The sequence below is a fragment of the Glycine soja genome, chromosome 14 (genome assembly GCF_004193775.1).
Source record: "Glycine soja cultivar W05 chromosome 14, ASM419377v2, whole genome shotgun sequence".
Taxonomy (NCBI): Eukaryota; Viridiplantae; Streptophyta; class Magnoliopsida; order Fabales; family Fabaceae; genus Glycine; species Glycine soja.
Genome location: NC_041015.1, coordinates 4,012,955 through 4,073,902, shown reverse-complemented (window position 1 = coordinate 4,073,902; position 60,948 = coordinate 4,012,955). Strand labels below are relative to the sequence as shown.

Here is a 60,948-nt window from a genome sequence, read left to right as displayed (position 1 = left end):
ATATTTAAACAAGGGAAATGAGCCATGAGTCAAATCATCAAATTAATGCTGTTTTGCTAGTATGAGTATGTCTTGACCATAGCTGCATAATACATTCTTCTTAAAGCCTTTTGGGTCCATATTAGAAACAATCATGATTCATAAGTTCCTAATAGCAAGTGCCAAGAAATGTATTTCCTTAGAACCAAGCTGTGCTAGTTAAAACATGACTACCTTGATGATTCATGTAAGTGTAATGTTGATAAATCAGCTTCACGGTATGATGTAGAATCTTGATGATACAAAGCTTTAGGTTTGTGGTTTTGCAACAGGCCTAGGCTGGCTTTAGATCTTGTAAAGCTACACTCAAGAATTGTTAAAAATTGTTCCACTGTAAAATCATGATTATAATTATACATGAAAAACCGGTTTAATCCAGCTTTGGATGACACACTGAAGTAAGATATAGGAATTTCCTTTAATAATATCATCTTCTGTGAAATTACATACTGACATTTCCGTGCTATTCAATTCTATGATTTAGAGACAGGTAATGGCAATATTCTATAAGGAGTATTCTTCACTAGATATCACTGAAGCCTAAAGAAAGATATAAGAGGTTCATATACATCTCGGTGAGCATTTTCACCCATAACATAATCTGCATGTGCATAATCATTTCTGTACTGCACTACAAGCTTATCTGCATCGTGATCTTTGAGTATTTCTAACAGACGTTGCACATCCTTAACATCAGAAAGAGCATCAGCCCCTCCATAACTCAGGAAGAGAGGAAGGTCATTTGGAAGTCTTTTCATGTCATATGCTGGAGGAGTGGGTTGTCCATAGTGTTTCATGTTCTCATCTCGGTTTTCGTAATCAAACATTGAAGTGGTTCCTTCTCTGATCACTGATATCCATATATGATTCATGAAAAACAAAAAACTACTCTTATTAACATCAGTTAAATTTACAACATCTATGCTAATAAGTAATATGCTTCCTTTTTATAGGATATATTGGTGTCTACATGATATTTAAATTAGGGAAAGATGACCACTTACTCTGAGATAGATGGATCATGTTCTTTGTTGCTGTTGACTGAGGCTCATGATCCAAAAAAACATTTACAATCGAAGGGTTCAGGCAGCAGTTTTGGCCTGAAAGCATAATAGTGTCGTCAATGTAGGAAACAAAGTGTTAAATATAGAGATTTCTTTTGGTGGTTGGTGGGAGGGGGTTCCTCATGGTTAATAGCATAATAATTACATGAATGAAACCTGTGAAAGAGGTCAACAAGTTGGTGCAGTCAATGCCTGTGTTATTGCACAAGTCCTTTAGAAACTTAATAACAGAGCCCCTATTCAAACATGAGAAAAAAAATGAAATGAAACAAATCCTCATATGATTGGAGTCACTAACAAGATTAGTCATAAACTGGTTTACTTCTCAATTTCATCCTCCAAAGTTATTTATGACTATTATCACGTCTGACAGAAAATTTGGTTACCAAATTAGTCCCTCAAAAATTTAAAACATTGCTGTATTTGTCTAATTTGGTGAAAGATTAGATATTTGAAGACATTTCACTGATAAAATCTTTGGAGGACCAAAGTGGTGACATAAAGAATCTTTGAAAGACTAATGTGATGATGCATATAACTTTGGAGGATCAAATACATGTTTTTCTTAATTATTAGTTATACTCTACATTCAATGAAAAGCACAATTTCACGTCAGGATGGATTCTGACTCTGATCTTATTCTATCCACCAAGAATTTTGAGAAATGTCTTGTATTAATATTCGTACAACATAAAAAGTTTGAACTATGAGGAAGTAACATTGCAGCCTTCTTATTCTTAGCCACAGTGCAGAGAAATTAATGACAATGAATGATATAGATAACGGGAGTTACTTACCCTCTCATATTAAATTCAAAGATTCCCAAATTGTACAGTGACTGTTAGAAAAAAAAAAAAAAAAAACAGATTTTTAGTGTCAATCTTTTGAATTTTAAACAGAAAATTTCTTTTCCTTTTTTCCTTGTGAAAAAATAAAAGCATGTTTATAACTAAATACCTCTGCAATAAAGTTTTCAGCAGCATTTTTAGCTAGGGGTGAAGTCATCTGACCAGCATAAGCAATTGGGCTAAGTAAGGCAGCTGATCTCAACATGTTCAGTAACTGATCTTGGGAAAGAGCAGCCAATGCAATCAAAGTTCCCTACAAAAGAATTCAACACTCTTCAGTCAGCAACACATTGAATAAATCAAAGACAAGAAGAGCAAGTGTAGCATGCGAAATTCACCTGTGAGTGACCAACATAGTGCAATTTTTTTCCAGTTAGATCATGCACATACTTGAATGTGGCTGGAAGATCATGTGCAACTAATTCATCCCATGACCAATTCCAATAATCCTAAATAAACAAACTTGCATAAGCAATAGGACCAATCAAATTGCTGACCACAGAAGTGAAACAACATGTTGTACACAAACTAACCGAGCTATTAGAAGGTAAAGATGTATGTTGCCGGCTAAATTTGGTTCCACGAGTGTTAGCAACCCAAACATCAAACCCATTATCCGCCAAAAGGAATGCAAGAGACTGGTTTGAAGGTAACAATAACCATGTTATGCCATCCTGCAACCACAACATCACATTAATTGCCAACATCAACTACAAAATCCATGACACATAGTTGCTTGTGAAACTATTAATTTAGTTACCATGAAAAGTCCATGCTGTAGAAGAACCGGTGGCCCCCTTGATTCTCCCATTCTAATTCTTGCCAAGTTAAGAATATAACCATCTTGTGATGTCACCTAAAAACCATCACAAAATAAGCCAGTTAGTAGCTACTAGCTGCTCTAAATCTTGCTCATTTCTGATCAGAAACAAGAAACAGATGCAAGCACAGTACATACCAAGTGTTCTCCACAAGTGTAGCCTTGTGTCATCACCATTGATGAGCAAATACCATCACTGGGGGGTGATGACAATGTAGCGGTAGTGCTAAGTGGTGATAATTTTCTCCCAGTTGCAAGAGTTAAACCCCAGAAGAGAATCACAAGGATTGTTGAGAGTGATGTGTTGGCCATGTTCTGTTTCCTGGTACATTAATCTTCCCAATCCAGACATTATTATTTATACACGCAGAAAACAGGAAAAAATAATAGTACTGAGGTATTCACATGAGGGGTTTTAAACCACCTTTTTGTCAACAGTAGTTTAAACAAAAGTATTTGTGGGGTCTACCAAGGAGCCACTATTAAATCATAAGATTTTTAATACCAAAAAAGAAATTATAAGATTTTGGATTTTGTTGCCACGGTTCTTTAAATTTGAAAGAAATGTGTGGATGGTTTTTCACCGCAGGGGTGACTCCTGACCAGACCAATGTGGCTCATATATAAAAAGCCAAAACATGTGCCTTCAAGAAAATATTATGCAATAGTTGCTCTAAGTTGTTTTGTCCCACAAACCATACCCAAGTCTTGCTTCCAAATAACTAAATTAGGTATTGTACAAACACACTGGAAGTCTTGCTTATTATAGACGCATGGCATTTTACAGATGTATTCACACTTATTATAAATTAACAAATTAGCTTAATTAATAAGTATCCAATACATTGTACTGATATTTTTCATATTGTTAGGAGTAATTAGCTTGTTAGGTATACTAGCAGGTTGTTAGTTTGTTTGTAATATTTGTCAATTTTAATGAGCTCTATAGCAAATTAATAGGACAATATTTAAAATTATTGTTGAAATATAAATGATTAATTTAAATAAATATATAATACACATTCAAGTTTGCAATTAGTAATAAGATAATATGGGATGGTGAGAATTGAATTACTATTACTCGTTCCTTTGAGTAAGTAATGAGGATTTAGTGGCTGAAGTTATAATAATTGATACTAAGTAACCAATAATTAAAATGGAAAGAAGAGAAAAGATCTATGTTGGTGGTGAAGGTTGATTAAGTTCAAAACAGATGAATAACCATGGGATACAAGACGAAGATAATGGACAAATTGCTTATGTGGCTAAATAATAAAGATTTCTCTATTTATGATTAGGTCTGAATTCGATAATGGAATTTTTTTCATATATAAAAATGAATAATATTTTTTTCAAATATTGATTTATTTTTTCAGGAATCAATATTCTCAGTTTTTATTGATTCAGAGCTCTTAATTTATTTATGATATAAATTAATTCATATATAAATTTAAGTTATTCAAATGATATTTTCACTGTTTGTACTTCAAGTTGTTTGGAGTTTTCATTTCTCAATTAAAACCAAGAGTATGAAGAGAATAATTTAATAGAAGAGTAAGGAAAATTAAGGGATTTTTTTGGGTGAATTCAGATATTCCAAATGGGAGCTATAGACAAATTCTTCAAAATCCTGATCATAAGTTTAGGGAAAGAGTTATTTGCGAATTATGTCACATTTTATTTTTGTTGGTTTAATAGATATTCACCACTAGATAATTAAAAAAAAATCAAGAAGTAAAAAGGCTAGAAATAATGTGACTAACACCTCTGACGTTTGTTTATTTAATGGACAACGAAAGGAATTAAAAATTGGGAGATGAAAAGATAAGTAAAAACTTAACGTTAATACAACAGAATTTGCTTACATAACAATTAACAATAAAATATAGTATAAAATATCAAACGTATACCTTTTTACGCAATTTTGAACTGAAAAAAAACTTGATATCTATCTTTAAAATGGATAATTTTTAACGTAGCATTGGTATTGACACATTTTAGATGTTATGTGCATTTCATCTCTTTGATTTAACCATCTTGGGGATGCTTTCTTAGTCATTATCTTATAAATTAACATCAAATTCATCAGCTGTAATTTCCTGAATCTCTAAAAGGTTGCTTATTTGGGTGAATTATGTAAGCATTAGAAGAAAGCTTTTCAAGTGGAGACGTTGATTCTAGAAAATTTTCATCTTTATAAAAAAATCCTCTTAGAATATTGAATTACTTCTTTTTAGTGTTCAACCATTGTACATTGTTAAAGATAACTTTACCACTCACAAAAAAACTGAAATCATTATTACGTAAAAAAAATTGGTTTAATAGGAACATATCAAATGACATTGTGACAAATATGAGAAACTGATTTTAATTATCATGTTTTAAAGGTAATCTTGGCCATATATTTTTTCTTCAATCTCACACTAATGATTAATTCTACTAAATTATAAGAAATGCTACCAACACACTTTTCAATATTTTATTTTCTAATATGTAAAATTAATTGCAGTCTCACTAAATATTTGGATCTTTTATCTCATGGTGAGTCTCATTCCCAAGCTACTGGAATCCTCGTGAATTCAACTAATAGGAGAGGGAATATTGGAAACAAAGTATTAGAAAGTATGTTCCTATCACTCATCTTAAATTATTATCTTGATGGAAAATTTTGTTGTTAAAATTCCACTATTAAGAACTTGTTTATTCCCCATGCAACACAAATTTACTATTCAGAAAAGTTTAAATTGAATTGAAGTCAATTAACAAAAAGTGAAAAGAGAGAGATCTATTTGCCAGTCCCCAAAATTAAAGGGTGTGTATTTCAGAATTTCCTCCATTATAAATTGATCAAAACAGAACATAAGTTTCTAAAGCACTCCTCCCATGAGGGATGAAGAATTTATGAAGGGCGAGCAACTGCAGGCCAAAATAAAATATCAGAGAAAAATTTGATGATAATTGATAATAACTAAGTTGCTACTCTGTTTGTCTAATTGAAAGCCTAGTCCAGTATCTGCAGCCATCTCTATCAATATTGGTGCTTGAAAGAACCATTTATAGTAGTATACTAATCGGATTTTACAGCAATATGTGTGGTAGAAACACCCTTTATACTCGTTTCAGATTTTTTGTGGCAGTGTCAGACACTTTGAATCTTGTAAGTTTCCTTCTAAGGAACTGGAATTGAAACCCTCTAGGCTTTATCTTCCCAAGCAATTGCCATCTTTTAGGTGTAATCTGTCCTAGCATTTTCATCTGCTCCTTTCGGAACTTCTTAGTTGCATACCAGATTCCACCTCTCCATCCTAAGGCATACCTGTATATAAGCTAAAGTGAGAACTTATAACTAAAAGGAAATTAAAATGTTTAAACCCACTGAATGCAAAATATCAAAAGAAAATAAAAGTCAATGTGCATGGCTTACGAAGTAAAAACACATTTGACAGAGGAAACTTGTTCATGTCAAACATGTATTATGCCAACCCAATATGAAATCAAATAAGTTTGACATCATACCAGTACTGTCCTATATTTCAAACTATGAAACAACCATATTGAGGAATGATATATATTTGAGAAAACAGGAACCAGAGATAAGAAATGAAATGTGTAAGAGTTCAAGGGAGAGAGTGACACATTATACCCCCACCCCCTCCCATTTTTCCTACCACTCCCAAATTTCTTCTCTATTTGCAAAACTACACCCGATATTAATCTTCGCCATTGATTGATTGATTATTTTTGTCATCCTAAAAAATTTATGAAACCATTAGTATATGAAATAAAAAGTTGTACTTCGTGAAACCATTCGTGTAAACTTTTAGTTCTGTCATCCGCATTCCTCCTCTCAGAGTATTTATTACCTTGCTAACAGTACCTCTACCTCTACACACAAAGCAATGTCCTGTCCCATGTTTCCCTAGTTCATAACATAAAACAACAATCCTAGAAAAATCCCAAAATAGATAAATAGGACGGGGGTTTGTCGACAAGGGCAGCAGCATACGAAAACTTGCTGAATGTGGGGGGCCATATATTTAACTGTAGGTGTGAAGAAGAACCCAATGGATGAGTCAGGGCAAGACTTTCCACTATAATAACTTATAGTTATACACAATTAAACTTATCTAACTAATAATTAACTTAAGGCGTGTAGTTTATCATCAAAACATTCTAATCATACAGAAACCAAAGCCCTATTAACCATGGCATACTATAACCTTTCAAGTTTTTTGCATTTCACTATAGAAATTTTCCAACCATCAAGAGTCATACATTTTGTTTATGTTCCACAAAATCAGTGAATGCTTTCTCTCTTTATTTTTCAATTACACCAATGATATCAATGCTAGCTAGCAAGTAATATCTCCTGAAATAGAACTAACTATATGTTAAGGAGCAGAGCGAGCATGTTGTTTGCAAGTAAGTGTGGGAGCAAACCCGATGATTAAGGAGGTTCCAGCAGTGGCAACACAAGCAGGGATACTAAAAGCTCCGGAAGCGGAACCCGCGACAATGTCTTTGATTTGGGAATGTTGGAGATTGGAATTGTTTTTCATCTACAGAATGCATATTTAGATGAAGCAAGAGAAAGGGAAAACAAGAGTAAAAGGAAAGAGATGTAGATAGATGGATACAGACAGAATTTTCGATAGATTGAAGCCTTTGATCAACTTTGGTGTCATGTAAATGGCGCAAGGAATAACCTGAGAAATAAAAAAGAGTGAGTGAGGGGTGGGTTGTTAATGGTATGCAAACAGAGAGAAGAGAAACACGGACCGAACCAAGCAGTGGCAACGGAAGCAATGGAAGTTCCAACGGTGAAAACCACGCGATGTCTCTCAAAAGTATCCTATAAAAACACAAATTCATGACATGAGATCAAGGAATCATAAACAGAAACATAGGACCAAACGAATACCTTGGTGGAAAAATAAGTATCTTCAATGGCAGCCCGTGAATTGAGATACTTTTTTTTAAGGAACTCCTTAATCGCTGCATTTCGTATCATATTGCCAGGGAAAACCGCTTACTTCTTTCCCAATTCAATTCATCTCCCCCAAATTATATTTTTTTTTTAAAAAAAACTGCAAATTAGTAATAATGGACTTTTGGGCTTCGGCCTATTTCACCCAAAATATGAACTAACTAATTGGACTATTACTTCTATAAGGGATCTACTATTGGTCTCCTCCTCTTCCCCTATCATCCCACCTTCTTCTCACCCAACCCCCCACCATAGTCGCGCAACCATCATCTTCATCGACCACCTCTGCACTGTGCCACTACCCTATCCCATCTCCTCCACATTGCACCGCCAGCATCACCATGCTGCCATGCACATCCATCGCTGTGCACTCCTCTGCCATAAATGGAATCACATTTTCGCAAGGATATTTGGTAACATAGAACCGTGAGTGATTCTGTTGTCTTAAGGGGGTGCCACAAAATATAAGGGAATCATGGTTCCATTGTGATAATAGAGGCAAAAACCAGTGCTCTACGGAATCATGATTTCATTATGCATTTTGTTCAATGGAATCACAATTTCATTATGTATAAGGGCAGGGCGAGGGGGGGAGGAGAGGTGAAAACTAATTGGTAACAGAATCATGATTCCATGAAAAGGGTGATTTTGAAATTAAAAAGTCCGAGCCCCTTAGGAGGGGCCAAGAGCAATTGCCAAGAAAAATGATTATAACAAGTTTGTTGTATATTCAAAGAAAAAGGATTATAACAAGAAAAATGATTATAAGAAGTTTGTTGTCTATTAAAATAATTATCTTAACATAATTAAAATAATAAATTATGATTAAATGTTAGTATAAAACTATTTTATACCATCAGTAGTATTATGATGCCTAAGGATTAATGATACATCAGATTAGTTCATTCAATTATAACTTTTGATTCATTTAGTTATGAATATCTCAATTTTAATAAGTATATACACTGATAATGGAGAAGTATTTAATATTATCAACTAATAATAAGCCATTATGTAAAATAAATTTTTTGTTTTTATATTAACCTTAAAAATTATAATAACAATAATTTTTGATTGATTTAAAACTATCATTGTTAATATATAAAAAAAATTAGTTGTCATTTCAAAAAAAAAATCATCGTTTAGTACTGTCAAACACCGAAATGACTGTCAGTTAAAAATTCTAAAGATTAAAATGACATTGTTTAATTTCAAAATCTAAATTAATCATAATTTTAGCGTGTAAATTATCTTGCTGTAGAGACATTGACAATGAGCTCAGTTTCTTCTAAACTAGATTTCAGGTTTAAAATTGAAACTTGAAAAAGTTGTCTCGGTGAATAAGTACATCCAAGTTGACTTTAGATTAGTCAAGACCCAAAAGAATGGGGGAGGGAGTATGAGATGATACACAAACAAGTGCAACCAATACTGATATCTCTAATGCATAGGTTTCTTTCGGGTAGGAATGCTTGTTTGAAACTATGATCAGGATCCAAAACATTACAATCACCACCTATCTACAAGTTGTCTATCTTAACATTTGTCTCATATTTTTACAAAGCGGACATCACTCTGTCCAAATGCTGTTCCACATGCAGGACATTTGCGGTGCCGAAGCTCTAGATTTCTCTGAATGCATGGATTGCAGAACAGATGATAGCACTTGACAATCACAACCTGCCAAATACACACATCAAACTTTTAGGTGTTTCTGTTGCAATATATTCTATTCTAGATACTACTACGTATAACCATGCAGTGCAAGTCCAAGAAAGGATGTCAAATTAGCTTTGTATTTTCTCCATTTCAAAAAAATCATGATACATGGCACAAGTCATATAACTACAATGTGAAAGCAAGAAAGTGTATGTAATTGGATAAGTTGGCTTGTGGTTACCTCCTTTGGACGATCAGTACAGACAGTACACTTGATCATGTTCTTGCAAATCCTTATTTCTTTTTCGAGTTTTTGTATCGTGGTTTCTCCAGTTTCAGAAGTCAGCTCATCAATTTTGCAGTTCAATTCTCTTAGTTCTTCCTCAAGCTTCTTCCGTAAACTCCTGCACAACATATACCAAGATTCTTGAGTTCCAAAACTACTTTTGCGATTCATTGCTTATTCAACACCTAAACAACATTACTAATTCATCATTTTCACAAAACTTGAGATTTTAAATCTCTAGGTCATCATTAGAATTAAAATTGTATCAGCGAGTTGCTTGGTGCAGATGTAAAAACCCTTGTTTAAAATCCTATCCCTGGTCCAAATTTGACACAGAATCAACCTCCTTAGAAAAAAAAAAAAAATACCTTTCACTCTCCAATTCCATTTCAATAGCTTCCGTATCTTTCTGAATTTGATCGTATTCTTTCTCTGAAGAGGAAACAGCAGACTTGAGCAACTTCAATTCCTTCTCGGCATCAGCCAATTCCCATTTTGCAAATTCCAGGGTGACTGCAAGGTGTTTTTCTTCTTGGTTACATTTAATGGCATCGGATAGAATAGCTTTCATCTACAGGATTCAAATTTTTGTTTAAACAGTAAGCAGCTGCAGCAGCAAATTCGTTCAGCGTAAAATCAAAATAAATTAGAAAATAAAGGGGCCAGGGGAGAGAGGGGTCAGACAGCAGTGCAGGTTTGACCTGCTCTTCACTGTGTGTAATCCTCGTCTTTGAATTTTCTATTGATGTATTGATTTGTTGAAGTTGCTTAGCTAAGGCCTGCTTCTGGGACATTAAAGTGTTGTGCGCCTGTTTTGTCTTCACACTATCTGATACAAGCTGCATTAAGATTGCAATATTATAAAAAAAGTGGTATCACAAACCAAAAGTCCAATTATTTAAGAACAAATGCACTTGCTTTCAGTAAATAGCACAACATTCAGTGCATATTAAGTTCCTGTTTAGAGTGAGATTTTGTCCTTCCAAAATCAATTCCTACAGCAAAAATTCATGGTGTTTGAGAGAATTGATTTGTCTTGGTATTTCTCCGAAATCAATTATCCCAAATTTCTAGGTTGATCCAGAGTTGATTCTAGGAGATGCTTCCCACCAGTTCTCCAAAAACCTTCCTAATTTGATTCAATCTTGTAAGATTCACCATAATTTATATAAACCAGATATGCAAATTTTTTCAGATCAATTCATACATAACCAATTCTTCAAAATATTAACATATATTTCTAATTTATATTAGCTACAAAGTTGAAGCATATGTTTTTCATCAAGCAGATTAGCAAAAGCCAGGAAAATAACCTAAGCATTACTGTAGTGCACGGAAAGATGGTGAAGATAATAACAAGGCAGTGTTTAGTAAAGATAAAAGTAAGACATACCTTAATATTATAGTCATCCCTCTCGATCACCTGGTTCAACAGATTTTGGTTCTGTGTCTGCATATCTTCATATGCTTGACCAATAGTCTGCACAAAAGCAATCAATAATTATATTACAAGAAATAAGAGTTAGAGTATGAAGGGGAAGAAAAAGTCAGATAGCATACCTCAATTTCAGATATATATGCCTCTGCCTCAGCATCTTTAACTTTAACAGCCTCAGTCAGCTCCAAAATATCCCTGAACACGGAAAGATAAAACATGTATCAACAGATTAATAGAAAAGCCAGATTGTACAACATTTATTCCTTTCATATGAATACAACAATCAAAATGCTAAAAAAAGAGAGAAAAAACATTTTACTTTTCTATCTCACAAAGCAATACAAGCAAGTATACCGAAATCACAGTATCAAACAACTGATATAACAAATAAAAAGAACTCTGTTAAGACATTCTTTTGAGTTATAAATGTTTCAAAATCAATTTTTTATTTTCATTAAAACTGTATATGTTAAAGAACAAAAGTATAAAACCATTTTTGTATCTTCACTTAACATCTTAAGCTTTTAGGTTAATTGGTTAATGACATGGTATCAGAGCCTCTCTGACCAAGTAGCCTAGAGTTTGGTCATTGCAACCCCCATTTTTAAAAAATTAAAATTAAATTTCATCCCAAGGTAAGGAGGGCCTGTATATTTATATGCTATTTAGTTTTTGGAATAATTGATTAATGAGGTATACAAAATCTAAGTTTAGTTATTTTTGCCCAACAAAATGTTACAAGGATTACAGACATGTCAATCAGGTTTATAATATAATTATGTATGCTTATGTTCAGAGTTGTTTCTCCAAAAATTAATTTAAAATATTTATTCTTCCATAAATACATGTTAATACTTAGCTCCTCAATTAAACCTTTAGTCCTCAACGTGTTTCCATCCTCCTCATATACCTACAACTGTAATATTTATATTTATTCTCATTTTAAAAGGCATAGTGTAACTGCAGTTCTGACCTTTGCCAAATAACATGATGTAGCATATTTTTTTGCAAATATCCCAAATGAACTAATGGTACCAATGAAATAAATATTGTTTCATTTCAGAAATTTCATGCCTCAAATTCACTCCATGATAAAACTCAAAAGGGGCTCATGCAAATAGCCTAACACATTCTCCCAGGTATGCAGTCATAAATGTAAAGCAGCTAGTATATTGGCCAAAAGAGAAAGTCCTTCAACAACTCTATATAAACTTTAGCCCGTCTACCTTCCCCACTCCTCATCACCAGAAACTTTTCTCCCAAAATAAACAAACACAAATATTTATAAGGTTAGAAAAAACAAGAGACACTACACAAGTTTGTCCATGAAGCAAAATCAAAATCAATGTAGAAGTACACCTAAACACCAACCTCTCAGATGCATCCAGCTTGGACCTCAAGTCCTCTATTTCAGCTTCTGCGGCAGAAAGCCTTTGTTCACAAGCAGCTTCAGCTTCATTAGCAGCTTTTACTCTCAACTCTAGGCTATGCTCATCTAAAGCATTTTTCAGCATTTCAGCTTGAGAGTGAGCTTTACTTTCAGATTCTCTTACTTCCGAATATCTGAAATTCAAGTTTTAAAAAGATCAAATCATCCAAGTATACAGATGGGAATAAAATTGAGTTGAATGCAAAATAAATTCTCTAGTTGGTTACCAAGTACAACTAAATGTTTATCTTATGTTAAATTTAACACTAAAACCTCACAAGTTGTGCACCATGAACAGAAACACTTGAGACCAAAGGAAAAGACTAAAAACTACATATATTTCTGATTGATTAAACTATACAAAGAATACATGAATATGTAGAGAGATACACAGAGAAGATTATGGGCTTGCTTGGTATCCACTACCCCTCTTCCCCCTGGACTGGGGAGACATATGAGACAGTTGATAAAAGTCTCCATTGAGATGTCAATCATGTCATAGAATAGACACTTTGAGCCTTCTTTCAAATATCATAGCATGTAGTGTAGGAGAGATAATGAACCAACAATGAAAGTTCAATGGACTGCCCCAAAAGAGAGACCAATGGTAGTCTCCCTGCACTCAATCATCACATAACTTGGCATCAAATAATTGGTGGTCAGTGGAAACTTAGTTCCTAGGCTGATACTGAGTGCTACTCCTCAGACACTAATACCCATGAACAGTAAAGTAAATGCATTTTATCATGTGATACATGAACATACTAGTTTCTAAGTGCATTAACTAATATTATTTCCAACAGTATGTGCAAAAATCACCACACTATGATGTATGAGATATACTTTATAAGAAATTTTACCTCATAAATTTAACTACATGAAATTATTGCCAACACTTGACAACTTCCAATCAGCATACCTTTTATCATAATTCTCCAGGCCATGCATATCCAGAACAAACTCTAATTCCTGATTCTCCTTCTGTAACTTTTCAGTCTGCACCAAAATATTGTAATTAACTATTTGAAAATTAGTTTAGACAATCAAGAAGACCTCTAAAATCACAATCAAATAATGCTAGATGATTTTAGAAAGCAAAGATGCATATGCACATGCATGGTACAAGTAAAAGACAAAACTCAAACAAGACATACTCAAGATTCAGAAAGTAATAGATAAGTGGCATCTATCAAACTTAAACCCAAACAAGACAACTGAGAAGTGTTACTGCTATACAACAGAGGTAATTGAAGAAGAAAATACCTATAGATCAAGAAAGACACAAAGGTAAAGCCAAGAGAAGACTTACCAATGTTTTTAAAGACTTGATTTCCAAAACCTGTTCAGCACATTTGTTTGCAAGGCTCTTAAGTTCACTTGTCTGCTTCAAAACAAAGTAATTAACAAACCTTAATGCTAAAAAAGGTATACATTGTTTGTGTTCAATGGCAAAACCTTTGGCCTATTTCAGCACGTTCCAACCAACATGACTACTCATGTCACTAAATTCAAAATGGTGTTAGTAAAAAAAAAAAAAAAAAATTCCAATTTGATCAAGGACCACATTTTATCATATACTAACCAGTGATTTATCCAATAACCATCATTTATTACAACAGCAGTGGACAGTTTTTGTTAACTTGTATCAAATTGGAAGTTTCTCATTGACTTTCTATAATTTAACATGAATACAGAATTATGTCAGTTTCATTAAACAAAGAAATGGACACTTGGAGTTCAATGTCTATAGGAACAATTACCAACTTTGAAGCATATATTTGTTGGATTCAATAATGTCATTTTACATTGTCAACAAAGTTAAAAGAGCTTTTACTTGTCAGGGCAAGCTAGAGATATATTTTAAAACCATTCTTGCCTTTTTTCCCAACAGATTAGCATTTTAGTGAATCATTTCTTGACATTTTACAACAAAAATTAAGATGGCTAAAGACTTGTGCTCTCATGAAAGCCCAATTCCTTGTAAAAGTGACAATCTGTTGTATAGACTCAATCTAACTAGATAAATTTCTGTGGAAGACCTATCACAAAATAAGTGGGAAAGAAAATGAAAGGGCAAATTATATTGGATCAACCTTCGTGCTCAATGCTTCTCTTAGTGAATGTGCTTTCTCACGTAATGATACAGCCTCATGAGCTGCATCTTTCCATCGCTTTAATTGACCTTCCATCATTCCCATTTCTTTAGATAAAGCTGAAGCCATAACATGAAACTCAGATTTGATATCTTTTCTCCCTGAAACATTTAATGATGTAAGAAACTGGGATCCAATCACATGCACCACAAGTCTAAACACAGAACAAGTTATATGCTGACCAGTATCCTGTTTAGCTTCTTCCATTTTAATTTCAAGATCATTCTTTTCAATAATACACTTCTGCAACTGAAGCTCTAGGTCATCAATCCTATGGTCAGAATTGCCAAGGATCTGCCTTGCACTATCAGCAGACTCCAATTTCAAATTTAGTTCATTCTCCCATTTTGCAACATGAACACTGCCAGCCTAAAATAGCATTTAGAATAAAAAATGTAAAGGGGGAAATGACAAATATTAAATTAAAACCAGACTATTACACTACTAAAGGGGAAAAGGGAAATCATTGTTAACCTGCAGAGATTCTACCGATGTTTTATATCGGGCCAATTCAGTCATCCAATGTTGAAGCTGATCATTAGCCAAAGAGTATATTCGAGAAGTGCGCACATACTTATCATCTTTCAGTTCATTCTGGAAATAAACACAGAAGAAAATAAAGTTTTACCTGAACTCTATAACAAATGCCTCCCCCATACCTTCGCATAGCGAAGAGCCTCTGGGCAATGGGGTACGAAGTTCTATAACAAATGCATCTTAACAATTCGAGAAAATATGACTAGACCATTATATTAGATAATCCAAACTTACAAACCTGAAGATCTTGGAACTGCTTCGTCAAGGTCTGATTGTCTTCTTGTGCATCTTGAAGCTCAGAAAGACGATCAGCATCCACTATCTATGACATTAAGCAATCATATATCTTCATTAGATAGATAACAAGGAAAAATGAATTACAGATAGAGAGAGAAAGATAATCACACAACAAAAACCTTTGCTTCCTCAATTGAATCCTTCAACTCACGCAAACCCATGGTCCTGTCAGCAATGTTTTCAGGGGACAGGTTTCCATTCACTGCATCTGCGTTGGGGGAATTCATTCCTATTGCTGCATCCTTTTGCATTTCCAGATTGACTAGTTTTCTTCTACTCTCTTCTAGTTCAGCCACAATCTCATCAAGCTCACCTTTACATATGACAAGACACTCACAGGTGACAATTATGCCAAAAATTATACCAAAAATCTCTGCATAAATCTAAGGACATTACCTCTGGTCATATCTATTCCTAACTAATTCTAACCAGACCAATTATAATCAATGTAACTTAACTCATCCTGATAGTTTTCCTAAATTACTGAATTATGCACTTGCATAATTACAATTCTCTCCCTACTCAGCACAATACAAGACCTTGGCACAACAGTAAGGTTGCTGCCTTATGACCAGTCACTGGTTCAAATCCTGGAAACAGCCTATCTGCTAGTAGGGTTAAGACTACATCTACCTCCCCAAGCCCCAATTGATGGGAGCCTCATGAATTGAGTCACCTTTTTTAAATAGCTGTCCTTGCATTTGTATTCATCAAACTTAAAATGTGCATATACATTGGAATATTCATCAATTAAAATTAAAACTAAAATCAAATCATATGCACTCAAATCAACCCAATTGAGTGAATTTCTATTTATACAAATCTAAAATAAAAAGGATTTCGAAATCAAATCAATTCCCATTTCATAATTTTCCAAACAAGAAATTTAAATTTTATAATTTTTCAAACAAAAAAAAAACTCCATTTATAAATCACATTAATTTCTTGAAATATTCCATTCCAAACAATAACATTTCTTCAATTTTCAATGTTTTAAAACAAGACCAGCTCATTCCAAACTGCATGGCTTCATTAGCTTGTCATTAACTTTTAATGACTATCCCCAAGGCAGAGTGCTGATCTAATCAAAGTACTGCACGGCACATTTACTTCTCCTTCTACTTAGCATCGGACTAGATAATAGGTTTTCTAATTTAACTTGGGCTTAACCATTTTTTTTGTGAGCAATACAAGAAAAACCTAGAAACCTCTACAAAAACAAATATCAATTAAATCAGCTCGTAAAGCATTACAAAATGAAGTCTGGTGCAATGTCAAAGATATGAAATTGAGAAGGAATCTACAAACAAGGAGTTGCAAATGAACAATATTTTCAAATAACAAACTAATCAATCATCAAAGCAATAAGAGATGAACAATGTGCAAAAGATATTCAATGTACAATTTAGCCATAAGAGATGCTCCAAAAAATTTAGAATAAGCCCCCATTTTGGTCCTCAAAATTTTTTAAAAAACATTCAATTTATTTCTAGAAAGAGTATTACACAAATTCAGTCCTTGAGTGATACTATTTTTCAGTGATCAAAATAGAGATTTATTCATACATCATATAATATTACCACTTTAACTGAAAAAGATCATTAAGCACAAGGAAACCTTCCTTTATTCAACCATGGCACGTACCATTTAAATCATAGCATATTATAATCAATATCATTAAAATTAACACTTTTTAATATTTTAAACTTCATAATAACTGAAGTAGTTAAACAAAAGAAAAAGAAACATTTCGGAGACCTGCAAGGCGTTTAATCTCAGATTGATCTTGTGAGTACTCATTAATAGAATTTTGAATAGCAACTGTATACTCTTTATGTTTTGCATGGAGAGTATCAACCACTTCACGGAAATTATCTACCTCCTCTTTCGTCATATCATCAATCTTAGACATTTGGATTATAGCATCTGCAAACCAAGAATGAGTGACAATAACAGATCATTTATATAAATTTATTCAAAGTATCCTACAACATTGATATCAGATAGAAAAAAGAACAAATCAACCATTAACAAAAACTATATACAGCAATGAGATAGCATATCATATGTTTTTTACCTTCAGAAGATAAATCTCCATGTAAAACCTGAGCTATACTGCCTGCTCTTTCCATCTGATCATCAATGGTATCTTTCAGGAGTTTCAACAGCTCCCTTGTATATGACTGACGCAAAGCAAGGGCCTCCTCAACATAACTAATGATCTCATCATCACTGATTCCTTTAATGGAATCTTTCTGGATTAATCTACATAGAAACATATCCTCAGCAGGACACAAAGGAACTGAACCTAGAGAGTAAATCAAGTCAGTCTCTTGAATTACCTTTATACTGTAAGAAAAAAACTACTTGTGTGTGTGTATACCTTGAGGATTATCAATGTCAGTCAAATGTTGCAATGTGTCTTTGCCTTTGCCTCTCCCAGCTCGTATTCCAAGAAGAATCATATCATCAACCAACTAGAACAACAAATAAGAAAAACTAAGCCAGCTAACATATTATCCTACAAGAATATGACAAAAAACGCATTGCCTCACACCCTCCAACACCCCACAAGGCCACCGAAGCATGCACTACATACAGTAGTGTTACTTTCAAGAGAGGAAAATACTAAATCCAACAGAGTGCAGCCGGTAAAGAAACCAAAGCATGATGACAAAGAATAACCTGAGTCCAGAGTTGGTTCAATGCAATTAACAAGTCGTCATAGGAACTTTGCTTTCCTTTTAATTCTCTAATTTTTTCTTCAAGATCATGCAAAGCATGTTTTTGGATGTCTATCTGTTGAACAAGCTGCTGATTCTGGAACTGTAAGACTCCTGCGTCAGCCTGGAGGGAGCATATCATTCCCCGTTACATAATTAAAACTAATTAAAAACTAACATTGAAAAAAAAAATTATGCCACAAAGAAAGAGTTGTTGTGATGATAAACAAGAAACCAAACATTTTTTTACCACAAACTCTAGTCAAGCACCTCAAAGCTCATAAAAAACCTTGCGCATCTAAATTTTTCATTTTCAAAATATACATCCATCTTTTAAATGAAAGACTCTCAATGACATGAAAGCATGACACAATGCAAGGAATCACAAGACATCAAAATCCAACCTTGCTACTCTTCATAGCCCAGTCAGCACTCAGCAATAAGTTGGCACTAAGCACAATCAAACTGCCACCCCCTTCTCATAAAGATCAAAATTTTATCTAAAACAACACTACACCAGAACTAAAGAGGCAATTCATTTTGTGCCCACGAGACCAAAAAGCTCAGAGAATCCAATTACACACCCAATTTCACATTTCACTAAAATTCAGAACAAGATCATCAACGGAACACAGGACAACATTGAGATAGAAGAACGAAGAACATATATAAACACATGGATACACAATCATGTAGAGGGAGAAAAAGGGGTTACAGTTTTGTTGTTGGTAGGAGAGTTGATGGAGTTTCGAGGAGTGCGGGAAGAGACAGAGGTGAGATGAGGCCTCTTCTTTTCGGGTTCGTCGTGGTCTGAGTTTTCCATTAAGATTCTGAAATTTTGACCAAAACCCACCACAGCATTAGTAATCAAAATCAATACTTGCTCAATTCTTATGAGTTCTGAAGGAAAAACAAGAAATTGAATCAATATACAGCTCTTCTACTCTTACAAACTAAAAAAGTTTAGGGTGATGAACACTGTGACCACTTTTGCATTTATATTTTAAAAAAAATAGTATTTTTTTATTATGTGTATTCTTAAAATAAATATTTATTTTGTGTAATTTAAAAATAAATATTTAAAAATTATAAATTATACTATAATTAAAATATATAAGAATATTTTTAAATATGTAAATCATATGTTAAATTTGAATTATAATCTAATTTTTTTAAATTGAAATGGATAAATTATTAAGAAAATCAAATATATAGATTTTTTATAGGAAAATCAAATATATCAAATATATAGATAGAAACAAAAGAAAAGTTGTTTGAGATAATTATTGGAGATACCGAAAGCCAGATTTATTTGTAAGGTGAATACTATCCATTGCCTCCAAGAGGCAATAGGTGTTGTTTATTGTTTTTTTTTTTTCTCTTTTTATTTTTCAAATAGAAGTGGATCAAATGTGTTTTGTGGGCTTTTTTTTACCTTTCAAGGGTAAATTTTTTTAAAATTAGCAAAAAAGATATTTTTTAAATTTATTACAAAAAATGAATAAGATATGTTTTAAAAATACCTAAAGAAATCATGTTTTAAAAATACCTTTCAAGAGGCAATTTTGTTTTTTTTTTTTACTTTTAAACTCTATAAAATTATTTTTACTTATAAATTATATAAAATAATTTTTAAAAAATCATAAATAATTTTGTTGTTGAATAACATTGATTTTACGAGGTTGAAATTTTTATAATGAATAATAATTTAAATACAACTAGTTCATATATTTATTACAAAATAATATTTTGATTCTATGTTTAATCATTTCACATACGAAAACTTTTATTTTGAAATTAAGTTTCATTGAACTACTGATTCCAAGTGCACCACATACCCACCACATTAGAAACTAGAGTGCTTGTTCTCCCTCACTTCTCTTACTTCATTGGATTCCATTATTTTTAATTCTCATTCTCCCAAATTACTTTGAAGGTGCCTTCTCATACTATCGTGTTAGACACCAAATTACTTTGAAGGCACCTTGTGTGCCAAAGCTTATTTTAACATGAAAAGAAGGTAAAAAAAAATGCATTAATCTGTTTTTTATCAGAAAATTGCATGAATCTGTTAATTAAATTAAATTAATGTTTAGTCTGTATTTTTTTTTAATTCTAGTTTCTACTTGTATTACCCTACATAAACAATACTTACATTTATATAAAAGATAAATGTTTGCGGCCTTTTCGAGACTCTAGCTTTAATAATGAGTTTATGTTATTGATTTTGATTTTATAATTACAATTAATTAATTCAACATGTCATTTATTTAGAAAATTTTAAAGAGTGTTTGAGACTTTAAAATTTTCAACTTTATTATTTTTAAATTTTTTTTATAATATTAATTATTGTTATGTCTGTAGATGTTTTAAGATTATGTTTAAAATATCTTTGAGTAGTTTCTCAATTGAATTAAGTTGATTTTTCAATCAATCAATATTATGTTTATTCACGTGTTCTGTTTTTTTCTTAGAGATGTGGTCAATTGAATTATGTTTTCAACCAGAAAAAGATATAATTTTAACATTACCTAATTAATACTACTACTAAAATAATTGTAACATATCTAAAAACAATAGTTATATAATTCTATTTTTTTAAAATCACAAATATTCTTTATGAGAAACAGTATTTATTTTAGGACTATTATATACAACAAATTATTTTTTCAAATATTTAATAGTTACAAATTTGAACTAAAGAAAAATTGTTAAGGTAAAATAATATGTGTCAGTTAACTCTGTAAACTCAGTTGTTACATAATTTTTTAACATACATAATGTTATTTTATTAGTAGTATTTTATACTATTGAATATTATTCCTTTCATTTTAGAATATATGACATTTTAAAAGAAAAAATTATTCCAAAATATATGTAGTTTTACAAAATTAATGTTATATTAAATATATTTTTTTCAAAAATATTCTTAATAAATATTTAGTGTGAATAATATATAGAAAGAATAAATGAATCATTAATTAAAAAAATAAATAATATATTAAGAAATTATTGAATATTTTATTTAAAATTAAATAAATTAATTATATTTCTTAATATTTACGTAACAAAACCTTAAACATTATATATTTTAGAATGAAAGGAGTATTAAAAATAAGAAGCAATAACTATGACACCCATGCTTTTTCTCCCCCATCCACGTGTCCCACCCCGTCTATCTCTTTCTCATAACTATGACAAAGAGAAGCTGGCGTGTTTTATTTTTTTAAGATGTGGCTTTGAATTTGTAATAACTGGTACTTCCTTTATTTTATTATAACTGTCATGCAAGAAAAAATAATTTATTTAAAAATAAATATTATTTTATTTTTTTTAATATAGTATTAACTATTTTTTACTTATATTTTATAATATTAATGATTGATGATCAAATTTATAAATAAAATAATGATAATATAAGATTAATTTTATAAAATTATTATTTTATTTTATTTATTTATTGGTTTTTTGGTTTATGTAAAATAATTTAGGACGAAAATTATAATAATGGGATCTAGGGAATATGGTTTTTATAATATAATATTAGGACATATAATAAAATATACATTATTTTACAGATATAATAATAATCTAAATTGTATTGGGATGATTAATATTAAAATAAGTATTCTAATAAATTCTCTAAATTATTTCCATTGTCCACCAAATAATATATAGGACAAAAAATTATCCTAAAAATAAGCCTTTGTCATGTGTTATTTTCCTTGTACTATATTTTAGTATGTACTATCAAACTCACCCTTAATTTAGCATTATTTACCCAATAGTTTGCAGCCATTTCTTTTTCGAAACAATTTCATACGAATTTTATTCGTACCATACAACACTTGTATTTCGAATATAACAATTGAGCCACGTGCACTCTTCTACCTGAATATCATATTAACATTGGCATTAAGCACTAAAAACACTCCAAGATTCCATATTTGGGCACCTTGAGTACAAAAAACAATTACAAGCGAAAAAATAAAAAGTAATCATCTGTTTATAGCATCAATAGATTAAGAAGGAAAATTAACCTACCTTGTCCAAACAATGCAATTCATACATGCATAATTAGGGTACATAGATGCTTTATTTTACCTAGTAAACAAGATATGTGCCCATTAGGTTTACTGTTTGTAGGGTCTAGTAGACCTTCGTTTACATTCATGTAATGCTCTTTGTAATTTTGAGGATTGTGTTTAGGTAAAATTTGACAAGAAATTCCACAACTGAACGCAAAGTGTTGTTGTTCAAATCTTGTTCTCGCATATCAACAATAGGGTCGCTTTTGGGCTGCAAATGTAAGGGGTTAATTTATAATTTCTCACAGCAATTTGTCTAATTCATCCTTAATTACAATAATTGTCTATTATTATATTATACCCATTTTGGTAATATCATATCTAAAGTCTAAAGTCTAAACACATATCAGGTTTCTTAAAATCATTTCTAAAAAATTTAACTACTTTCGGAACAAATTCAAAATTGACACAATCTATTTGTGAATACGTAAATGATTTAATCTTTGACAAAAACGAAAAACTACACAAAAACATTGTAACAAAAATGGTATAAGAAAACATCAAATCCCCGTACGAGATATGAGAGAATTTGTCAAACATAAAAAGCACTACCATTAACTGAGAGAACTCTTTTGTTGGAGAATTTCGTAGGGGTTTTCGAACTCCGTTCTATTAAATGTATACCACATAAATTATGTGAACTGTAATGTAGTATTTTGCTTTAACTATATTTTTAATGTTATATCTGAAGCGAAACACATTCAGAACATAATTCGGTGCACTTGAACACCAAATTCATCACCTCACATGTATTGATCTATATATAGTAGCTGAATCTAAGTATGTAAAAATTAAAGTGGAACCAGCTATATGTAGATATAAAGTATTATTATAATTATTCATGGAAATATGCTTCCTTTCCGAAATATTTTTACGGTATGTTCCTTTTCTTTTTCTTTTATTTCCAGCTTTTCTAATGCTTTTTTAATCATGAAGGATCATTTTTGTTCCATCTTTATTGTTTTTATTGTAAGTTATATGTGTATTTGTTAAAAAAATCATTATTCACGGGGACGTAAAAGGATATCCGTTTATACAATCATTACAAAGCTGGATTCTTTTGCTTATAATAATAGAAAAAGATAACAATATCCATATCAACAGAGAAAAATCACAGTTTTTCGTATCTTATTTTATATTTTAAAATATGTTAAATTTAGAGATGATGCCCCATCTACCGGCATTCATTTTCGGTAACATTAGCCCTAATAATCCCGAGAAGAATTGTAAACTTTAGTGTATTAATATTATAAGCACTCGGTTACAAAGACAGCAAATAGCATAGTATCCACTTTCTGTTTATAAATCAATCATTTCCGAAGAAGCTTATTTCAAATCAGAAGACCAGAAAATTCTCCTTGGGCAACTCACATTTATTTGTCTTATCAATAATAGGTTATTAAGAAGGTATCAATCTCAAGTTCAAATTGGAATACCATGCAAAAAAAAGTTTGACATTCAAACCATGCCTTTGAATTTTATGGACACAACTCTCAACTGAACGTACATCAGAAATTTGATGAAATGAAATATTATTCACCTTAGCTAATACTTCAGACAGAAATAAATTCATATATATATATATATATATATATATATATATATATATATTCAGTCATGAAAGATGATAGCTCCCTGAACCTCCGTACACGTACATTCTTTCTATTACACAAACGAAGATAACTTTGTTCAATAATTTATTCATTTTAAACTAAAAAATGATTTTCCAAAATCATGAAGGGTCTGAGATTCTCTCACATGTGAAAATCTAAATTTTGTGGCCTTGAGGCATGAAACATTCAAGACCCATGCTAATCATTACATATCTAATACAAGACCTAATTTTCCGATATCTTTCAGGGAATGTCTCTACCATTAGGTATACTAGTCCTATTTTCTTTTACATAATTTCTCCAAATTATTGTTTGATTATCGAAACTTAAAAATAAAACGGTTTTCCCCCTCAGACGATGTAAAAAAAAAAAAAAAAACCTTAGTTTTAGTCCGTATAATAATGTTTATGATCCCAACTCCATAAAAAAACGTTTATAATTCCAACATGTTATAAAAAAAAACATATATAATAATGTTTATGATCCCAATCCATGAAAAAATATTTATAATTCCAAAATCTTATAAAAAAACATATATTTTTAGTGTTTGATAAATGATGAAAAACTAAAATCACATCACTTTTATAAATGCATAGACTAAAAACACGTTAAATTTTTACAGGAACTCAGATAAAATAGGGAGATATTTTGAGAAAACAAAAACATATTTTACCTTTAAAAAAAAAACGCCGTCGAATAAAAAGTAGCAAAACTAATTCGGAACTAGCAATGAACACACCCTGTATATCAGATCATCATCAACTATGTGATGGATCTCCAAAGAAATGATCGTGGATTCGTGATTACCGTTGCACGTAACACGAAAGATTTCTTGAAAAAAAAAATCTAGATTCTTAAACAGTTTTTAGTTTTCATCACAAAGAATAAGACTAACTAGCACACGAAACTAACGCAAAGAACTAGGATAAAGTAATAAAACAAATCTGCATCTGAATTCAACACTGAAAACCCAATCCCAAATCCCAATGCAATGCAGATTAAAGAAGAAGAAGAAGAAGAAGCAAGCAGGGAAAGAGTAATTGATTAGAATGTAATTTATTCTATGATCTGATTGCCATGATTTTTGTACAGAAAAGTAAGAAAAAGAGAGTAAGTTCTAATTGGGGGGTAAGGGTAAGGGTAAGAAGCAGATCCATGAAGAAAGCAGAAGCAGCAACCAGTTTTCCAGATGAGGTCCAATGCTATGGATCCAAATAACTTACAACAACACAACCTTCCATCCATCCATCCATCTCCATGCCTATATTATAATATTACTCTACAACACCACAACACAATCTAACAACTTCAATTAATTAAACCAGAGATAGTCAACAATAACAACAACAACAACAACAAGAAAATTATGATTATACCGAGAAGAGACTCTTCTTCATCAGAGGCACAGCGCGGTGGCGGGGACGTCGTCGTCGTCGTCGTCGTCGTAGGCGGCATCGGGCGGCGGGAGGTTTAGATCAAAGGGAAGCGGTTGCCGGAAGGAGGAGGTGAGGACGCAGTCCTGGTCGTCGACGACGGAGGAAGAAGAGTCGCAATCGCTGTGGCAATCGTCGTCGTCGTCGTCGAGAGGGATGATAGGGTTAACAACCACAAGGGGCTTGCGAGAGGAGGAGGAGGAGGGGGGAACCCTAGGCCCGCTGAAGGACTCCACGGTGCTGCTCATGCCGCTGGTGGTGGGCCGGTTCACCTGGGCGGGCTCGAACTTGGTGGAAAGCCCGTGGGCCTGGTAGAGCGGCGGAATCTGCTGCGAGGAGTGGTGGTCCGTCGGGCCGGGGAAGGAGGGGAAATTGGTCTTGGCCTTGGGCCCGCGGAAGGATCGGGCAGCCTTGTCGTAAGCCCGCGCGGCATCCTCGGCGGAATCGAACGTCCCCAGCCACACGCGCTGCTTCTTCCACGGATCTCGAATCTCCGCCGCGAATCGCCCCCACGGCCGCTTCCTGACGCCGCGGAACCGCGTCTCCTTCGCCTGCTCCGCCGTCGGATCCACGACGGCGGCGGTGGCTCTCCCTCGGCGCATCTTGATCACGATATAAAAAAGTTATTATATTTTACAATAACAAGATCGATCGAGAACAAGCAAGGAGACACCACCGGCTTCTTCAAACCCCAATTCTTAATCTTGTTTCTTTTCCATATTTTTTTTTCCTCGTTTAGGTTTGGGGTCCCATGATGCGGTCTCACCTCGTTTGCTCCAATAGATTGATTATACGTGTGTGGAATGACATAATTGCCCTTTTTGTCTTTGTGTGGGGACTATGCCCCTTTCGCGAGTCTGTGTTTGGATTTTCAGTGAACATATCCATTTGCACACACTAAACGGAAAAGTTTCGCCAGAGAAAGGATTGAGATGAACTCCGTTCAAGGGTTTTTAATTAAAATCCAAACACACTCAGTCTTTTTATCTCGATATAAGTATAAAAAAATCCTTTATTTCTTTTTCTCGAATATAATATGTAGATTCTAATTATTTATATCATGAGATTCTCTTAAAAACATTATTTATTTCATGAGGTGAACAAATTTTTTTGTTTGATATAAACTTCAAATGAAAAGTAGTTTAGGGGTTTGGGGTATATGCTTTGTCGTTATTATTGTTGTTATTGCCTTCGATTCCAGACCAAACCACCACAAATGGGAGCAAACGTTACTTTGTGGTATTTGCGATTTGCCGAATGTAAATAAACGCTGAGGGTTAGGTTTTCTTTCTAACAGATGTAAATTCATTTGCATGATTCATTGGTGAAGTCTCGTTGGATTTTCAAAATGGTAGAAAGCAGCTAACTAATTTTCATTAATTCAGCAATCGCAAAATCCAACTTTGTTGCTTAGTTGGTTGAATTTATTTCATGGTAGAGTAAAGGCATGCTTATTACAGTTTTTTTATATATAAAAATAATACTAGTAACTTTTTTTAGTAAAGAACTAAATAATTTATGGTTTGATTGAAAATATGGTTTTTTAATAAAATCAATTACTACTTCTTTAAGAAAATACTTTATAAATTAACATACTTTATTGAAATATTTAAAAAATAACTACTTATTTACTATTTTACATCAGACACTTTTTTCAATATGGAATAAACCTAAAAGAAAACACAATTTGGCTCATTTTTATTTATTTTTTTGTTTAAATATGGGTCAAAGCTTGGAACGGACATCCGAGAATAAAAGAATGGCATGGGTAAAAAGATCATTTTGAAACAAATATTTAGACTCATCTTGCATCATCTTGATTTTTTTTAAGATGAAGTGCGAATTTAAATGTGTTTACTAGTATTTTATATTTTTGCATTTATTTTAAGTGTGAAATCCATCTCAATTAATGTAATAAAATTGTTTCCTTACATATGTTTGTAGATTCTAATTTTTTACACCACTAAATTTTTTTGTTTGCTTTATTTATTAGTTTATTCACGGGTATTGGAAAGGTAAATCTTAAAATTTGAAAATATATGAATTTGGAAACTAATAAAGCAAGCGTAGAAATATCCAATAACATGGTTTTAATTATTGTATGTATGTTTGTTTCAAGAAAAAATTATACTTATGTATGTTTCAGTAAAAAAATAATAATTATAGTGTGTATGTTGTAATTTTTATTCTGTAACTGTAAATTTTCCATTACTTATATCATGATTTACAAGCTACTATAAATCATAAAGGATTTGCTATATATAAAAAAAAAAACTGAAAAGTGTCTGAATTGAAGTAATGTTTCTTCTAGTTTACATGATTACGAGATTTATTTTTCCACACATTAAATTTTCTTGTGGCTGGGTGAAGCTGGAGACTAAAATAGGTTCAACTGTTGTATATACTTTTCAAATATTAGATTATTTATGGTCTGGCCAAAAAGTATTAGATTTGTCTATATTAAACTTTAAGTCAGGATATGGATGAAAGATAGAATGTTAAAATATTGTTTATAGCCAATGCCTAAGAGTCTAAATTATAAATAACAAACATTATTTTATACTGTAACATATATAAACACGCGTACATTTAAATTGGGTGTTCATAAGAATTATATATAAATAACAAACATTAATTACATTATTGTATACTATAACATAAAAATTCGTACATTTAAATTGGGTGATGATAAGAACAAGCACATTTAAGTGCCATATCTAATCTTAAAAATTCTAGATATTCTCATTTGCATTCATAAAATCTCCGAACAAACATACACCTAAAATCTTGAAATTTATAGTTTGAATTTATGTAAGTTGAATTTTAGAAGAACTTGAACTACATTTTGATACATTTACACCAGTACGGAAGCACACTTATGCCTAGTTATTAGAAGCTAGGCTAAAAAACTTACTTGTTAAATCAAATTAAATATTTCTTCACCCAAAAAATGTATTTTATATGACAAATTTATATCTTCAAATAATTGATTTGATATATTTCTTCTACTTGAAAAAAGTCGAGGGAGACAGGGAGTTAATTGAATCCGGTTAGGAACACCGACGGAAGTCGGAAGGCATTTCATTTCATAATTTCCTTTGTGTACACAATTCAAATCTCTTGTCGTCAAAGGAGAAATCTAATTTCCAAAATGCTTTTAGAGTATGTTTGAATAGAGAATTCTAACTGAGAAAAAGAATTTATCAGAGAATTTGAATTTTTGTAATCTAGAATTCATTATTTTGATACATTTTTGTGAAGAATTTAAAATTTTGGAATTTTAAAAGAATTTTAAATAATTAAAAATCTGGAATTTCAATTTCTTTCTAAAAGGTGAGAAATTGAAATTCTCTTCTTATAGTCTTCTTCTATGAGATTGTGAAACATCGATCGGGTCTGAGCGTAGAGGAACACTAATCATATCTTTTCTTTTTTTTTCATTCATTTTTTTCACCCTTATAATTTTAACTTTTTTTATCCAAATACAAAATTTTAAAAATAAAAGTATTTCAATTGAAGTATTTAAAATTCTTAAAATTTAAAATTTTTCAGAATTTTAAATTCCTCCATCCAAACACACTCTTATAGTGTTTTTTTACAATTGGTATTAAATTAGATGAGATGTAATGGGAATTTTTTAAAAATATATAAAAAGATTCTTAAAATTATAGAGTAATAACAACTAAAATAAGAAATGAGAAAATATAAATGGACAAGAAAGAAATATCATTAGGTGGAAGACATTATAACATTTTCTCTCTCTTCTTTATAAGATTTTCTCTCTTTTGCATGATACTACTTTGAGAACCTTAAAAGATACACTAATTATTATCTTTTGAGTCAATTTCTACTTCACAATCAATCAATTATAAGTTATTCTCAAACATGAGCCTTAATAATGAATAAAAAAGAATGAAAATATTTCGAGTAGTGTATGCATTAGCGATGAGAATCCTTATATATAAAGATTAGATAATGAGAATAGTCACTATGTTCATGACAAGTCTTGGTACAGAGCATTAGAATGCTCTTGAGAGGATCTTTAGAGGAATTTCAAATGTCACATTTGGAGGATCAAATTTTTTTGTTAGGAACTATGTCGATTTAGATTTTGCAGGTGATAATAACCTAACAAATGTTATGACAAAGTCGATCATTTGTGACAAATTTATTAGGTGTCGATCCTCTAGTAGCCTATCATAAACATAAGCAACATAGAATGACAAAGAAGAAGAAATAATATGAAGATATGATTGACTCAATCAAAATCTTCAAGTGTAAAAATTGTTAGGAGTCCTTGTTGGGTTTTGGCTCTTGAGCTCCACACATAGCCTATATAATGAGGCCTTGGTGGAACCTCTTACTCATCCCAAAGTTTCTCCTCTTTCTCTTGTATAAGCTTGTATACTTAGAGATAAATTAAGAGAATAATTAGTTTCACCTTAAAGGTTTTATGAGTAGCAGTATTCTCCTATAGAAGAGAGAGTGTTAACTTCGGTAGTTATGGCATTGAAGTTTCCCCTTGTATTTGTACCGCTACTGTTTTGATTGTTGCACACCTTTTGCTGCAATCCTTATCAACAATAAGGATGAGGAAAGATAAGTTTGGCTTGAGCAAGGCTTATAACAAGGATTCATTGCAATTTGCAAATCATGAGCTTGATAAGAGCGACAAAAGATCAAGCCTATAAATTGAGATTAATTTAGACATCTCAAGGCTCCAAATCAATTTTACTGAATTTTAGAACAGGTATGTGTCTGTCCAAGAGTTGCAGCCATCAGAGGTTTTTATTCCCAAAGCAATTTATTCAACAACCACGATGGTGGTGTGAGATGATAACGTAGAAGCTAAGAGCCTCATTGATATTCTCTTGTGGAATATTAGGAACGGAAATACTTGCATACTTTTTTATATATCCAAGTTAGATACATTTACCTTGCAAATTATAACTATTAATATATAATTCATAAATGGTTAATTGATTAATAATTAACTATGATCGATAATGAGTTAATTTATTGGCCTAACTCGTCCAACTTGAATGAACCGTGTTTGTGCAATATTTTTTCCATTTGGAACTAGAAGAATCATTTCAAAGGGAGAATATTGTATCCATTGCTAATTCGAGCGAATGTATGTGACATTAGTTGACTTTTTCCCCCTACCCCGTTTTGATTTATGGATGGTGATTTGGAACATTCCTGTCTTTTTGTACTTCTTTTTTCCCAAGCATATGCCAAATGAGAAATAAAAATTATCTATTGTTATAGTATAAAAATAGATTTCAGCAGTGAAGTAGTCACAGATCAAATTTCACCCGATTGAACTTCGTTTGGCTGAAACTTAGGCTTTTTTGGTTCAATGATTACCATTTGTCTCAAGAAGCCCCTTTGTGAAATATTGTAGCGACCCTTCTGAAAACGAAGATAAAGTAATGGGACAATATCTAAAATAGTAAAGGGGTGAGATATCTTAGTTTAAAGTAGAAAATCAAATAAAAAACTGTAATAGTTGGTACATCAATTAAGTTTTTCATCATTCTATCATAGCTAAAGTGGCTAATACAAGAATATTCTAAAACATATTAAAATCGAGAGAGCATCTATTAACAAACAAGGGAGGTGTGGGGAAGAGAATGGAATAACAAAAAAAGGACCAAGTAATCTGGTTGGTATTCAATTTATATAAACTAACCAACACGTGTTTAAACTTATGTTTCACACGTTAATATGTTTTTTCATAGATATCTTACACAAGAATCAAACCTATTCAATAAACGGTTCGACACTAAATGTATATTCTCATTGTGCAAAACTTTGAACCGTAATCTATTATTTTGTAAGAATAAGTTCCGTATACTAAATTCAACTTCAGATAGCTTTATATGCTAATATTTGCATCATATAAAATTATAAAATTATAAAATTTGAACCCAAACACGACCTAGCTTGATAGGCCATCGTCTTAATCTGTGTTTTTTAGTAATAAAACGTGGTGGAAAAAAAAACTGTTGGAAAGACATAAAATTTAGGTTCGGTGAGGTTTGCTGTTTACGGTTAGAGGAATCTAAAACAAAGGTTTTGTAGATGAAGTTAAACCATATACCTCACTTATCCTATTCTTATTTTTTTTATTGATAAGAATAAAAAACAAGTATAAATTTTTTTACAATATATACCATTCGGCCTATCCTAGAATCTAGATTGCAAATTTTTTCCAGTCCAAAGGAGTTTAACTTTGTACGAGTTTCAATATAAAGCCAAGGCCCATTATCAATTTTCAACTAAAAATCTAAGAGACTGATTTAACATAACACAACAATGAATTTTAGATTTGCGTCCTTTGATTTTCTTCAATAACAGAATTATATCCTGGCCATGAGAAAAGGAGATACATTTTACAATGCAAAAACACACACAAGTGGTTGGAAGATCTCCTAATTATATTAAAAAAATATCTTGTTTACTAAAAAAAGATCATATCTTACTATTTAAGAAAAAGAGAATCTAAATCCATTGGAAAACCACCACCAATACCACCCACTGCATAATGCTCTTGGATTCCGTATTCCCTTATTTGTCCTCTTCCTTTCCATTCTTTTTTCTCTCTTCAAATTGGCATTTTGAACCATGCCACAGAAGATTTAAATCCTCTCATGTTCTTTTCCTAAATTACGAGATAAAAGGACAAAAATAAGTTTAATAGACCCTACTCACGTGATAAATAAGTTTTCCTATAGTTATTTGTCTTTCTAGTTAATACTCACATTAGGAACATGAAAGACCCAAATGGCCAAATCTGTTACAAAGCACCCGACATTAACTTGAATTTCCAAACTCCACATAGCCCCAAATTAAAGTATTTGAACCTCTAAATTATTTTTTAAAAAAAATTAATAGTTAGGCACGCCCTTAAAAACGGAGTCAGTGACAAGTTTGTCATACTTCCCTTAATTTTTCATTTAGCATTTTTAAATGTGTATCAAACCAACCCGAAGAGAGAGAGAGAGAATGATAAACGTGAAGGGTCATAATCTTTCTACCTGCACTTTATTCACCACAAAAAATGCCTTCCATTCCCCACAAGCTAGTGGTTGTCACAACAACCTCTGAACAAACTATCCAACTCCACAGAATTGCAGGTGAAAAGGGGGGAATAGATGGTATGTATTATATACTTCTCCTGAAAATGTGGGGAAAAATAAAATGTCCAAAAGAAAGAAAAAAAATTCAAACTTCAAGTAGTTTAGTCGTGTAATGGCTCTGCAGAAGCCGGGAAGGAATTTGATGTAGTATCATCTTGTTTGGATGAATCTTCTGTAGCAGCTTTTGCATCAGAATGCTGAAGCTTGTTGTCACTTGATAATTTAGAAGGAGATGTCTCAGGTGGTTGTACATTTGATAACCCCCTGTTGAGAGGAGTATCAAGTACATTCATAGCAGGTGAGGTCAAGCCATAGTTCTGAGGGATAGTCAAAACTGGATGATCAAATTTGCATGTTGGGCCAAACTTGCACATTCCATAGATTCTGTAATAAGAGCATACAGCTTGCCCCTGCAAATAACCAAGATAGGAATCAGGAATCTAAATACTTAAAAAACCATACATGGTAACCAATATGAACTATAAAATTACCTTCTTAGGATTTTAGGGAGGACAATACAAACAAAATTGTTTAAGAATAAACAATACATGTTCTGATTTTTTGCATTGCCATACAATCACAAACTATCATGTATGATAAGTCTATTGAGTTTTATAATAATTATTTTAAAAGTCGTATCTTGGATTATTTTTCATGATTGACTGTGTAAAAACTTTTAAACTAACCACATGTCTATTAAACTCATTGGCCTCAATCAAGTAGAAGCTGAACTTACAGGTCTCACAGGAAGGCCAAGTGGATTTATTAATGATTGAGATATTCTTTCCTTTGGGTGGTGGAACTTGCAATCAGATCCATATTTGCAGGTCCCAGTGCTCATAAAGTATCTACATTCTGGTTGATCTGGTCTATTCGGGAGAGCTGAATTGATTGCCTGCCCACCAAAAAGTGGCTCGCCCAGATTCATGTAGTCATAAACAAGATTAGATCCAAGAAAACCGTTCGGCATTGCAGGGTTCATATTTCCCTATTTTGAGAAACAAAGTCACAGTCAAAACAAAAAGATTTCAATTTGCAGAAAGTACCATTAACTGCATGTACTATGTAGTAACCACAACCCAACATAATTAATTATCACTAAAAGAGGCGAGATGCTCTGAAGATTTCCTTAAGAACAAGGCACATTCTGTATCAGATATTAATTGGTATATGTATGCCAAATGTGCTTGGCAATTGATGAAATAAAATAGATGGAAAGTGTAAGGAATAACAGTATTATTTCCATACACAGATCACTTCCCTAAAGTTCCTTGTAATGTCTATGAGATTTAGTAGTAAAATATGGTAACAACATTTTATAATCTTCTTGCATTTATTTATCTAAACATATCAGTCAGACAACAAAATTCACAATGCCTCCAAGTAGAGAACTATTGCCTAACGCTTCACGCAGCGATCCAAAACTATTATGTATGGAGTAACATTTCTGTAAGACAGCAGAGGAGCGGAATACCATATCGAACTCTATCTTTTTTTTTTCCCAAAAAATTAGCAAATCTGTATAACCCTTGCAATCATTCATGAAGAGAAATAATACCACTCAGATCAAATTCAATGACAGGATAACCCCAGAGCAGAGGAGAAAAACAAAGACCAGGGCAAACAGAAATGTATAGATATGCAGGACCTTGAACACCCTTAACTAACCATGTAGTTGTTCCAGCTCTGCACAGGTATAACACCTTGTGAAGAAGGCAGAAAAGGAGGCACATATGATTGAAGGCCTTGTCCAGATAAATACGACATTCTTGGTACTGCTGACCATGCAGGAAACCCTCCAGCATATGATAAACCTGATGTAGGAATAATTGTTGAGGTAGGAGTAGGAGGTCCACCAGCCAATGGGTATGCTCCGAGGGAAGCATACTGTGGATGATGAAACTTGCATGCAACACCAAACTTACAAGACCCAGTTCTCATGTAATAGGGACATGATTTTTCTTCCTGAAAGAGACAATCAAAGAATGTTGAAAATTTATAATGGTTTCTTTCATCAACACAGCAACAGTAATCAATTAAAAAAATGCTACAAGTGCAAAAGGACGCGCAAACCTGACGCATGGGAAGACCTAAAGTATTGAATGACACGGGAGCAGCACCTCGCCTGTCCTTTGGATGATGATATTTACATGTTGATCCATACTTGCACATCCCAGTCTTAAGAAAATACTGCAATGCATATTTAAAAAAAGATCACAAGCTACTCAAATTGAATAGCACTGGAATTGTTAATAAATCTCCCATGAAGATGGACTCTGTAGCATGCAAAAATTTTCAGATTATACTACACTTCCTGAATCAGATATTTATAGTATAATAGATGTTAAACTTAAGTTCATATATTTATTTCCTTTCCTGGTTTAAGTATGCCATAGCTGGCATCAAATAAAATTTTTCCATCATCATCATAATGAAATCTGGTAAATAAGTTCTAAAGGAAAAAAGCCACATAATATGACCACTAAAATTAAAACAAATCATCAATAGAAAACAAAATGGTAGCAGTTATACACTGACAGCATAACTACTCTATTTTTGTCCAGTTCATTAGGTATCCTACTTCAATTTGACATTTTCTTTCCCTTCATTTATTGGTTTGGTATCTGTGCACTAGTAATCACTAGCTAAACATTTCAAACAGACCAGATTTATTACTAAAAGGGACCACAAAAAAGGACAAACATAAATGCAAAAAAGCAAGTAAAGCTTCTGCCAGAGTGACATAGCAAAATATGAAACGCATATCTTCTTATGGAGTCTTCTACAAACACAAGAAATGTTATTTTTTTATTACAAAATCCTCCCCAAAGTTTATGTTAAAGGGAAACAAATATATTTTATTTCACTCTAATGTTCTTGCATAAAACACATCCCCAATCAGTTTTATGAAGCATAATTCTGTTCTGACTCATGAACCAACAACTATCCCAAAGCTTAAGTTGTTAGGTAAAGCCACGTGAATGGCTTTATATTACATCCCTAATAAAATTCAACTCAAGAAAAATGTCACAAAACAAATACATATTAATTCATCAAAATAAACATACCTCGCAATCAGGTTGCCCTGCCCTCTGAGGGAGTTCTTCACCATAATGAGTACCCTGAAAATCTAACAAAGTATGAGAAACTTCAACTATTTGTTTGCATATGATAAAACTAACAAGCAGATTGAAGATTAAGATACAATAGAAACAAAGTAAAAGATTACAATTACACAAACTACATCTTTTTGTCGAATATTTGGCAAAAAGTGTTGCTTCATATATATATATCCAGAAGACAAAGAATGAAAAGCAAATTAAAGAAAAAGCTCTTACAATTGAAATATGAGCAGGGTGATGGTAGCGACAGTTACTCCCATAACCACACGCTCCAGTCCTCAAATAATACAAGCACTCAGGTTCACCGGGTCGATCTGGATATTGGGTAGATTGAGCTGCAGCATCTCTATCCCAATTATCATTGATTTTCAAACGCCGAATTGCTTCTACCATACAGATCAAAACCAATCAGGCAAAGTTTGCCCAAAGTCTCATTTGAACAAATTAATGCAACACAACTAACTAGATCAGAAACTTAAAATTTTCACCTCAAAAAGCACACTATTGTTGCCTAAAAGATTTTAAGATCAAAACATGCAGGCTATCCTTAGTTGCATCATTAAAAAAAAGTGCGTCAATTATGTAAACCCATGTATGATCAAACACAACACAACACCATAGTTTAGGAAGGAAAACACGAAATGAGAAACTAAGCCATGTTTCCAAAAAAAATCCTCATAGGTCTCTCACAATACATTGTGTGAATCATCAGAATTCTCCAAATCAAAATCATCGTACCATAAAAAGAAAGGCATGATATCATAAATGAAACAAAAATCGTTGAATAAAAACCATCTAATATCAAACATTCCCTAGCAAAACAACACAAAGCCATCATCATTAAACGATGATCGGAGCCATTTATACCATGAATCATGACAAACAACAATGGAAAACCAATAACCAGAAAAATCTGCACCACCTTCAATGTTGTCACTAGAATCAGCATTCCTCAGAACCTGCCTGTTTTCCGGCATCTGGTAGCGTTGAAAGGATAACAGAAGACTCTTTTTTTTTGCTTGTTCGATCAAACCCAGAAAACCCTTTGAGCCTTTAAGAAGAAATCAGCGCACAACAATCTCAAATTAACTCACCCCACATGGTAAAATGATCATCAGGAGACAGTGAAAATTGACCAAAGACTAAAAACAATAAAAAATAAAAAAAAATAAAAATTCAGGAAAACTAAAATATTAAAAACAAAACAAAGGTACCAAGCGAGAATCGCAGATAAAATTGAGAAGAATCAAAATGTGAAATCTTAAAAAGAGATTTAATAATATTCCAATTGGATGAAAGTTGGCGTCAGATTAGCTTAGAGTTTCCTGGCTGTGGTTCTGCAATCTTCGGAACATTTTGGATCTTTAAATGTGAAACCCGACAAGTTAATCTATAATTATTGATAACGAGAATTACTCCTTTTTGATATACACATTCGGTTAATTTTATCCTTAGATTACATCTTAAATTTCAATTCGGTTAATTTTATCCTTAAATATTTTAAATTTCAATTTTTTTTCTAATTTCTTATAACTTTTATATTATTAATTGTTTTTATTTTATTATTTAAGAAATTTAAAGAGTCCCCCGAATGTCTCACTTCCCCTGCAATAATTATTAATTAATGTTAATAATAAAGTAAGGTTCTTGCGCGCGTGTACGAACAATAAATTCTATGTACGATATTACCCTCCAAGTGGCTGCACCATAACATGTTTACGTGAACCAAGATTTATTACTGCCACTATGGCGCGTGCATTGCAATCACTACTACAAATTTGGATTGTTAAGAAAATTTAATTAGCCTGAACAAGTAGATGCCAATTACGGAATTGGTAAGTGGCATTTTAAGCTTTTAACCTCTTCATTTTATCTCACCAGATTAACCACTTTAATTCCTTTCATAATTTTTAAAAGACCAGTAACATACGACAACTAGTAATAAATATTCCATCAAATGATTAAAAATATCTTTTAAAAAACCTAAATTATCATGTAACACATTATCATTATCATAGCTATTATACCATTCATTGCGATGCTAATAGTAGTAACAATCATTTTAGTTGTAACAATCTTGTAAAATGGTTAATAACAATCTTTAAAAAAAGTCGCGTGATAATTAAGTTATTTTTTATGTTATAAATAGATCTTCTAGAAATATTATTGTTACATGATATTTTAATTCAAATTTTTAAGTATTGTAATCTTAGTAGTCTATTTTTTTATAATTTTGATTCGATAATTATTATTAATTAATTGTTTTCACGTTTTCATATAAAAGAGTATTCTAATTTGAGTATAAGTGTCCTACAACTTACATTATTATCATATTTTAAGAACTTTCTAATTATAAATTATTAGCACACTCAACAAAATAAGTGAATGTAGAATAATAAATTCCACATTGAAATTTATTAACATATATATACTTAATTTTTAGCATGAGCAATTTAACAAACTATCTTATTAATATATTCACACACGTTTTACGATTTTATGTTGTTAATTTATTATCTTAATTTGCATATTTTAAATTCAATGGGTAGAACAACATTCTATTCTCGTATTGTTTGCACCACAATGCTATTTTTCTTTTTAAAAAAAGTATTGTTTTTTAAAAGTAAATAGTTTATAAAGTAATTGTGTAAATTTTTTTATATTATTATCTAAATACAAATTAATATTATATAACAAATTTATTAACTTTTATTATAATTATAATTATTTTCAAAAATAGACTTATCATAATTTTTTTATTAGTTCACAGTATAATTTTTTTTATACTTTTACATTAAACTCGTTTTTTTAATATGAAGGAGCCACAAAGTATGACTTTTGAGACACGGAGAACCAAAACATACAATATTTTATTTTGTAACGCACTAGCATTATCACCTGAATAATGCATAAGGTATTAACCCAAAAATTAGTCATTTATTTTTTAAATTTTTTTATGGTTTTAACGTAATCTATCTTCTTTTTTGTTGAAATAAGATAAATATTTTCATAATTAAAAGTTACCAGACTAATCTTCAAGACGCCAAAATCATCAAGTTGATTTTATTTCTTCTAATAAAATATTTTCTAACGTAATCTATCATCTAATGTATGTAAGCCGATAGTAAATATTATGCATAAAATGCCCAATATTAAATATCGAGTATTAATATTATTATTTTAAACATATTTTTAGGCTATGAAAATTATAATTTTTAATTAGTATTTTTGAAATTTTCATTTTAATTCTTATATATAATATTTTATATTTTTCAATAACTAATTTTAAAAAAATATAGTTGAATTACATAAAAATAAGTTATGCTTTTAGGAAATAAAAATATATTTAAATTACTTTTAAATTACAGATTTTAAATAATGGTAACGAAAATACATTTGAATGATCTTTTTATGCTTCTATTTGTAGCTGCTAATCTAAAAAGAAATCATTCATTTAAGCTTTTCAGCTGATTAGATGCAACAAATTTTCATTTTTATCTCCAACTTTTTTATTTATTTTAACCGTAATTAAACAAAAAAATATATTTCTTGTTAGAATTGATAAAAATAAATAAATAACTTATATTTTTATCAGCCTAATCTTATTTTATATTTACAATTGTTTTAAAGATATATTTTTATTCTTCTTTCAGATTCTTTTTATTTTTATTAATTTTGAACAATTTTAAAAAAGTAAAAAGAAGAGTGCATGAACTTATGCACAGTACCACATACACTGAAAGAAAGTGAAACTTCATCTTTGGTATGCGCATAGGTTTTTTTTATTCATATTTCAGTCTTTTTTTTATTCATGATGTGTATAGATTTGATTTTTACACGCTTTAAAAGTAATTATTTATTTTTAATATTTCGAAATAAATGGCTTTTAAAAAATTACATTCAAACGATCTAATCCAAACACGTTATATTTTGAGTAAAGTTCACAGTTGTCTTAATACACCTCATGAATACATAACAGTAGTTCTCAAGAAATTAAAAAAGAATACTCCACAATACTGTAGTAAGTGAGCAGTTACTGATGAAAATAATGGCGCAACACTTTTTAAAATCTATTTGTTCAGGAGATTTAACGTTATGAAAAACTATCGTTTTCTATCAATGATCTTTATGTAACTCTTAGATTTCTAATTCCAAAAATATTTGCATTTATTTTTAACCACTAATATTAAAATATTATATTGAAATCTAATCAATTCAAATTAAATTATCAAGAGCAATAAAATTCCTCTCCTAATTCTTAGTATAAGTATTAAGAGTAATCAATTATTTGTTCATCAGAAAGGTTAGTCTTAAGCTTTCTAAAAAGCTTTTTTAATTAAACAAAACTAAACTTTTGGCTTTAAAAAAAATTATTAAGCTTGATATAAACCTATATATATAAGTATATAATATTTATATTTAATATATATTATTAATATTATCATTAATAAATAAGCTTTGTAGATTTGTTTGTGTATTTAGGCCCGTTGACCTACTTAGACATAGACTTATTGGTTGTTTTCTATAAAATAGAACATGCAAATAAGTTTTTAAGGTAGATTTTTAAACAATCAGATCAAAGAGGCATATCAAAGTCTTATTGACCTAGTGTGACATGTCTCCTCTCCTAGATGTTAGTGTGAAAATAATAATAAAAATTATTGCTTATTGAATGTTTTTGTAAACATGTGTTGCATGTGTTTTTTTTTCCTAGAAAAGGATATATGTGTGGAGATAACAAAAAAAAATAATATTAGATCATCGTTAAGAGGAAATATTTCACCTATGAGTGCCAATAAATTTCTCAAAGAAGTTTAAGAAGTTGCTAATAGACTAAAGTACTCCTTTGCAATAATATGGCAAAAAAAAAAAACTAGAATGAGAAGTGAGTGACACTAATAAAAAAAACGGATTTTTTAGTATTTAAATTACATATTATAATAAAAATTAATAATTAATACAAAAATAAGATGGAACTTGCATAATAATTTTCTTACTCTTATTTTTTTATTAATAATAACTTAGAGACTCCTCAATTCTTTTATAGTACGATAATCGGTATTGAGAGTATTAAATAAATAAGTTAAAACATTTTATAATATTATAATTTTTTCTCATACATATATTTTATAATAAGTTAAAATATTTTTTTTGAGAACAATCTTATTCAATCTAGATGTGATCATTATAGTAACTTGTGTATATGTATATTTAGTCCAAAAAAAATCTTTGATTTTTTGTTTCAATTTCTAAAAAAAAATCATATTTAGTTTTTACATTTAACAAAATAATATGATTTTAGTATTTTATTTCACATTGTTTTATCTTTTTTGGTACGAGAAAAATGGAAGGGGAGGAAGAGAAGAGGAGATGATTGAAATAATATAGTAGGTTATTTGTTAAAAGCAACTCCAGTGGGAGTTAGCACTTCAAAGAGAAATCCAAACCCATTGGAGACTATTTGTGTGGGCCCTATTTCAATTGAGAGTTGTTAGTCGTAGCAACCCGTCTTGTTGCTTCTCGAGGATCAACATAGTACACAGAAGAATATAAAAAAAATAATAAATATCTACTTTTGTCTTTGAAATATGTAATTTTTTTAAAAAATAAAAATATAAAATTTTATCCCTAAAAATATTAAAAATATGATTGATAAATATATTCGATCGTTAACTTTTATCTCTTATTATTAATAAAATAGTTTGCATAACATAAAAAGATAAATTTATCACCAAAATGATTAACAACGTAATCATGCTGATTAGATTGAACAAAAATTGTGAGTAAGATAACATTTTTTTGACGTAAATGACACTAATTTTTTGTTAAACTAAAATGTTAATATTTTTTTATTAGAAAAAAATGTGAGTAATTTTTTTTACGTACATTCTATTGGATGAAAAATGTTAATAAATTATCATTATTAGACGAAAAATGTTAGTAATTTTTTATTGAAAATAAATATCAGTATGTTTTTATTGGACTAATTTGTTAGATCCAAAATTTAATTTCATTTAATGATAAAATATAATTTTAGGATAAATTTTTATCATTTTTTACTGTTACGAACATAACATTACAATAATCACTTAAAAAAATTATATTGGCAAACATAATTTAAAATAAACATAATAATAATGATAATATTGATTATCAATCATAATTTATCTGTCACAATAAAAATTATTCAAATAATTATTGTACTGGTTTACCAAAATAAAATATTGTAACAATGTACCAATTATTATAAATTTTTTCAAATTACCCTAAAAGATAAATATATCTCATATTTTACTTCTTTGAATTTTGACTATTTTATTAATGGTGACGATCTGACGGACGGAAGCTAACAGCTGAATATATTTGTTGCACTTTTTATACTTTTGGGGACTAAATTTTGTGTTTTCATATCTGAGAGACGTCTTTATTAGTGAAATACACATTCAATGACAAGAGTGACTATTTACTCATTCATATTTCGAGCAAGTGGGAAGGCGAAAAAAAAAAAATATTATATGAGAAAATGTTCCTATGTTGAATTAGAGATGACTATGTTGACAATTATTTGAGTGACAAATTCGTTTATCTATGTCATGTAGGCTATTTTATTAGCGGTGACGGGCGAAAGTTAACGTTTATACATATTTGTAACACTTTTTATGCTTTTGGAAACTAAATTTTATATTTTTATCTTTTAAGAACGCATTCGTTATCGAACTGCACATTTAAGCACAAAAGTGATTTTTTTTATATAAAAAAAAGAGTTGTAAAGTTGCTTTTAGAAATTTTAGTGAATTTTTTGGTTGAAGTAAAAAGTTGATTGAGTTATTTTAAATAATAAATATGATATGAGATAATAGGAAAATATAAAATATTATAACACATGTAACAAAAAAAAATGATGAGTTTCTTTATTGTAGCCGTCTTAAGAAAAGAGAACGAGAATAGTTGTAACTACAGGGAGATTCATTGTATTATTTCTAACATATTTTTACTTATATTTCTATCTCTCTCCTCATATCTTTTCTATTTTTTTAAGCCAAATATTAATAATTTTTACTTTATTTCTTATCTATTTTTCTTTATTATTCTTATTTTTATTTATCATATTTTTCTCATTTACCAGAAAGAGCATTAGTCTTTGGTATAAAACTAAAAGTATGTTGTTTTATTAAATGTAAGCACTAAAAATAAATAATTTATTAAAATACAAAATCATGATATTTTAAAAATTAAAAACATGTTTAATCTTTAATTAAATATAATTATCATTTAATAAAATTACTCCTGTTGGATTTTATAAAAATGATAATTCTTTATTATTTTTTTATTTGTAAGAATTGAAGATAAGTTATTAAACAATTTATAATAATTTAGTTGAGTTATAACATATTTGTAAACTCATTTCATCTTATTGGCTCAGTTCCAAGGAACAGTTTTGTGAGAAGTAACATTTTCTTACTTTTAAATCAACTTACTTTTGAGTGATGGAGAGTGGGGGAAATAAAAACACTATTAGACTTCTTGGTATTTTATTGAAGTTTATATTAAAAATTAACAGTTCCTTTAGTATAAAAACTATGTTATATTGTACAGAATAAATTGTGAATCTGTATCTGTTGATTCAAAAGATCCAAAGATAAATTTTAGTAATAAATTTAGCTAATAATTTTTTATCATTAAAAGTTAATATTTTTTTTTTATAAAAAAATATATGCCCTTTGCTTGCATTTTGACTTTTAGATTTTACCGACGCCCAACAGTTGGTGGTCAATTTTAACATTTTGTGTTTTGGTTAAACCCACATATTCTTTGGCAGGAGCACTTCATAGTTCGGACATTGCCATAACCATTCAACAAAAACAAACAAAATCAAATATATTAATTAAGAGAAATGTTAGCCGTATGTTATATGACCTTTTTTTTTTTAAAGATTTTCTTTATGATTATTAATTTATAATTTTTTATAGATTTTTGTTTCTCATTATCTTCTGATTTATATTAAATAAAAAGAAAAATTTATCAAAATTAATAATTTCATATAAATTATAACCAAACATATAAAAAGTCTTCCAGAAAAAATGTCAATGTGACTAGTGATCCTCATTAAAGAAAAATAAAATTGAAGACTTCAATTTTCTTTTGGAAGATCTTGAGCGTCCAGTTAGGGGGAAGAGGACTTGGCCGTCTGATTCAAGTTAGGTACAATGCATTCGTGTAAAAGGAAGTGAGTCATTTCAGACAGTGCCATAAGGCATAAGCCTATGGGTGTTGCGAAAAATCGTCGCGTTAAAGTGATATAGAAAGCTAAGCTTGGATAGGCGGCACGTGGAAATGAATCAGCCATTGATTGCAAAAGTCAGTGGTAGACCCATCGTTTCTTCATGTCGGCAATGTATTTTGATTTAAATTCTTAAATGAATGAAGCATGCCATTTTGCATCATCAATACACGTATAACTATCAGAAATTTAAAATATTTATTATATCAATACCAAAAAAATACTAATATTTATTATATAATCTCAATTCTAACTTCACTATATTTAAATTAAATATTTAGAAAAAAATTATTATTTATAATAATTCTAACCTATTGGAATAAGATTGTTTTCGGTAGAAAATATCTGTATTTTACTAAAACATTACAATTCGACAACAATATAAGAAGATATTATATTATATTTAATCAATGATATATATACAAATTAGTAAAAGCATTTAAAAAAGTGATAAATGTATTACTCGTTTTTTCATGTTCTCCTTGGGCTAAAAAGGCTTCATGGTCGTGAATCAAAACGGCTTAATTACAACAAAGTCAACGAGGATTTCGTGAAGGAAACACTAGAATTAGTGGGGCTAGATAGAAACCTTACATATTTAATTAACCAATGCATTAGCTCGGTTATTATGGTTGTAAATTTGATTGGCTCTCTCTCAACAAAATTCTTCCTTTCAAGAGGAATTAGATATATAAGGGGATCAAATGATCATGCATACCTCTATTTGTTTGGGCTAGCATGGAAACCGGAAAGATTAAGCTACAATATATTGAAGATGGGGTTGCCTCTAATGATTAGGGTGGTCCAAAATTTATCCCAATTTTTTTTTTTTACCGATGACATTATTATATATCCTTGTGGGGTAGGCATCAACCAACAAGCACACGTCATTAACAACATTCTTCACCATTTTTGTTCATCCTCTAGTCAGAGAGTTAGGTTTCCTACATATAAAATTTTGCGTGCATGTTCTCAAATAATGTGAGCCAGCAGGAAGCAATTGTTGTTAGTGTGTGTATTGATAACCAAAGATATAGGTAAATATTTTGGGAGTTCATCATATCCTTCATTTCTTTATTAATTGACAGTTAAAAAAGTTTACTATTGGAAAGTCAAAGCCTCATCCTTTGTTGGCGCGCAAGACAATACAATTGCTTAATCCCTCTTATGAGGGTTCCAGAAAATATCATGCAAACTATATATATATTAAGATTCCTATAAGTATCTGCCAATCATGATATTGAAAAGTTGTGTCGTGAGTTCATTGGGGCTAACTTGCACAAGAAATGCCAGTGCCATGAGAGAAGATTTGTAAACTTGAGGAGAGTGCAGCTCTTGGATATAGAAACGTAAAACTAAAAACTCTTCAAACATTCTTACAAATGATGAAGGTAGGCATAGAATTGGATGTCTTATAGCGCTATTTTTTCCCCATATGCCATAATGCCCTTAAAAGTTAAAACTACTACGCATCTTTTGCGTGATTGTGAAGATGTTGCAGCCTTGCGGACCAGCCTTTAATGCTTCTCAGCATTCTAGCTCATTCTTCACTTCCTCGGTTTAGGTGCTTGATTGTCCAAAATCTATGAAGAGAGTATCCTTAATTAGAGCTTGGTCTTTGGAGTAGACACATGGTTTTGGTTGAAAGATAGAAACTCTAGTATTTTCTAATATAATTGATATGGATAGGAACCACTCATACTTTTTTTTTTGTCAGCAAATAAATATTATATAAATAATTAAGATGGTACAAGGGATACCATAATTAATCCATCTACACAGACCAAAGAGTAATGTCCCACAAGCATAGATGGTTACAAAACATATACAATTCCACCCCTCCCTAAGTTACTCGAACATCTAGATGAAACAACCAACCAAAATCCCAGCAACTCATGCTTACCATATGCCTCATTAAGGTAGGTAGTTAATTGCACAAAGTCTTATAAGAGAAATATACTCCCTCCATTCCAAAATACTACTACTTGATACAAATTTAAAGCTGTAAAAAAAGTTGATACAAATTTAAATAATAAAGAATACTCTTAGTTTTTCAACTAAGTATACTCTTGTCATAAACTATCCTACTATCCACCAATGACAAATACATCCTACTACTCATTAACTTAGTTTTATAGCCGATGTATCTTTTTAATGTAAATATTAATTTATCCTCTTAATTATGTTTAGGAATATTGTTGAAAAAATAGATTAAAAAATTATTATATTTGATATTTTTTTATATAAGAAACAAGCTAGCTTCAGTGTATTCAGTATATTCATATGGAGATTTGTCTATTATAAAAATAAAGTCGGAAGGAGTATTGTTTTAGAAAAGAAAGCTAAATAAACTATTATTTTACAAAGCTAAAAAGAAGTAATACCCACGTATTTAGAAAAGGCAATTACGTAGTTGAAAAACTAAGAGTATAAGGTCAACATGGGTCACCAAAATGATTTTCACGTTCATATTGTCAATGAAACTCTCATGCTTGTGGTATTGCCTTTTCTATATTAATTTTGTAGTTAGACTTATAGCATCATTATAAATTTGATTAAACAGTATATGTTATGCACTAATAATTTTTTTATATATTTTTATTCAATTATAAATTATCATTTATAATAAATTTATTAACTTTTATAATAATTTCCTTAAATTTATATTTGTTAGTTATTATAATTTCTTGTTAGTTGGTAATTTTAACATTAATAATAAAAACTTTTATTAATTCTGCACTTATAATGAACCTTTATTTTTTGGAGAGGGAAGAAAAGGAAACAAAACACTAACGCAGTAAATCTTTATAATATAAAAGATAATTATGATTAGTCTAAAATGAAATTATTAATTAGATATAAATGAGGATGAAGTTAACTTCAATTATGGAGTACATTCTAATTTTTATAAACCAATTAAAAATTATTTATACTAAATTATGTGTCAACTATTAAGTCAATCACTTATTAAAATTAACTCCTTAAAAAATATTAACAATTTAATCCTAAAAATATAAAAAATTATTCTAGATTTAGAATTGAATATAAATTAAAATAATTTTGAATAAAAAATTTAAAATATTTAAACATAAATCATACTACTTTAAAATTAATTTTTCCAATATTCATCAAAACACACTTTCTTATCTGACACATTTTTATGCATGCATGACTATGGCCTATTATTTTGATCTTAACTTTAAACATTTACTGACATTTTAATATTTAAATTTAATTATTATTTACTGTTATTTTAATAGTTAAACTTAATTACTTATTATTGTTTCGATTTTTAACAATACTTTTAAAATGAATATTTATTTAATTAAATAAATATATAAATTATTATAAATTTCTTAATATTATATTCAATTTATACAGATAAATAAAATGAATATTTAACCTAAAATTGACGTTATAAAATTAAGCTTACTTTATCTTTTAAGTATTTTTATTTTTTGTTTTCATTTTTAAAAAATTATTTTTATTTTTAAAAGATTAAAATTTTAAAAATATGTTTAGTTTGATTTATTATTTTCTGTTTTCATGAAATAAAAATATTAAAAATTTATGATATATTATTTTCTTATCTTTTTATATTTTTATATTTACTTAAAATTATATTCATTGTCACCATAATTTCATTTTATCCGAAAATGAAATTTCTGTTCTCAATTAAAAATATTAAAAAAATGAGATTTTATTATTTTTATTTTCTGATTATTTCCTGTTTTTATTTTTATTAAAAATATTTTTAAAAATCTAACCAAATACATTTTTTTAAAAAAATAAAAATAAAAAACAACCAAATCAAACCGTGGTAATTTCAGAAGGAAGTTTTTCTTTTTCTAAAGTGGAATGAAGGAAGTGAATCAAAGTGGGTCCCAGTGGAAAAGTGCGTTGGATACGTAGCCAGTGAGGCGCGAAGAATGAGGCAACGCACCTTTCACTCTCACAGCAGACAACGTAAGATTTGGTGGTCCTGCGCTACGTCGGAACAATTGGAGAAAACCAATAGAAGAGTGACACGTGTCGAACGGACCCATTCCTCGAAATGTAAAGTTGAATCAGGTGATCTCGAGCAACAGTAAAAAAAATGAATGCAAGTGTAACTGCAATCTTTTGGCTAGGTCAAGAAACTTTATGACCCTACGATTACGATGGTGTGGACTCTACACTAGACTAGCTTCTTGCATCTGTCGCAGTTCTACATTGCCACGATTGGATTTTATTTTAATTTTATCCCAAGAAAAATATATTTTTTCAAATGGCCCAGTTGGGTTGTTAATATACGCTGAACTAAAAGTTTGTGGAAGAGAATTTAGTTTATCCACATAATACATTTTTTTAAAGAAATGATAAACTTTAAATGTCATTAAATTTGAATTAAAAATTAATTTCATAATTGATTAAAAGATTGAAACTCCTAAAAATACTTTAAAATATCACTACATTAAATAAATGGTGAACACTTGCACTGTATTTGGATTCCTCAAATGCATCAAATTAAGTTATTGGGGGTTAAAATTTTCTAAAAATTAAAAAGCTAAGAGTAAAAACATGTAATTAAAGCCAATTGAAAAATAAGCATGTGGAGAATTTTATTTTTAGATAAATTCGGTACATGTTTAAAAATTAGGCAGAAAAATACTTTTGAAACAAAAAAACTTTTATACAAAAAGGATTAGAATCCTTATTTTTACTTTCATTTTATTTTTTATCTTATGAATTATATTGGAATACCTGTAATAACAATTTCAATTACAAACCCATCATGCACTTACTTGACTTAATTCAAAGTGCTTTAGCCGTACGTCTTGGTTTTTTTAGCTAAAGGGAAACTATAAAGTATAAATAGTGAATGATCTTTTTCTTCAGTGTTCATTCGAAGTTTGAAGTTAGATACTACTGTTACTGTTACTGTTACACGCGCACACACACACGGTCCACGGAAGTCAAATAGAAATTACAAAATTTCGTTTGAATAATTTTTATTCCTAACTTTTATAATTTCAATCCTTTATTAATTCGCTATTTAGTAGATGGTTGCAAACAGAGTCTATACTAAAAATAAATAGAAACCGACAGGGAGACTCGTATACGACAAGCAAATTAGCAGTTCACAATGGGTCAAGGAACCTGCTGATGCAAATTAATGAAACATTAAGGTCAAGTTAATTAGCAGCATTTTCAAGCAGGAGGTTAAATGTCACATTCACGAGTGTATAGTATTTTTCTATTATTTGCCATTAATTTATGTTACTAACAATTTTTTTAAAGGGTTTAATCGTGATAGCGTAAAATTGTATTATATTATCACTAATCATGTATTATTCTTGAAATGATATGATTTTTAAAATAATTATTAAAGAAGTCGATAAATTTATTATACATTAATTTGTGATTAAATATCACTGTAAAACAATTTTACACTATTATTATGTAGTTTTCTAAAATTAAACACTCTAGGTTTCACTTGCAACAATGATATAAAATAGCTTTATAACCTACTATCTTTTGCCAATCCTAGCTAGAGATGCCTCTCTCACTCCAAAAGCAAGTGTACATTACATATTTACACTATCTGCCGACCCAAACCTAAGGGGAGCACCTAATCATTTTTAGTTCACTACTCACATTCATTCTAAATGTTGTTGCTATGTTGAAAAGGAGATAAAGATTGGTTGACATCTACAAGGGCGTGTATACACGTGCTAGAGGTAAATAAAAATAAATATTGTGAATGATGTGATGAAAAATACCAGACATAAAGATATAAGATATATGGTATATGCAAAGTTTAGGGGTATAACTGTACAAGAAAGTAACTTTGTTGCAAAAGAAGTTGATTTTCTACGAACTGCTTTATTTCCGGCTGTAAATACCTTTCTCGCCACATATTTTACAAACATTTCTTAGTTCCTCAGTCCTCACCTTTCCAGCCAGAAAACGTGGTTGCAATATTTATTTTTTTTGTTAGAAGGATTTTGAATGTTTTTATAAACATACTGATGCTCAAAGCAAAAAGAGTGTGTTTGTTCAGGTACACATTGAATGAGAGTAAAGGAAATGGAAATGAAAATGAAAATGAAAGAAATGAATATTTTTAACTACTTGAATTGGATCATCCAGTTGTCAATTCTTTTTTCTTTTTACTGAAAAAATAATTGTTCCCTTAAATATTTCACATGGTTGCTTGTATCACAAATAAGAGAATATTAGATTAATATACTTTTTTATTTTCCTCCAATTCAATATTGGGAAAAACACTTAATTCAAAACGAACCATAAATGAATTACCTATAATTTCTAACTTTTGGTAAGACGTTCTCAAATAGAATACCCATGATTCTCTTCCTCATAATATCCGATATTGAAATCCAGAAAGAAATTATGTAAAGAGATTTATTTTCATTCCCATCAGACAACCATCAAATGAGGTCAAACAAGGAATAAAATTCGACATAAGAATTTTCAATGTATCAAGCAAAGGTAGATATGGTCAAATAGTCAATGAAAAGTAGATATATATTCCACGCTTGAGGAAATTCCCTAGTCCATGCACTCGAGTAACTTGATAAGAAAATGTAGCAATAAACTAGACCCTACAATAATATTTTAAAAGTGTGTTTGAATTAATTTCTTTAGAAAGAAAAATAAATTTAAAGGTTTTTCATAATTTAAAATTAATTTATGTATAACTTAAAATTCACACATGCCGTGAGTAATGTTTAATTTGATTAATTACTATAGTATTGCTTAAGAAAATACTTTTAACAGGTAGATAATATTTTTCAGTGTAGCATAGCTCTTGCCAACCTAGTTGGAATCACATCTACTTTGATCTAGTTTCTACATGCCGTCTTTTTGCTTAAAACAAATTTAATCAGCTGAAAAGAATTTGTTCACCTTTGACTATAAAGGAGGAAACCATTAATATCAATACCATGAAAATTACACTTAAAGTACCAGCCGGCTTCAACACACCAATTTGCTTACCATTACGAAGGAGTAGCTTGTATGCAATAAACTTTGAATAACATTTAAACCAAAAGTAATGAACTTTGAATGACATACATGTAATGTAAATTGTAACCACAAACTTGAACTAGAATATGTGTATGATGAGTAGTAATAGTCATTGACTTTGAAGGCCTAGCCTGGTGGGGTCATGGAATTATAAAAGCTCCCGGCGGCGTCCTCAATGGTCAAACTTTGGCCTAGACATCCAAAGGCTTAGCAAAATCAACAACTTGGCCATAGCCAATCTTAGTGAAAGAGAAAGACATTCAATGTTCATGGAAAAGTGTCACCACTGAGAATATATAATACGAGTATATTTTGCAAGTATTTTCGATTAATCTTTCTGCACTAAAACTATTGATGTTTAAGGTTAATACACATAACTTAATAAATATGAATAGTACTAAGAAAATTTATATTTAGTCTAAAATGCCATCATTTAATATTTTTTTTTTGAATATAATTATATTTTTGAGTAATTATAATTTTAGTTTAATATGTCATTTTCTTATGTCTAGTATGCTAAAAGGAAAAGTAAAAGAAAAAGTTTTAAGGTGTGTTTGGTTTGGTAAACGGAAACAACGGCCGACTACAGAAATGGGGGAAGGGAGTTTTGCGGGTGAGATTTTGATAGAAATTAAGTTACCAACATGTGGATCCGGTGTATTAATTTTTTTATTCACTAAACAACTTTATAATATTATTTTTACTCTATTTCTCTTCAAACAAACAACACAACATATATTTTATTTCTATTTTAATTTTTTAACAATATCTCTTCTATTTTCGTCTATTCTATTTTTCTCTTCTACATCAAACAAGATATGAAAAAAATAATAAACAAATAAAAAGAAGCAAGAGAAAAGCACATAACGAGTACAAACAAAATGGAGCGTGCTGACACTAGAGTCCAACCAATCAACGCTCTTGAAAATAGGCCCAACCAAATGGTCCATATTAGGCTAAGTTCAACAATCAAAGGGGTATCCCAAGTACAGTTTATAAATCAAGGAGGAGATTTTCAAATTAATTCAATGGGTAAAGCAGTTGCAAAATTCTTAGTTAAGAGGAATTTAAAACTGAAGTAGTTTCTATAACTACTTAAAAGACCATCAGCTTATAAAAGAAAACTTAAAATACCGTCAAATAAAAAAAATCTGAAAACGGACCAACGGTTTTAAATTATACATTATTTAGTTAATATATGCAATAATATATAACCTCGTGATTTCTTGAATGAGTCATGAAAATATTTACGTTGCGAATTTTTTTTGTAAAAGAAGCGTAAGCCAGCATTAATAAAATAGCAAACTGAAGCAAAAACTACACAGATTTTAGACATTCCCATCCAACACACAATAATCAAGTTATATATATATATATATATATCCTTATGGAAGTTTTCAAATCACACTTGTTCTCTATCACCTTTATATCCATTTTCATGTCATAAAGTAATTTTTTAACACGTACAGTGCTTTTAATGGCAAGTAAAGTAACCACTCTTACTATACTAAATTCCTTATTAAAAAAGGATTTACCACTTAGCAGAAAACAAACCAAAACATCATTGCAATATGAACAATAAATATTCAAATAAGATTTTAGGCCAAATTCAACTGCACTGGAGAACAAATAATGCGCATCCATGAGCTGGTACTTCTGCTGAGAACATATTATTTGTTCGTATGGTTCTTCCACTCCACATTTCATTTCCAGAACAAAGTATAAACTTTCTTCTACCTGGATGCACTATAGCCAAGTCTACTATGCTTGCAGATATTGTTGTTTTCTCGTTACTCAGATTGAAAAATGCAACATAGGTCTCCCCTGAACGGAAGAAAAAGCAACAACATGGAGAATTAGAGGATAGTGCACTATAAGAAATCATGGTTAATTAACTGAGCCATGTTATTTTAGTTCATCTCAATTTTGTAGTAAAGAAATAAAGGATTAAATTAGAAAATAGGGAAATATCAAACCTTTTCTTCCAGTTGCAATCCAAGATCGAATCCGATTAGGATAACCTTCAGCTGCATGATTGGTGAAGTTGCACTATTAGATAACAACATAAATAAATTAGAAATAGCATTAATAATTCTGCATAGAGATAACTTTTTGGTACTAATTTTTACCTAGGACATGTTCTACTGTTGCACACATGCCAGAATGACCATTAACTAGAGTCCCATTAGATTTCAACTTCCATATCTGTTCAGATTGGATAGATGTCTGCTTTCTGCATCAGCAGCAATGTAATATGGTTTAGTACAAATAACAAGAACAAATCTAGACAAATAAATTGGAGAAATTAAGGTAAAGCGTGATTACGATGATGCCGTGGGGAGTTCTCTCTTGTGCACACAGAAAGGCTCCTCCTGATCATGCTTTGGACTCTTGTAACAAATTCTTTCAAGATCTTGGTAATATTTTTCACTAGACCATCCATATGCTTTTGGATCAGTGCATTCAGTGAGACCAAGGGAGTAAGTAAACTGTACTTTTGTGACATTGTGTCTTTTAGTCTTTACATCATTTAATCTTGTGATATGAGGAAACTATATAGCAAAAAAGGCAGGAACAAAACCAATCTCAGATTTAAGTAACATATGGTTACCAAAAGAAAAAGCAAGAACAAAGAGAAGTTTCACATGCCTCTTGATTATTTGAGCTAAAAGAGTTTATATCCAATATGGTAGGATTTGTGATAAGATTATAGGTCCATGCATCAATCTTCCGCAGATCCCCTCCATACATAATGGGAGACTTAGCCATACACCACAAAGTCATCTATGAGATGAGAGAAACTTCACTTAGAATCTATTAATTTACATGGGTATATGTCCTCTCCAATATATAGTAATGCAATTCAGTTGTGTGCTTGTGCATATGTACCTGAGTTCTTTGCTCATCTTGAGTAAGCCTAGTAAACCTGTATGGACCTTCATGAGCACCTATCGAGAAAAAAAACAGAAAAAAACATAAAAAGAAAGTTTTATTCTTTATATTCCTAAACATCTCAAATTCATACAAACTCGTTGCAATTATGTATATGTACGATGTATAAGGATGAAACTGAACAGATATTTTTCTTTTTTCTAATGATTTAGAAAGTAAAAGGCATACTTTTTTTGGTGAAAAAAAATAGGGAATATGGTGGCTACTCCATTCAGTGACTAAAGCAACACAAATCAAACATAAATTAAAACATTAGAAGCAAAGTGGTCTGAACCTTACCTACTGAACCAACCGCATTGGAACTCGGTAGTAAAATGGCATATTTTTTAAAAGTATTTTGCATTGGATGTAAATTGGGAACTGTTTAGAATACCTTAACTAGCTTGGCCCTAATAAATTAAGGAAAAAAGTAGTAATGCAGGGGCATTTAGGCTAACCTGGATCAGTTAGCCATCCAAATGGCAGCATGTCCAAATCAGGCCAAGATTTTCCCTTTAAACCTTTTCCTCCTATTAAATTAGATGCAGCAAAATCTCTGAAAGAGTGAAAGATAAATCAGAGATGTAGATAATTTGAAGGTAGAGTAGCAGAAGAAAGGTGGAAGGGCACATATTTTGATATCAAACATAGGAAGGATTTAATTAATGACCTTGCTATATTAAAATGAGCTAAGATTGCTGACCATTCATCCCAATCATCTCCTGTTACACGGTATGTGTTAACTAGATTACTAACCATCTTAGCCATTTGTGGTGTTGCACTGACTCCAGGAGACAGAGAAAGTGCAATGGGTTTGTTAAGTCCATTGAGAATCTACATAGATGGTAACTCAAATGATGACTAAGTTTTCCATGTCTTGCCTTTAAAATGAAAAGGACAGAAAGGGGTGTGAATTTTGCAGTATACCTCTGATACAGATGTTATTTCACCCAAATCCAAGTTATCACCAAATACACAGTCAAGTTTCACTGTAAGAAATCAAAGCGGAAAATTTATATAAATGTGTCAAAGCTGGAAGTAAAATACACACACAATTGCTTGTTGCTTATTTAAAACATTATGATTGAGGTCTAATGTAAGAAATGAATGTATTACATATTTTGCGATAGTACATGATAAGACGAATATATATTAGTAGTGTGAATACCAAAATCAACTCCCCATGAAGCATACAGCTCATAGATTGATCTTAAGAAGGCTTTTCCAGCTCCTGTTTTTGTATTTATAGCCATGAAACCGTTACTCATCCATTTACAAGGCCTTGATGGGATTCCTATGTCTCTTGCTTTCCAGACTCGACCAGATTCCATGTAAGGTTGTCCCTAGCAAGGTGCAAGAACAGAAGAATAAGTTCAAGAAAAAATAACGGGTATGCAGTACACCAATAGCCTCTATTTCCTAGCAAATGTATACATTTCCTTGCTTCTTATCTATAGATAATAAACTCACTTTACAGCATGATTACTCTTATTATATTTTCTTCTTCTCGTAATTATTTTTTGAGTTATCATGTTATTGATGTAAAGTATTCATCTGTTTTATAAATGGTTAATTTATGTCGATAACTTATTGACCAACTTAAGTGAAGTATCTTTTTAACCATGTCTTTTTTTACCAATAAGATTCAATCCCCAACCTTGCTTGAAGGATCTAAGCCTAATTCCGCTCAAACCAACAACATGTTACTAGTAATACATTTTTTAACTATATAAATTTCACCTTTATTTTTTTTTATCAAACTGTATTGAAGGAATTAGAAGATGTACCGTTTGTGTATCAAGTATTGGTGTGTTGTTATTGAATGCCTGTGTACTGATTCCAGCCATAAGATGAATCCCAAACTTCAAACCCGTTCTATGTACTTTATTACCTACATCAGTGAACCCTCTCCCTCCTCTTGAAGAAGGCCATCTTTCAGGGTCAGGGAGCATTCGTCCCCATTTATCAATCACATCGAAACCAAGAGAATTTTTATCACCCTTTAGACTCCTATACCAGAGGTAATCCACAACAGCATACTGCATTGTTTCAAAGGAAATATTTTATGTATATGCATATATTTAATTACTAACATATTCAATAGCAGTAGTGCAATACAGTACCTGATATCCATGAGCAAGTAACTGCTGAGAAACTATATTAACATTCTGTAAGTATTCTTCTTCAGAAATTATCCAGTTAAAGCTATCATAGGAGTTCCAACCTCTTGGAGGCATGATAGCATTTTGTGTTGACACACTGATATCAACAATCATGAAGTCAAATATTCATTGTTTGCTTGCATAGTTGAATATATACCAATAAATTTCGTAAAAAGGATCTTACGAAATAGATATAAAGACTCAGAAATAACATCATGGTTGGTCAGTGTTTACGTATTTGTGTAATTCCTCTCATGACTAATGAGTAATGATAATGAACGACTAAATAACAGAACAAGGTTGCAACATAAAAAGAGGTGTCCAAAAGATCATGGAACTCCCTTTTTAGTTTATTTAAGATTTAAGATGACGGATTAATATTTTTCTCTCTACTCTAATTAATAGTCATATTTTTCAATAAAATTGCGTGAACTCACAAACCAATTAAACAAAGAGAGATTCCTATATCTAGCTAATTACTTTTTTCTTCATATACAATATTTATTTTTAATTTCATCTCTGAAAAAAAAAGGTCTATATGTATATAATTATTTTCAATTCCATCCTCACCGGTTGTTATTATAACATTGCTAGATTACTATGGAAATATAAGAAGCGAATTTTTTATAACATTTATTTTTATTTTAGTTACAATATTTTGTTGCCCCAATAAAAGGTGTTTTGAAAATGGTTGTATGCATGTGAGTGTGTACTACTAAACAGATAATAAACTTGCCTAAACGAAGAAAAACGAAGATCATGAGAAAATAAAATGATTCCTTTAGTAGGAAATATATTTTATTTTCATTTCTATTTTTTTATTAAGAAGTATAAGAAACATGCCATTTTATTTTTTATTTTAAAAGATTTGTACAAAAAATAATCATAATGGTTTTCTGTCGTTTCTTTTACAAATTTTAATTTAAAAAAGTAATCTTATCTCCTTTTTCATTACATAAGATAAAAGAAATAGTTTAAAGACTTAAATATATTTTTGTCTCTCGTATATATCTATTTTTGGAATTTGATTTCTAATAAATTTTTCTTTTAAATCGGGTCCCAAATATTTTAAAAATTTTGTTAAAAGATAAATATATATATTAGAGAACAAAAACATATTTAAACTTAGTTAAAATAAATTGATTAATTAAGTTCCTTTGCATAGAACAAAAACAACAATAACTAATTTTTTTTCTTTTCCAATAAACAAATAGTAAGAATAAACAGATTAAGTCCTCCTCAGTATAAAACAAAAACAAACTTGTTCAAAACTAAAAACATACCCATTTTTGCAATGTTTTTTCTAAGTCTTCAAGAAAACATATGCAGCTGAAAATCAATTATTGAAACCAAAAGCAAGAGAATATGATGCTGAAATACCTTCGAATTGCACAAAGACAAAGAAGGAAGCAAGCAGAGGTAACTGAGATGCACTTCATGGTTGCAGCTAACTCTATTCCAACCATCAATTATGATTCTTAACAGGGGATTCTAGTATATATAAACATTGCCTCAGCCTTTGTGCAAGCTAAATAAAAGTTCTTGTTCCTTATTTTGATTCATAACGTGTTTGTACTAGTTGTGGGCCCCGACTCACATACACCCCTACGTTTTGAGTAACGAAGGAAGCATCAAGTCTATCTTGATTCAAGCTAGAGGACATGTAATTTTTTTTATAGACAGATCTTAAAATTTTAGCTATTTTTTTATGAATACGCATGCATGATAAGACAGACTAAGGAAGTGAATCAATGAGCTTTGTACTTTAATCTATTTTGGGCATGAAAAAGTTGGCATGGCCTTAATTTCTTTATCCCCACCTTAGTATATATGGAAATTTTATGCGACAAGAGAATTGCATTGGTTATGCTTTGGATCACTCAACATAAAGAAATTAGAAAGTGTTGGCAAATTTAAACGAATAACGACTTTCCACCTTTGATTCGTTAATTCGGATTATTCTCCACTTAAAATTACTTAGTATCAATTCTATTATTTGAAAAATTAAAAAATGACATTTTATGTAATGAGTTCTGCTATATGCTACGAAATCTTAAAGCACGAAATGCTCGAAACACTGTTATAAACAGATCATGTGTAATTATCTTATAAGAAAATAAATTAAAATGTTAAAAAAATAAGTAAAACTGAAACAGATACATCGTTTATAACTAAATCCTGTTAATCCTGAAAATTACCGCACCAAAATTGAAATAAACAAAATTCAAATAATAATTGCTCCACCGAAATTCAAGTTGTGGACGTGTTGCAACAAGAAGGCTTACATTTTGCAATGGTTATTGGGTTAAACGTGTTGTGCCTTTGATATCAAAATGGCTAATTATCTTCAAAAATAAAATAAAATTGGTACAATTCTTATCTTTGATATATAGTAGTACATTTGATGTCTTAGATATTAACAACCGCTGAGACGTTTGGAATTAAAATCATAGAAAATTTATGTGTTTAGTACGAATTTTTATTCGTACTCGACGGAATTTAACTTGTGTAGTACTGTATATAATTGTTTTTCCTACATATTTTTCATTTTTTATACACACATCTCAAAATTAGAATACACTCAAAATAAAAAGGGATTGCATTTTTTTTTATAAAAATGTATACAGTATATTTTATAGTAACTAGAAAAGTGCTGAATGAGAATACCTTAACTAATAAGAAGTATGAGTATTTGTTGGCAATAAAATCATTACTAGGCATTACTTAGGTGCTTGAAGTTGCTGAAAGTTGGTGTACATAGATAGTTAATTAATAACAGCTAACGCTAAATATCACGAAATTATAAATATTCCAATAAAATTACAATGCATACATGAACAAATGTGAGATTAAGTTCTTTATAACGGTATCTTAAGTTCCCAAATCACTCAAGCTCTTTAGCTACCTTGGCAAGTCCATTTTCACCACACATATAGTAATTTTTAAAAAGTGTGTTAGGATGGAATTAAGAAGAACCAAATATAGTCTGAAAGTTAAATGACTCAAAGATTATATGGGATGAATTAAGTTAAATATTTGTATTAATTTTTATTTTAAATAATGAGATGTAGACACATGAATAAATAGTTTTCATTAGTTAACATGAATTAGGTTTATATAAATATATTACTCTTTTAAGTATATGAATCAATGAATGACAAAATAAAATATTTTTAGCATTATTTTTCTTTTTATCTTCTTTACTGTCTTGTTTAGGTAAATTAGAGTAATCTCAGCTTTAGCTTTGTAATAAAGTGCTTAATGGCCAGCAACCACTTTTACTATCCTTATTAAAAAAAGATTTAATATTAATTTTCTAGTAGAAAATTAATCAAAATATTAATGCAACTTGAAATATGAAACTAAAAATATTCAAACAAGTTTTTTTTATGCCAAATTCAAAGGCACTTGAGGACAAATAACGCGATTCCATGACCTGGTACTTCTGCTGAAAATGTAGTTTTTGTTCTTATGATACTTCTACTCCAAGTTTCGGTTCCTGCGCAAATTCTCAACTTCCTTCATGTACCCAGACGCGAAAATGCAGGCAAGTCTGCTATGTTTGCAGATATTCTTGTTGTCTCATTATTTAGATTGAAAAAAGCAACATAGATCTCCCCTGAACGCAAGTAAACGCAACAACAACATAGAGTAAGCATGCCATTAGAAATCATGGTTAATTAAACTTGCTATATGGAGATATAAGATTGACTTAGTGATTATAGAAGGAAAGGGAGAACGAAGGAAAAAGAAATTGTGGGTTCAAATTACCTCAATTTACATTTCTAACAAACTAATATTTGTCAATAAAAAAAAATTAAAGGTGCAATATAATATGTACAAAACTTAGATATAGTTTGTGAAGTATCAAAAAGTCTTCAATAGAACGTATCAAAAAAGTGGTATTCTTTAATTAAAATTAGAGTTTCACACTAACGTTTAATACAAACTTTATTATGCGAAATATGAGATAAAAATCCAATTCTATTAAGAGACTAATAAAATAACTTAAGGAACTGCATTTGCCCATGTTACGCTAATGCATTTCAATTTGGGATTAGAGAAACTCTTTCTGTATGCGATGCAACCCAAGATCGAATCACATTAAGATCACCTTCATCTGCATGATTGGAGAAAAAACAGAAATGAATAAATAAGAGATAGTATGAATAGTTCTACACAGAGATAACTATTTCCTACTATTTTTACCTAGGACATGTTCCACTGTTGCTCACTTGCCAGAATTACCATTAACCAATGTCCCATTTGATTTCAATTTCCATATCTGTTCAGATTGGATAGATGATAGCTTTCTGCATCAGCGACAAAGTAATATAAATTTAGTACAAATAACTAGAACATATTTAGACAAATAAATCGAAGAAATTAAGGTAAAGTTGAGTACGATGATGCTATTGGGAGTTCTCTTTTGTGCACGCAGAAAGGTTCCTCCTGATCCTGTGTTGGACTCTTAAAACAGTTCCTTTCAAGATCTTGGTTATATTTTTCACTAGACCAACCACTTGCTTTTGGATCAGTGCATTCAGTGAGAGCTAGGGAGTAAGTAAATGGTACTTTTGTGACAGTGTGTCCTTTAGTCTTGACATCATTTAATGTTGTGATTTCAAGAAACTATATAACAAAAAAAAGAAGCAGAAACAACACTAGTATAAGATTTGAGAAACATAAGATTACCTGAGCTGAAAATGTAAGAAGAAGAAAGAGAAATTTCACATGCCTCATGATTATCTGAGCTGAAAATGTTTATATTCAAAAGGGTAGGATTTGTGATAAGACCAAGGATCCAAGCATCAATTTTCCGTAGATCCCCTCCATACATAATGGGAGACTTTGCCATACACCA

At 30.6% G+C, this 60,948-nt stretch overlaps 5 protein-coding genes and 1 pseudogene across 11 annotated transcripts; all 6 read right to left on the bottom strand.

The window, feature by feature from the left end:
• Positions 1-438: 438 nt before the first annotated feature.
• LOC114383117 (triacylglycerol lipase 2-like) lies at positions 439-8,304 on the bottom strand. 2 transcript variants are annotated; one of them, XM_028342710.1, is made up of 13 exons: positions 7,693-8,304; positions 7,551-7,623; positions 7,413-7,477; positions 7,212-7,330; positions 5,978-6,087; positions 2,712-2,809; positions 2,485-2,625; positions 2,290-2,400; positions 2,061-2,204; positions 1,901-1,941; positions 1,260-1,339; positions 1,044-1,139; positions 439-889 (listed from the first exon to the last, which is right to left on the bottom strand). In XM_028342710.1, exons 1-13 carry the CDS (start codon positions 7,780-7,782, stop codon positions 570-572), a joined length of 1,488 nt encoding a protein of 495 aa, XP_028198511.1. In that variant the 5' UTR covers positions 7,783-8,304; the 3' UTR covers positions 439-569. The 2 variants fall into 2 exon arrangements, with proteins under 2 accessions (XP_028198511.1, XP_028198510.1); XM_028342709.1 differs by lacking the exons at positions 5,978-6,087; positions 7,212-7,330; positions 7,413-7,477; positions 7,551-7,623; positions 7,693-8,304 and adding an exon at positions 2,910-3,126 and having other exon boundaries at positions 2,712-2,807.
• A 736-nt stretch (positions 8,305-9,040) lies between these two features.
• LOC114384803 (E3 ubiquitin-protein ligase BRE1-like 2) lies at positions 9,041-19,244 on the bottom strand. 2 transcript variants are annotated; one of them, XM_028344599.1, is made up of 19 exons: positions 18,996-19,244; positions 18,243-18,404; positions 17,941-18,034; positions 17,635-17,865; positions 17,316-17,483; positions 15,677-15,870; positions 15,499-15,582; positions 15,198-15,317; positions 14,906-15,092; positions 14,664-14,824; positions 13,880-13,951; positions 13,490-13,566; positions 12,513-12,704; positions 11,264-11,336; positions 11,097-11,183; positions 10,405-10,542; positions 10,072-10,274; positions 9,659-9,821; positions 9,041-9,438 (listed from the first exon to the last, which is right to left on the bottom strand). In XM_028344599.1, exons 1-19 carry the CDS (start codon positions 19,101-19,103, stop codon positions 9,307-9,309), a joined length of 2,646 nt encoding a protein of 881 aa, XP_028200400.1. In that variant the 5' UTR covers positions 19,104-19,244; the 3' UTR covers positions 9,041-9,306. The 2 variants fall into 2 exon arrangements, with proteins under 2 accessions (XP_028200400.1, XP_028200401.1); XM_028344600.1 differs by having other exon boundaries at positions 17,635-17,859.
• A 5,769-nt stretch (positions 19,245-25,013) lies between these two features.
• LOC114385118 (ethylene-responsive transcription factor 3-like) lies at positions 25,014-26,190 on the bottom strand. The gene is made up of 2 exons (XM_028345090.1): positions 25,358-26,190; positions 25,014-25,260 (listed from the first exon to the last, which is right to left on the bottom strand). Exon 1 carries the CDS (start codon positions 26,014-26,016, stop codon positions 25,378-25,380), a length of 639 nt encoding a protein of 212 aa, XP_028200891.1. The 5' UTR covers positions 26,017-26,190; the 3' UTR covers positions 25,014-25,260; positions 25,358-25,377.
• Positions 26,191-32,432: 6,242 nt separating this feature from the next.
• On the bottom strand, positions 32,433-37,063 carry LOC114385129 (zinc finger CCCH domain-containing protein 3-like). 3 transcript variants are annotated; one of them, XM_028345111.1, is made up of 8 exons: positions 36,896-37,062; positions 36,604-36,732; positions 35,898-36,067; positions 35,628-35,681; positions 34,633-34,749; positions 34,228-34,524; positions 33,296-33,547; positions 32,433-32,969 (listed from the first exon to the last, which is right to left on the bottom strand). In XM_028345111.1, the coding sequence occupies exons 2-8, from the start codon at positions 36,656-36,658 to the stop codon at positions 32,661-32,663; spliced, it is 1,254 nt and encodes a 417-aa protein (XP_028200912.1). In that variant the 5' UTR covers positions 36,659-36,732; positions 36,896-37,062; the 3' UTR covers positions 32,433-32,660. The 3 variants fall into 3 exon arrangements, with proteins under 3 accessions (XP_028200912.1, XP_028200913.1, XP_028200911.1); XM_028345112.1 differs by having other exon boundaries at positions 35,898-36,064; positions 36,604-37,063; XM_028345110.1 differs by having other exon boundaries at positions 36,604-37,062.
• Positions 37,064-52,399: 15,336 nt separating this feature from the next.
• Positions 52,400-57,619, bottom strand: LOC114384396 (alpha-galactosidase 2-like). Of its 3 annotated transcripts, none has more exons than XM_028344067.1 (13): positions 57,465-57,619; positions 56,046-56,181; positions 55,710-55,961; positions 55,091-55,265; positions 54,850-54,911; positions 54,593-54,756; positions 54,381-54,478; positions 53,881-53,939; positions 53,641-53,775; positions 53,317-53,543; positions 53,121-53,224; positions 52,968-53,018; positions 52,400-52,815 (listed from the first exon to the last, which is right to left on the bottom strand). In XM_028344067.1, exons 1-13 carry the CDS (start codon positions 57,548-57,550, stop codon positions 52,601-52,603), a joined length of 1,764 nt encoding a protein of 587 aa, XP_028199868.1. In that variant the 5' UTR covers positions 57,551-57,619; the 3' UTR covers positions 52,400-52,600. The 3 variants fall into 3 exon arrangements, with proteins under 3 accessions (XP_028199868.1, XP_028199870.1, XP_028199869.1); XM_028344068.1 differs by having other exon boundaries at positions 52,746-52,815; positions 52,968-53,040; XM_028344069.1 differs by lacking the exons at positions 54,381-54,478; positions 54,593-54,756; positions 54,850-54,911.
• A 2,696-nt stretch (positions 57,620-60,315) lies between these two features.
• LOC114385252 overlaps positions 60,316-60,948 on the bottom strand; it is a 3,303-nt pseudogene continuing 2,670 nt past the window's right edge.

Coding starts and splice junctions, on each gene's coding strand:
- LOC114384396 (XM_028344067.1), bottom strand. CDS start 57,550: ATGGTTGGAATAGAGTTAGCTGCAACCATGAAGTGCATCTCAGTTACC. Junction 53,940..54,380: donor TGGATGGCTAACTGATCCAG/GTTAGCCTAAAT, acceptor TTTTCTCGATAG/GTGCTCATGAAGGTCCATAC. Junction 53,544..53,640: donor TTAGCTCAAATAATCAAGAG/GCATGTGAAACT, acceptor TTTGCTATATAG/TTTCCTCATATCACAAGATT.
- LOC114384803 (XM_028344599.1), bottom strand. CDS start 19,103: ATGGAAAACTCAGACCACGACGAACCCGAAAAGAAGAGGCCTCATCTC. Junction 15,583..15,676: donor ATTCAATTGAGGAAGCAAAG/GTTTTTGTTGTG, acceptor TTAATGTCATAG/ATAGTGGATGCTGATCGTCT. Junction 12,705..13,489: donor CTGGAGAATTATGATAAAAG/GTATGCTGATTG, acceptor CTTGAATTTCAG/ATATTCGGAAGTAAGAGAAT.
- LOC114383117 (XM_028342710.1), bottom strand. CDS start 7,782: ATGATACGAAATGCAGCGATTAAGGAGTTCCTTAAAAAAAAGTATCTC. Junction 7,331..7,412: donor TTCAATCTATCGAAAATTCT/GTCTGTATCCAT, acceptor TGCATTCTGTAG/ATGAAAAACAATTCCAATCT. Junction 2,401..2,484: donor CTTTACCTTCTAATAGCTCG/GTTAGTTTGTGT, acceptor TTGTTTATTTAG/GATTATTGGAATTGGTCATG.
- LOC114385118 (XM_028345090.1), bottom strand. CDS start 26,016: ATGCGCCGAGGGAGAGCCACCGCCGCCGTCGTGGATCCGACGGCGGAG.
- LOC114385129 (XM_028345110.1), bottom strand. CDS start 36,658: ATGCCGGAAAACAGGCAGGTTCTGAGGAATGCTGATTCTAGTGACAAC. Junction 34,525..34,632: donor TAGGTCTTCCCATGCGTCAG/GTTTGCGCGTCC, acceptor TGTCTCTTTCAG/GAAGAAAAATCATGTCCCTA. Junction 32,970..33,295: donor TTGGCCTTCCTGTGAGACCT/GTAAGTTCAGCT, acceptor GGTTATTTGCAG/GGGCAAGCTGTATGCTCTTA.